Genomic DNA, 60948 nt, shown 5'->3' on the forward strand with positions numbered 1-60948 from the left:
GAAATACAGAAGTGGGCCCAGAAAACAAGGTCCACGATGGCTTCTCTCTGAGGACAAGCTGGTCCCCACACTCCCCTTGGTGCCCTCGTACCCCATCTCCTGGTGGAGAGACACCCACCCTTGGTCCTGACCTCTCAGCCACGCTGGGCCCAGGAAACCATTTCTGCACCACTGGAGGTAAATATCTCTTCCTTTCTCTGTTAGCAGGACCTTGTTGGGGCCAGACAGGAGGCGTGTGCCTTCCTGTTCCTTTCAAGAGCAGCAGGGCGACAACCCTAGATCCTGGAGAAGGTGACACCAGGAAGGGCTGAACGCGGCCATCACAGGCGAGGTCTACGAGGAATTGCAGTGACGGGCATTTGCTCACCGCATGAGGAATTTTGCATTTGAGGCTTGAATGCCAAGGGCATGAGTTGTGTGATGTGAGTGGATGAGGGAGTGAACGAGTGGGTGTGAGTCTGAGTGTGAGTGAATGTGAAGGCATGAGTGTGTGTGTAAATGGGTATGTGCACAAGTGCACCTAAAGACAGAAAAAAATCTAGACGAAGATGTACCAAAATGATCTCTGGGAGATAGAATCCAGATGGTTTTTACTGGTTTGTATGCTCTTCTGTAATTTCCTAATTTTCTATACTCAGCCTGTGCTACTTTTAGAATCAGAAAAGATCTAAACAAGTAGTTTTTTAAGTGATGCAAAAGGCAGAGAACAGATGGAGAGGAGACAGGTGTGGCTCCACGGGCAGCTGGGCCTGGGGAGGGAGTGGAAGCTGGAGGGGCAGGGGTGCTGCGGGGCTCAGGGAAGCCCAGGGGGACCCAGAGGCAGGGCCTCCGACCCGGGCTCCTCACACACCCATTCCTGTGTGACACTGGCCTCCATTTCCTCATCTGCATTCTAAGCTGCTTGTGACCCTGATGCTCTGGAATTATCTCCCCGACATCCCACAAGGGCCTGGGCCAGGTGCAGGCAGCAGGAGACACAGGGGTCACTGACGTTGTTGGCCAAGTTCAGCCCCACTTTTCAGCCTGGGGCCTGGGATCGTGCATCTTGGGCACCTGCAGCCTCCTGTGGCCAGAGACGAATTTCTATGGCTGGCCACGGCCTCAGTAGGAGGTGGGACAGACTCTACAATTATTTTCTAAAACATGCCAAAACTAAAACATGTGGGCAGATGCGGTAAATGTTGTTAACAGGGCTGGGTCCACTGACGGGAGAGTTCACTGAGTCCCAGAGTCAAGCGGAAGCTTCCCCAGAGGTCAGCATGTCCAGGCCCCTAGTGTCCAGCCAGTGGGCCCTGAGTCAAGGTCTCGGGTCCTATAGGGGACCCTGAGTTGCCCTCCAGGTCAAGGCTGTGCAGAGGCCTTTAAGGAAAATCCCTCAAGGCCTGGTCATTGCCACATCCCCAGGTCCCACCATACTCCCCCTTCATACCTTCATACCATACCCTTCCCTTCACCTCTGGACACAGGCCTTGGCCTTGCCACTGCTTTCACCACCACCCTATCCACGCACCTCCCCGCTTCCTGCGTTCCCTACCGCAGACACTGCCCGGATCAGGATGCAGCAGAACGATCGGAGGCTTTGGCTCAGGAAAACCTGGGTTCGAGTCCCAGCTCAACCAGTTTCTAGATATGAAAACTTAGGGCTCCCTGAGCCTCCCTGTTAGAGCAGCTGAGCCCTGGGGCCCTTCTAGCCTTTATACCCTGAGGCTCCCAAAGGCAGTGGGGCCCAGAGACGCCCGCCAACAGGCCTGGAAGCCAAGCATGGTGGAGCATCGAGGTAACTGCCCCAAATGGGTGCAACTGAACAGCGGCTTGAGGAGCGAGCCGTGGGGTCAGAGCTCTGCAATCCACCCCCCTTACCAGGCCAGGGACCATTGTTCTGGACCAGATGTTGACAACTCTGCCAGGAAAACAGCCATCCCAGCTTGCAGACTGAGCCCCTGATAAATCCGCCTCGTCAGAGGGGAGCCTCTGCCAGAGACAGCCAGGCCAGAGCCCTCAGACCAGACAGGGAAGCTCCTCCCCAAGGGGCTGCAGGATCCTCTCTGTCTGCCTTTGAATTGCTGAGGCTCAAATGCAACAAAAACCCCAGTGGCCCCTGAGAAGAACCAAGACTGTGGCAGAGGAGCCTGGACCAGAGTTGGGCGGAGGGCCAGGTCTGCCACTGGAGAGGCTCAGACTGACGACCCAGGTCTGGCCAACCTGCCCGGCCCCCAGCCCCAGCTGCCCCCTGTGCTCAGAAGACCCACTCTTCACCCCTCACTTCCTGCACTGCAGGTCCCTGCGGCTCCTGTAACTTCCCCGATCATTTGAGGGGATCTATGGATTGGAGGTTGGTTTGGGTTAAATTGTATGTATCCTCCAAAAAACAGATGTTGAAGTCCTAACCCCCAGTAACTCAGATGGTGACCCGATTGAAAATAGGGTCACTGCAGATGCCATTTGTTAAGATGAGGTCATACTGGAGTAGGGTGTCCCAGTGACCAACCCAGTGACTGGTGTCCTTACAAGAAGAAGAGAGACACACACACAGAGGAGACCACGGTGTGAAGACACGAACGCACAAGGGGAGGCGACCCCGTGATGACAGAGGCAGAGATTGGAGTGACACCTCTACAAGCCGAGGAAAGCCAAGGGTTGCCAGCAACCACCAGCAGCTGGGAGAGACAAGGAAGGATTCTCCCCTACAGGTTTGTGGGAGCATGGCCCTGTCAACACCAGGACTTCTGGCCTCCAGAACTGAGAGACAATACATTTCTGTTGTTTCAAGCCACCGGTTTGTGGTTCTTTGTCACTGCAGCCCTAGGAAACAGATACAGGGATGATGATGGAGTAGAGCATGCAGATGTATTTTGGCCTCAATAATCCAGACTCCTGGGTGCCCCCTGATTCCAAGAACCAAGCCTTGGAGGGCTCAGACCATAGTCTCTCCATGGCAGAGAGAACACAGTGGCTCCGGGGAGGAGGAACAGTGATGCAGGTACTCCCTGCCGAGAGCAGAGGGAAGTGTGGAAGGGAGATGGAAGTGGAAGGGAGATGGAAGTGGAAGGGAGATGGAAGTGGAAGGGAGATGGAAGTGGAAGGGAGATGGAAGTGGAGAGAGAGATGAGAAGCTGTACATTCACCGCCTCGGGGCTGAGCCTTGAGCTGGGCGGGAGGACCTGTGGGAACAGAGAGTTATCCAGACCGCCCCCCCAAAAGCAGGTCTGCAGCCCACCTCCCCACCGCTCCAGCAAGCCCCCACCTAGCATGGCCCCCTGGGCAGCGTGGTGCACAGCAGTGGCCGCTCTGGCTCCCCACAGGCCGCAGATCAGATCGTGTGTCCAGAGTCCCCAGAGGGCGGGTGGCCCAGCAGACGCCTGGACAGGTGCCTCCGGGCCACAGGGGGACAATGAGCCCAGAGACAACAAGGGACTCCCAAGCCAGACAGCGGCAGAGCCAGGCCGCGGTGCTGCCCACCACACTTCCGGGCCTCCCTTGCTTGGGACACAGAACGGTTTGGAAATACAGGGTTCCCCGCAGAGGAGTGTCTGACGGGGAAGGAGGACAGACACCCAGCAGGGGCAGGGGACGATCAACGGCTACCCCCTGCGGATGGCTGCTGGGCCTCACTCTTGCCGTGAGGCTGAACTGAGTTTCAGAGTCTAACAGCCCACCCCAGTGGCACGTCCCACCCACCACATCACCTCGGGGCCTATGAAGCCCCTGTCCCAGGCTTCGGCCTGTCACCTGCCAGACGGCCACGCCAGGTATCCTGGGGGGATGGTCTCTCCTCCCCGCATCAGCCCAGGGCCTTGCCAAGGGAGCACGACCCCATCTCGGAGAACACAGCCTGGTGCCTAAGGGGGCGAGGGACACACGGCCTGATCCCAGAGCCGGTGGGACTCCAACATCTGAGAACATTTATTTTCTTTGCCAGGACTCTGGCAAAAAAGGTCAGCTTCCCCAGATGGCCCAGTGGGGACACCTCTGGGCCCGGCAGGGGTAAGCCAGGGACAGACAGGACCCCACGGGCCTGGTGGCCCTGCCGGAGGATGGCAGAGAAGAGCGGGCCACCTCGGAGCCTGACGTGGGAGCCCTCCTGCACAGAGGGTGGAAGGCAGGCCTTCAGAGGCCTGGAGAGCAGCCTGAGGGGAGAGGCACCGGGCATGGGGGGTGCCGGCCTCCGCAGGATGTCCCCGGATACCTGGGACGGGACCGCGGGGGAGGACTGGGCGCCAGGGCAGACCGGGGCTGCAGCAAGGATCGGGGGGGCTGGGGCCGAGGGGAGGCGGGCGAGCCCGACGCCAGGAACCCGGAGCCTGAGGCTGACAGAGAGAGCGAGGAGGGAGAGGAGACCATGGCGGTGGGCGTGCTGGCCCTGTGCTCGGGCATGGTCTCCCTGTTGGGACCCAGGTCCTCGTGGATGCGGTGGGTCACCAGGAGAGTGAGCCGCCTCTGCTGGTCCAGGACCCTGTGCCTCGTGAAGTCAGGCTGTTGGGTGGGCGCCAGCTCAACGAAGCGCAGGCTTTGGTAGATCTGAGGCGAGATCTGTGGGGGACGGAGCCAGGGAGTGCGGAGGACACCCAGGACCAAGAGCGGACTAACAGCGAGGGTGGCCCCAGGGGCTTTCCCGTGAGAAAGCACCGGGCCTGCCACTAATGACCACATCCTGCCGAGCCGCGAGCCCGCTGTGCGCCAGGCCCAGCACCGGCCCTCCTCTTGGTGCTGCCAACAGTCCTGTGAGGTCAGCACCGGCTTGTCCCCATCTTAGAGTGAGTCCTCGAGCTGCACCCCGAGTGGGGCTCAGATGCAAGGAGCTCTCCAGACATGCCCCCACCTCTCCCATCAGCACTCGCCATGCTGCGCTTTGAGACCCATCTCCAGGAACGGGCAGGGATAACGAGCGTTCCTTCTTTGCACTGACCCCTCCCCAGCTGGGACGGGGTGGTTATCTCACTTATTCTGAGTCCCCACCACAGAGCGTGGGAGCTCCCCTAATGCCCCTAAGATGGAGGAAGAGGCTGAGAGAGGCTGGAATCCGCCCAAGCAAGAGGCAGGATGGGACTCAAAGCAGGTATTTCCAAAGCTCCTGGCTCCTTTGCCTCCCCAAGGACAGGCCCCCTTCCACTCCCTCTTTCTCTTGTTGACTGTGTGCCTGGCACCATGAGGCCCTGTGTCTGTTCGGGAGTGGCCCAAAGTACGGAGACACGAGCAGTGAACATGCTAACAAACAAACAAACAGACTCTGGGAAATGCTTTGAAGGCAATCAACAGGTGCCAGGCCCATGGACAACCTCCTCCCATAGGCCCAATGAGGTTTGTCCTCAAGGACAAAACCTGTGTCCACGGCCTCAAACAGGGCCTTGGCAAACAAGCCAGCCAGACCAGTTTCACCCCAGAACTGTCCGTGGCCCAGAACCCTGTTAAAGGACAGATGTGCCCCTCAACCCCGCTGGAGGGGCAAGTGGGCACAGGGGTGGCTGCCAATGGAGATGGGACCCCCCCAGCCTCGAGCCCCAGCGTCTCAGGGAGCTAGCCCCACCCTGCCTTACCTGGTGCTTCATCCAGCCATACTGCACGTCGGTGAACAGAAGTCTGGGGCTCTGCAACCGCTCCTTGGGCTTGTATGCTGCTCCCAGGACACTGCTCACCTGCAGGAGTCCCGGGCAAGGGCGAAGGCTCAGGACTGAGGGTTGAGGGCTCCCCTACCCGTCTCCGTGCCCCCACCCAGCCTCACCTGCTTGTCCTTGGACTCCCACTTGTACCAGCTATCCTCAATGTCTTCCGGGGAACGCTCTCCGGCCCATGGGGATGTCAGGGTTATCTTCTGCAGCCTGGCCCAGGCCTCAGGCTCTGTGTCCGCCTTGCCATACAGGAGAGCCATGAGGGCCACCTGCTCCCGCCGCTGGTACACCAGCGCCTCAGCAAGATCCCGCTCCTCCCTGATGTGAGGGGCTTTCCTTCATGAGATGCCCTCTGCGCCACAGACAGCCCTCCCAGAAACAGCAAGAGGGTTTCTCCCTTCTGGGCCTGATCCTCTCCAACCTTCTCATCCCTCCCCTGAGGCCATACAGCCCAGGGCCCATCACTGAGCAAGTGTTCAATTAACACTAGCAACGCCCTGCTCATCCTGGCCCCCAACAAGCCCTGCAACCCTTCCCAACACCCTATGCCCTCTTCTGTGGAGGCCTGACACCCCATCCTGACCTTTCCTGGGCCTCCCCTTGTAGAATACTTAAACATACTCTCCCTCCCATGGAAACCCTGCCTCTGCTTTGTTTGATATCTCCCGACAGGACTGTAAAGATGTATGCCTTGACAGGAGCATAGGAGCCATAAGGACTCTATGAGTTCCTGGCAAACTCTTACTTACATGTCAAAACCCAATTCCAAAATCTCTTCTCCTATGAAGCCTTCCTTACTTGCTCCAGCCAGTCAGGTGATTATCCTCTGAGCCATGCCTGCTCTTAGTACTCCTATCATTTATCACATAGAACTGTGGCCATGGGTTTGCATGTTCATCTCCCCAAGTAGACTGTGAGGCAGGACCTGTGTCTGGATTGTTCTGGATGTCCAGAACCTAGCACAACCTGGCAGTCACAGGTCCTCAATAAGTACTTTTTGAATGACCCAAATTTATCTGAGACTTGGTCAAGAATAGGGGTAGAGCCCAGGTGGAGGAGGACCCTGTAGAGGAAAGAACAAGTAGCAAGCAACCTGCCTCCCCCGAATCAGAGAAATAACGCACGTGTCTCTTTAGGACCGGAGCCCTGGGCACTCTCCCACCAGGGGCCTCCAGCCACATGGAAGTGGCCTCTGCAGGGAAGCCAGCCCTGGCAAATCTGAACCTGGCTCTGGGGCAGGGTCCCATCTAAGGACTTGGGTTTTTATATTTTCTGGTTTTTACTGCTCAATCTTGTAGCTGATCTGGGCTAGAAAAGAGTCTCAGGCTCCTAGGCCATAGCTGCCACCTGTGTAGTCAAGTTGCCTGCAATCCCCAAGCCTGTGGCCTTCTGAGGGCCCTACCCAAATATGTCCAGCACTACCCAAGCCAGGGGAGGCCACCTGGGATCTGAGGAGGCTCCCAGCATCCCCCTCCTCAGGCCAGAGTTGACCAGTTGACCAGTGAACACTGCGATAACTCACTGAAGCTCTAGATGGAAGGTCTTCTCATCAGCGTCTATGAAGTCATCCTCCTCCTTTAAGCTTTTTCTTAGTTCGCGATCACTAATCATCGGGGCATCCTGCAGCTTTTTCCAAACACTCAGGCCAAATGTCCCTGTGATTTAACCAGACCCAGTTCAGTAACAAGGACTGGCCTACCCCCACCTCCTCTGAACACTCTGCCCCTCACCACCCACCCTCAAGTCAGCCAGCAATCCCTTACCCCTGGCCTACACCTTATTATGCCCACAGTATGCCAGGCATTATGCTAGCTACTCGGCAAACATCTGGAGGAATCAGACACTAACCCTAGGATATACTTGGAGCTCAGGCCTAAAGCATCCTGCCCCACATGTAGGCTAGATGGAGAGAGTGCTATGGCAATGACTGAATGGTCCGCAGTCGGGCTTTAAGCGGCTTGCATGTAAAATGGTAATAGCACAAGATTATCGGGCGTCTAATGGGAGAAAATATTTGCAAACGAATCAATGGACAAAGGATTAATCTCCAAAATATATAAATAGCTCATGCAGCTCAATATTAAAAAAACAAACAACCCAATCCAAAAATGGGCAGAAGACCTCAATAGACATTTCTCCAAAGAAGACATACAGATGGCCAAGAAGCACATGAAAAGCTGCTCAACATCACTAATTATTAGAGAAATGCAAATCAAAACTACAATGAGGTATCACTTCACACCAGTTAGAATGGGCATCATCAGAAAATCTACAAACAACAAATGCTGGAGACGGTGTGGAGAAAAGGGAACCCTCTTGCACTGTTGGTGGGAATGTAAATTGATACAGCCACTATGCAGAACAGTATGGAGGTTCCTTAAAAAACTAAAAAGAGAACTACCATATGACCTAGCAATCCCACTACTGGGCATATACCCAGAGAAAACCATAATTCAAAAAGACACATGCACCCTAATGTTCATTGCAGCACCATTTACAATAGCCAGGTCATGGAAGCAACCTAAATGCCCATCGACAGACGAATGGATAAAGAAGATGTGGTACATATATACAATGGACTATTACTCAGCCATAAAAAGGAACGAAATTGGGTCATTTGTAGAGATGTGGATGGATCTAGAGACTGTCATACAGAGTGAAGTAAGTCAGAAAGAGAAAAATATCATATATTAACGCATATATGTGGAACCTAGAAAAATGGTACAGATGAACTTGGTTTGCAGGGCAGAGAGACACAGATGTAGAGAACAAATGTATGGACACCAAGGGGGGAAAGCGGCGGGGGGGGTGGGGGTGGTGGTGTGATGAATTGGGAGATTGGGATTGACATGTATACACTAATATGTATAAAATGGATAACTAATAAGAACCTGCTGTATAAAAGAATAAAATTAAATTAAAAAATTTAAAAAAAAAACATTATTGGGCATCTATCAGCTGTGAGGTTAGGAGTGGGTCTGGGGAGGAACAGGGCTGGAGTAGAAAGTAGGTAGTGAGAATAGAGAAACATGAGTCCTGTTTCTGGGCAGGGTATAGTTGAGTTGTAGGCCATTCTCCTGATGCAGAATTCTTTTTAATTAAGAAAAACAAAACAGATGTGCTACAAAGTCATACAGTAAGTCTTACAGTAAGTAAGATGCTCAATATCACTAATCATCAGGGAAATGAAAATCAAAACCACTATAAGCTATCACTTCACCTCTGTCAGAATGGTTATCATCAAAAAAGATCACTAAAAAATGTTGGTGAGGATGCCATGAAAAGGGAACACTTGTGTTGGTGGGAATGTAAATTGGTGTAGCCACTATGGAAAATAGCACGGAGGCTCCTCAAAAAATTAATAACAGAACTGCCATATGATCCAGCTATCTCACTTCTGAGTATTTACCTGAAGAAAACAAGAACACTAATTTGAAAATATATATATGCACATCAATGTTCACTGCAGCATTATATATAACACCCAAGATATGAAAGCAATTTAGTGTCCATCAGTAGATGAATAAATAAAGATGAGATATATATACAATGGAATATGACTCAGCCATAAAAAAGAAGAAATCTTGCCATTTGTGACAACATGGGTGGCTCTAGAAAGTACTGTGCTAAGTGAAATAAGTCAGAGAAAGGCAAATGCTGTATGATCTCACTTACATAATCTAAAAAAATAAAACAAATGAAACAAAACAAAAACAGACTCATAGATACAGAGGACAAACAAGTGGTTGCCAGAGGGGAAGAAGACTGGGGGGTGAAATAGGTGAAGGGGATTAAGAGGAACAAACTCCCAGTCATAAATAAGCCATAGGGATGTAATATATAGCATAAGGAATAGTGTAATAACTTTGTATGGAGACAGATGGAAACTAGACTTATCATGGTGATCATTTCATAAAGTATGCAAATGTCAAATTACTATGTAGTATACCTGAAACTAACATAGTATTGTACATCAATCATATTTCAATTTTTTAAAAAGCCCCCCAAAAAGTATCAACTTACAACTGACCCTTCAAGAGGAAATATAGAAGTCAGAGACAATGGAATTTTTTTTTTTTGAAATACTGATTTTTTTAATAGATTTTTTTAAAATAAATAAATATATTCATTTATTTAGGCTGCGCTGGGTCTTCGATGCTGTGCGCGGGCTTTCTCTAGTTGCGGCGAGCCAGGGCTGCTCTTCGTTGCAGTGCACAGGCTTCTCATTGCGGTGGTTTCTCTTGTTGCAGAGCTTGGGCTCTAGGCGCACAGACTTCAGTAGTTGTGGCACACGGGCTCAGTTGTTGTGGCTCGCGGGCTCTAGGGCACAGGCTCAGTAGTTGTGGCACAAGGGCTTAGCTGCTCCGCAGCATGTGGGATCTTCCGGGACCAGGGCTTGAACCCGTATCCCCTGCACTGGCAGGCGGATTCTTAACCACTGCACCACCAGGGAAGTCCCTTTAATAGATCTTTATTGGAGTATAATTGCTTCACAATACTGTGTTAGTTTCTGTTGCACAACAAAACGAATCAGCCATATGCATATGCATGTCCCCATATCCCCTCCCTCTTGAGCCTCCCTCCCATCCTCCCTATCCCACCCTCTAGGTCATCGCAAAGCACCGAGCCCATCTCCCTGTGCTATGCTGCTACTTCCCATTTGACATAAACCACAGCAAGATCTTTTTTGACCCACCTCCTAGAGTAACGGAAATAAGAACAAAAATAAACAAATGGGACTTAATTAAACTTAAAAGCTTTTGCACAGCAAAGGGAAACATAAACAAGACAAAAAGACAACCCTCAGAATGGGAGAAAATATTTGCAAATGAAACAACAGACAAAGGATTAATCTCCAAAATATACAAACAGCTCATGGAGCTCAATATCAAAAAAACAAACAACCCAGCTAAAAAATGGGCGGAAGACCTAAATACAGATATTTCACCAATGAAATATTGTTCATTTACAATGTTGTGTTAGTTTCAGGTGTACAGCAAATTGATTCAGTTATTCAGTTTTATATATATATACATATATATGAATATATATATAAAAGAATATTTATATACATTCTTTTTCAGATTCTTTTCCATTATAGGTTATTACAAGATATTCAGTATAGTTCCCTGTGCTATACAGTAGGTCCTTGCTGTTTATTTTATATATAGTAATGTGTATCTGTTTATCCCCAAATCCTTATTTATCCCTCCCCACCCCCTTTCCCCTTTGATAATCATAAATCTGTTTTCTATGTTTGTGAGTCTATTTCTGTTTTGTAAATAAGTTCATCTGTGTCACTTTTTTAGATTCCACATGTAAGTGATATCATATGATATTTGTCTTTCTCTGACTGACTTCACTTAGTATGATAAAATAGAAAATGAACAATAGAGAAAATCAACAAAGTTGATTCTTTGAAAATATTAATAAATTTATAAACCTCTAGCAAAACTGATAAAAGAGAGAGAAAAAGAAAACACACTGTCAGTATCAGGAATGAAAAAGGGGACATTAATAGAGATCCTGTAGACATTATAAAGATGATAAGGCATTATTGTGAAGAACTTAATGACAGCATATTTGAAACTTAGATGAACAAATTCCTTGAAAGAAATGACTTTATCAAAACTGACACAAAAATAAATAGAAAAACTAATTAGCCCTATATCTACTAAAGAAATTTAATTCATAATCAAAATCCTTTCCATAAAGATAATTCTAGATCCAGTGAGTTTAATAGTGAATTCTATCAAATATTTAAGGAACATAATGCCCATTCTATACAAATTCTCCCAGAAATTGAAGAAGGAGTACTTCCCAAATCATTCTATGAGACTAGCATTACACTGATACTAAAACAAGACAAAGACATTACAAGAAAAGAAAACTGCAGATCAATATTCCTCATGAACACAGAAGCAACAAAATTTTACCAAACAGAATTCAACATGGGACTTCCCTGGAAGTCCAGCGGTTAAGACTCTGAGCTTCCACTGCAGGGGGTGCGGGTTCAGTCCCTGGTCAGGGAACTAAGATCCTGCAAGCTGCATGGCACAGCCAAAAACAAACAAAAAGAATTCAACAATGTATTAAACAGATTAATACACCTTGACTGAGGTTTACCCCAGGAATGCAAGATTGCGTTAACATTCAAAATTCAAAGAGTGTAATTCACCACATTAACAGAATAAAGGAGAAAAACCATATGATCATCACAATAGAAGCAGGAAGATCATTTGACAGAATCCAACACCTATTCATGATTACCGAAAAAACTTCTCAGCAAACTAGGAATAGAGATAGCTACTGTCAAAAACCAAAAACATGAACAGAAAATAAAAAGTGTTAGTGAGAATGTGGAGAAATTGGAACCCTTCCACTGTTGGTGGAAATGTAAAATGGTGTAGCCACTATGGAAGATAGTATGGAGGTTCCTTAAAAAACTAAAAATATAACTACCATATGATTTAGCAGTCTCACTTCTGAGTTATTTATCCCAAAGAATTGAAAGCAAGATCTCAAAGAGATATCTCATTGCAGTGTTATTTAGAGTATCTAAGAGTTAAAAAAAACTTAAATGTTCATAAATTCACAAATGGATAAACAAGAACTGTGATATATGCATACAATGGAATATTATTCAGCCTTCAAGAAGAAGGAAATCCTGTATTATGCTACAGGATGGATAAACCTTGAGGACATTATGCTAAGTGAAATAAGCCAGTCACAGAAGAACAAATACTGCATAATTCCACTTATGGGAGGTATCTAAAGCAGTCAAACTCATTGAAGCAGAAAGTAGAATGGTAGTTGTCAGGGTCTGAGGGGAGGGGGATACGGGGAGTTGTCCAATGTGTACAGAGTTTCCGTCATGCAAGATGATTAAGTTCTAGAGAGCTGCTGTACAACGAAGTGCATACAGTTAACAATACTGTACTGTACACTTAAAATTTTGTTAAGAGGGTAGATTTCATGTTTTTTTCCCCAGAATTAGAGATATAATTGACATATAACATTGTGTTAGGTTTAAGGTGTACAACATGATGATTTGACTTATTGCAAAATGATTACCTTAATAAGGTTAGTTAATACATCCATCGCCTCACAGTTACCATTTTTTTTGTTTTGGGGGATGAGAACTTTTAAAATCTAATCTCTTAGTAACTTTCAAGTACGTGATATAGTATTCTTAATTGTAGTCACCATACTGTACATTAGATCTCCAGAACTTATTCATCTTATAACGGGAAGTGTGTTCTGACCACCTTTATCCCTTTACCCCATGCCACCTCTTGTCCTTGACAACCACCAATCTACTCTGTTTCTATGAGTTTGGTTTCTTTAGATTCCACACAGAAGTGAGATCATACAGTATTTTTCTTTCTCTGACTTATTCCACTTAGCATATTACCCACCTGTTGTCACACATGGCAAGATTTCCTTCTTTCTTATGAATGAATAATATTGCATTGTGTATTTTTGTGTGTATATACACACACATACATATACCATACTATATATATATAATATATACACAATACATATATGTTATATATGATATATATATGAGTCACAAATAATGTATGTCACATTTTCTTTATCCATTCATCCATCGTTGGGCATGTAGCTTTGTTTCCACATCTTGGCTATTGTAAATAATGCTGAAATGAACATGGGGGTGCAGATATCTCTTTGGGATAGTGATTTCATTTCCTTTGAACACATACCCGGAATTGGACTTGCTGAATCAGTAGATTTCATGTAATTTGTTTTTTAACCACCTTAAAAAAAAAAAAAATGGCGGGGGGCAGGGATATAAAAGGCACAAGCCATAAAGGATGAGATTGAGAACATGGATAACATTAAAATTAACAACTTCTGTTCATCAAAAGACATTACTGAGAATAAAAAGCAGGCTTAAACTGGTTGGAGGCACCTATAAAATATATAATTGTCAAAGGACTCATAACCAGAAAATATAATAACTCCTATAAATCCAAAAGAACAAAATAACTCAATAGGAAAATGGGCAAAATATCTGAACAAACACTTAACAAAACAATACAGCCAAGTGATCAATAAATACATAAATAAATGCTCAACCTCACTACTCATCAGGGAAACGCAAATTAAAAACAGAATGAAACGTTACTATATGTTCATCAATATGGCTAAAATTTAAAGCACCGACCAATATCAAGTGTTGGCAAAGTTATGGGACAGGTGAAAGAGTACAAAGTGGTAAGCACTTTGAAAGATAGTTTAGCAGTATATACTGAGACTGAATGTGTCTACTCTGTGGTTCAGCAATTCCATTCTTAGATATTTATCTAACAGAAATGCATACAGTTGTTCACCAAAAAAATCTTATAAGAGTGTTCATAGCAGTGTTTATTTTTAATAACCTGAAATAGCCCCAATGCCCAGCAACAGTAGCACAGATAGATAAAGCATGGTGTATCAACAACAGAATATTACTCAGCAATGAGAATAAATGAACTATTACAGTCAACAAATGGCTGAATGGCACAAACATGATGGTGTTTGAGAGAAAGAACCCAGACACAAAGGAGAAGCTATCAGATGATTCCATTTACACAAAGTTCAAATCCAGACAAACCTAATCTTTGGACTTAGAAATCAGAACAGTGGTTCCTTTTGGAGAGGAGTAGGTAGAGATGGTTGGGTTAGGAGATGAGGGGAGCCCTGAGTGCTGGTAATGTTCTGTTTCTTAATACAATGGTGGTTATATGGGTATATGTTTACTTTCTGAAAATTCACCAAGCTGAAAACCCTTTTGGTTTGTGTGTTTTTCGTTATGTATGTTATACCTCAAGAATTAAGTTTATTTTTAAAAAGAGAAAAGAATGTACCTTATCAGATATATGATTTGATATACAAAGGCAAATAGCGTTGGGTGGATGAGTGAATGAGTGGATGGACAGTTGATGGATGGATGGACAGACTGCTGAATGGACAACTGGAAAGACTCACATCTTGTAATACTATCTGAGCAAAGACAGCTGCTGTTGCCTGAAACCCCCACCCCCAGGATATGAGGTTATGCTCCTCTTATGTTCTAACAGGGCCAGGGCCAGGAAGGGCCATGGGGCATGGCTGAGCTTCAGCAGGACCATACCAATGGCGTCACCAGAGAGTTTCCAAGCCTTGACGTCCCGGTCCTGGCCAGCACTGATAACCAGCTGGAGGCTGTCCACATACAGGATGTCTGCCACACTATCCAAATGGGCCTTCCAGATAATCAGAAGCTTGGGTGGAACCAGGGAAATGGTCTGGCCAGCCTCAACCTACAGGGGACAGTGCAGGAGAATTAATTATACCAAGACACAGGCTCATCAGAGGGCACCCAGGACTGGAGGCAGCAGAGCCCTCTGGAAGGAGCTGGGACATGGGCCAGGGTTCTAGTCCTAGACACATTCCCACATGAAGTTTCTGGTGACCTTAGGTAAGTCCCAGCACTTCTCTGGCTCTCACTGGTCCCTTTGGTAAGATCATCAAAAGCACTGCATATTGCTGTATTGTTTACCAGCCGCCCGTATACAGATTATTCCATTTGAGCATCACAATAACCTTACAGGATGTATATGAGTCCTGCACAGAGGAGAGAAGTGGGAGTCAGAGATATTCAGTAACCAGCCCAAAGCCACACAGCTAGAAAGTGACAAGAACCCAGGTCTTTTTCTCAAGTTGTTTAGTTGGGCACCAGGCGTAGAATAGGGTGAGTTAAGGGGGTGATATATCACATTGCACTATGAGAGAATAAAACTCTACTTAACTGGAAAATGAGTGCAAATACACAAGACCATTCTCAAATAAAACAAGATTAATGAAGGAGGATGTGTTTTACCATGTTCAAGTATGTTAAGTCACAATAATAAAAACTAAGCAGAACAATGGAAGACAACAGCTCAGAAATCAACCCAAATATATATTTAAAACGTTGGTAAATGATAAGAAAGGTAGGAAAAATGGTGGTAACAGAGAACAGGACTCAACAGTGCTGGAATTCCTGATAAACTAAGTAGTGAAACTTAAATCATTACCTTATATCTTACAACTAAATAAACACTAGAAGAATCCTTTCTAATGAAACATTGAAAATAAAACATCGAAAAGAAAGTATGAGTGACTACTTATCACTGAATAAGAAAGTGATGAGCGACAGGAAATAGCACAATGGGAAGAAAAATTAACTTGACAACAAAAATATGTTATAATTTAAAAGTCATCATAAATGAAATTAAAAGGCAAATGACAAATTGGGGGGAAATATTTGTAATACATATGACAGGCAATGAGTTAATATCTTTCAATATATTTTAAAAAGATTATATCATGATTTTATAAATGATTATTTTATCATTTATAAAAGATGGTTATCACAATAGAAAAATGGGCCAAGGGCATGAAGAGGCAATTCACAAAATTATATATGGCCAATAAAATGAGGAACGATGTCAACATCACTAACAAGCAAACATTTTAATTAAAATCAAAAGAAACTGTATCTAAAAATCAACTGAAAGTTTTTTTTTCACTTTAAACATTTTTTTATTGAATGTCTTCTCTAAGCAAGGCACTCTGATAGACCCAGGGGGCACTTACTCAGATAACTACTGCTAGAAATAAAAACCTTATGTTGTCAAGGATAAAGCAAAACAGGCTAATAAAGTGCAAACCTGTATAAACTTTCTGGAATGCAGTTTGGCAGTACACGTTAAAGGCCTTAGATTTATGTTCTTTTACATACTATTTCCTTGGTATAAATTACCAGATGTGTAGATAAACAACTACAAACAAAGACTTGTGAAAAAGAGTATTTGCTCTATCATTTCTATAGCTTTTAAACACAGTTTTATTGAAATACATTTCACATGCAATTTACCCATTTAAATTGCTGGCTCCAATGGTTTTTAGTGTTTTCACAGATTCTGCAACCACCATCATAACCATTCATCACCAGTTGACCTATATCCTTGTCAACATTTGGCATTGCCTGTCCTTTCAGTTTTAGTCATTCTGGTAGGTGTGTAGTGGTAGCACCTTGTGGCTTTAATTTGCATTTTCCTGATAACTGAGGAAAAGATGTTCAACTTCACTACTCATCAGGGAAATATCAAGTGATTTTTAACTATGTAAATGCATTACCTACTCAAGAAAATACATAAATATTTTCATTATTTTTTCAAAGAATTCATGACTCCAGGGCCTTCATTACAAAGATCAAAGCCCATGGAAGGTGTGTATATGTGTGTGTGTGTGTGTGTGTGTACATGTGCGAGTATGTGGGTGTATTTGGTGTGTGCATACTTGTGTTTTACGGGTCAACGGTGACTTCTGGTTAGTAGAAACTTTTCCCTATCAACCAGACAATCTTGAACAGAAAACATAAAAGATTCAGAATCTCAGTACGGGAACCATGGTCCCAGCTCGCTGGTGGGGCTCAGAGGCACTATTCTGAGCAACTCAGGAATCTTCCTACCTTTTTCTCCTCCGAGGGACTGTAGTTTGGGAGGCTGATCTGAATCCGTTTAGGAATTAAGAATGGAAACTTGTTTATTTTACTAGGATGGGTTGGCTGCTTGTCAGTAAGTCTGCAGTAATCCTTGATGTCCCAGATCTAGGCACAAATTGTGGATTAGTGGCCCAGCACTCCTTGAATACAGGTCACTCTGGGGGTCCCTCCCAGACCACGTCTCTTCACTTTAGGGGGATAGTTCTTACTCACACCTCTGAGATACCCAGACACTCAGGGCCGGAAGGGGCCCACAGGATCTTCTAGACCAGACCCTGAGCTAGCGTGTAGGGAGGGTGTGAGTGACCCAAGGTCAGGACACTCTCACCTCATGTCACCACCAAGCACAAAATCAGCTCCTGAGACAGCTGATCACAGATCAGATGCACGGCTGGGAGTGAGGGAGTTGTAGGAAAAGAATGATGGAGCACAGGACCCACGGTGAAGGTTTCGTAGAGGGGCCTCCTGACCAAGCCCTTCCTCATTTCACTGGGCCCACGAGAGCAGAAGAGGACTCCTCTAGGTAACCCAACCCCACTGCCCACTGTTTTACAAGTGCAACCAGTACCCAGAGGGCATAGGGACTAGGCAAGGGCCACATATGGCAAAGAGGTGACCAGAGCTTGGCTGATGCCAGTCCCTCAATCTCAACGCCAGTTCTTCCTCACCTTGATGTGTCCTTTACAATCCCCTGTGACAAGAATCCAGTCATTTTCATCAGTGGCCATGGCACCCACCACCACATCCCCTTTGTCTTCAGCGTCCACGGGGAACTTCCCCAGCAGGCCTCCGCTCCCGTGGATGGACCAGGCATAGATGTAGCCGTCCATGCAGCTGCTCAGCAGGGCAGCCGTGTGTGGCAGGCGAGGCCTGCTCTGCAAGAAGATTATCTGTGAAAGAGAGGTGATCCCGCTCAGCGGTTCTGGGAGCTGGAGCTCACCCTGGCCGCTGTCACAGGTACTGAGGGGCCTGGGCAAGGAGCCACACCCACCTGGTACCCCAGTTTCCTAGATGCCTGCTGAGAATGGTGATGGGATACCACCTTTCCTACCTAGCTGGCGACCAGGAACATTTGGCCAGACTATGAGCTCCTTGAGGACAGGGATTTGTGCTTCTTTTTGTTGTTGTTCACTACTTTATCCTCAGCAGCAACTACAATGCTGCCTGACACATCATAACTGATCAATGAATGGTTATTGAATGAAGACATACAAGTTTGATTTTGTCCTAAGGCTCAAACAAGAGTTTCTAAGACCTGACCTCAACTCAAAGCGATGTGGTGAACAAACTCATTCCCCTTCATATATATATCTACAGTGAAAGGCCGTATTTGCCAGCCAATCACCAAGAAAGCATTTTAACCAAATTCTTCCTCAAGTCTTGGTTGGATCATGCTCTTTGCTAAATCTCTGCTCTCCTCACTTTCACCTTACACGTCACTCCTGTGGCCCCCACCCTGAATGGTTAGCATGAGAAGAGAGTTGCTTGCCTGGTACCCACCATGTGTGAGGCAGAGAGAGCACAGAGTCAGGGGTAGAGCGAGTCAGACCTGGCACGAGAAATTGGAGGCTTCCTCACTCCTGCTAAATCAAAAATTCCAGTGTGGTAGCTTATGTATCCCCATGTTGCCAACAACAACAACAAAATTTTTGATTATCCTTATTGTCACAGAGACCCAAAACAAAATACTCAGCCTGTGTCCCATTGACCCAGGTTCCAGGGTCACAAAACCAGGAGTCTCTAAACCAAAGACAAAGGGCAAGTACTTTCCCATTTTACATAAGTGTACTTTGCACACTGTACAAAATGTGGACAGCACAGATGAAAAGAAATCAAAATCACCCACAGAATCCCAATACCCAGAAATAACCACCATTAAGATATTAATGCATGGGCTTCCCTGGTGGCGCAGTGGTTGAGAATCTGCCTGCCAACGCAGGGGACACGGGTTCGAGCCCTGGTCTGGGAAGATCCCACATGCCGTGGAGCAACTAGGCCCGTGAGCCACAACAACTGAGCCTGCGCGTCTGGAGCCTGTGCTCCGCAACAAGAGAGGCGGCGATAGTGAGAGGCCCGCGCATCGCGATGAAGAGCGGCCCCCGCTTGCCGCAACTAGAGAAAGCCCTCGCACAGAAACGAAGACCCAACACAGCCAAAAATAAATAATAAATAAATTTTTTTAAAAAAAAGATATTAATGCATTTCCTTCCAGCTTTTTTCTAATTACATTGTCTATAAAGACTTTTATCATCTCTTTTAAAATTATGAAATATACATGCAAGAATAGACAAATAAGGGAACTATATTCAATATCCTGTGATAAACCATAATGGAAAAGAATATGAAAAAGAATATATATATATATGTATAACTGAATTACTTTGCTGTACAGTAGAAATTAACACAACATTGTAAATCAACTATACTTCAATAAAATAAATTTTAAAAATAAAATTTCATTTAAAAATAATAAAGTGAAATTCTATTAAAAAAAGAATAGACAAATATACTAATGGAATAATAGAGAGGGTCCAGAAATAGATTACAGAAGACTACGATATATAATGATGATAGAGATTTTTTTTGCTCCTTGGCTGCTTGCAGATCAGCCGCCATCATGAACAACACAGTAACTACCCGGACCAGGAAGTTCATGACCAACCAACTACTTCAGCAAAAACAAATGGTCATTGATGAGAAGGCAACAGTGCCTAAGACAGAAATTCGGGAAAAACTAGCCAAAATGTACAAGACCACACCTGATGTCATCTTTGTATTTGGATTCAGAACCCATTTTGGTGGTGGCAAGACAACTTCTTTGGCATGAATCACGATTCCTTGGATTACACAAAGAATGAGCCCAAACACAGGCTTGCAAGACATGGCCTGTATGAGAAGAAAAAGACCTCAAGAAAATAGCGAAAGGAACGTGAGGACAGAATGAAGAAAGTCAGGGGGACTGCAAAGGCCATTGTTGGTGTTGGCAAAAAGAAGGAATAAAGATTCTTCAGTAACTGTATCTGCAGTGATTGTGCAGATTTTTCATGAGAGGATTAATAAGCTAAGACCTTTTATATAATGATGATAGAATTTCAAGCCAGTGGAGAAAGATAAACTATTCAATAAATGGTATTTGAACAACTGTCTACCAATTTAGAAAAACAAAAATTAGATTTATACATCACACCATACTCAAAATTACTTATACAGGACAAAAAGCTGACTAAAATATATAAAATTATAAATGTCTAGAAGAAAATATAACAAAAATTTCTGTGATCTTGGGATAAACAATGCCTTTATTGTCACAAAGGAAAATAACAAAGATGGCTAGATAAAAATTAAAACCTCAGTGTGATACCATGAAGGCAGATGAGGTGAAAATATGTGCAAAGGATTCATTTCCAGAGCATAGAGACATCTCCAAGAAATTAATAAAAAAAGAAAGGAAAATGATATGAATATATATTTATTCCACTGAAGAAATGCAAATGTCTAACAAATATACAAAAAGCTCAATATCACCAATAATCAAAGAAATATCAAAAGACAATGCTATTTTCCACCTATCAGACTGGCAGAAATGAAGAAAAGGCTGATGTCTAGAATTGGCTTAGTGTGAGGACAAAGGCAGACTCACGTACTGTTAAAGGAATGTAGATCATCACAGTCTTCCTGGAGATAAAATTGGCTTGATCAATCAAAACATAAACTGTGCACAATTGGTGATCCCTCAATCCTCCTTCTAGGAAATCTAGCATAACCTGCAGAGATAAACCTATAAAGAGTCTCAACTGCACCATTGTTTACAATAGCGAAAAACTAGGAACAACTTCAATGTGTATCAGTTGGGCTTTCATTAAATAAATTATGGCAAATTCAAGGAAATACACTGCAGCCAGGGGCAGAATTACCACTGAAGTTCACAAAACTCAAGGGCAAGTAAAATCAAGGTCAAGTTCAAAGCTCTTCCAAGGTCATGGGAGGAACTAGCAACATGCAGTGCCTACTGTAACTTTGTTAACTTTGTAAGTTTTGAAATATGCTATCATTTCTTTTCTCATTCTAAATAAATTTTCACTTTTGTATCTAACTTTATATTCGTAAAGTTTGTGTTATTTTTTTTATAGGTGCCTCCCAAATTGTGTAAGTTCCAGGCTCTAAAAAACCTAGATCCGCCCCCTGTATGAAGCTATTAAAAAGAATGCAGTAGATAGAGTTATATGTACCGAGAGGAAAAGTTGTCCACTGTACATTGCTAGCTTAAAACAAACAAAAAAAAAGGCAAACAGCTGAACTACAGTCTCAAGCATTCCCGGTTTTATTTGAAAACCAAAGCTATAGTTGTGTATATATAGCATATAGACATATAAAAAATACATCTCAAAGACGTACACAATTTTTATAGTAGTCATTATTTATCATTTTTAAGGAAAATTTAAAAATTTTGTCATAAGCACTCTCCAGATCCTTAAGTGTTCTTCTAAAACATGATTCCTCATAGCTACACAGAATTTACCAAAAAGATGTGCCATGAAGAGCTCCCTTTTCTGAACTGGGGAAAAGCTGAGCTTTCCTTCCCAAAGCTTCCTCCACCAGCCCTGGGACAGCTAAAGAGGGCAGGCTGGAGGTGACTGAGCAGAAAGGACTGTGGCTGGGAGCACATGGGCAGGGCTGTGTGGCCAGTGTCAGGAGTGGGCACAGAGAAGAGGGGCACAGCGCAGGACAGAGCGGGACCCGGGTGGCTGGGAGGCAGAACCAACACTATTCCTTTTGCACTTTGCACCCAGCCCCGGAAACCTCTGACGTAGTCCCCTGCCCAGTTTGGAAAGAGCAGCCAGACTGAAGGTGGGCATTCCAGCCTCACTCAGCCGAGGGGTCTCAGATGGTTCTCAACCACAGGGGACCAAATGTCTCCCAGCAGGCCCTTCAGAGGAAGCAGAGGCTACACCCAGGCTAGGCTTCATACCTTTCAGAGCAATTCGCCACTCTTCACCCCTTCGGTCCTTTACTACCAGGGAGAGCTTGGGGTTCATCTACAGACTGTCGGGGCACAGCTGCGCCTGGATCCACATCCCTGCCTCCTTCCCAGGAGGGAGACTGCCATACCGCACAGCCTTCTGAGATGGCCAAGCAGAAATGGTGGGAAGGAAGACCTGACAGGCAAGACCCTCCACCCCAGGTATCCTTGTCCTAGCCCACCCTCACCCCACTAAGGAAAGGCTGGGACCAAGGGTGACCCACGAGCTCTGGACCCTCTCCAGGGCACCATCCTGAGAAGTTTCACTCTGTCTGCTGCCCAGGTCCCCAGAGGAAAAGGACTTTGCTGCTTAAGGAGCAGTGGGGGTGGGAGGCAGAGCACTTAGAAGCCAGAGGTGAGGGTCAGCATCAGAGGTGGGCCAGCATCAGAGACAGTGACTGCCAGTCACACACGCACACACACTCCCCTGCCAGCCGTGGTGCCTGAAATCTCACCAACAGACTTTCAGTCCTTTGCATGCAACTCTCCAATTAAAAATTCACTCAAGATTCATGATACAAATCCGTATTACACACAGACCATTTGGTAGCAACATGTATGTGCACTTGTATAGGAACAGGAAAACAGGTCTTCAGAGTCACTAGACCTCTGGAGATTGAGGAAGGAATCAGTCATTTTTTTCCTTTATACTCTCCTATAAGGCTTTGGTTTTCACGAAGGACATGTATCACTTTCTGATTAAAGGGAGAGGGAGAGCTGCTGCTGCCTCCACCGATGCTGCCACAGCTGCCGCAGCCTCTGGGAGCCTGGAAAAGGGGAAGAGTGAGCGGGCAAACGACTTACTCCCCGGGCAGAGGTGGCAGGGGCTGGGGGCGGTTGGTGAGGCGGGGGCGCTGCTGCTTTGGGGGCAGGCGGCGGTGGTCCACACCAGCCAGGCCAGATAAAAACAAGGAGGAGAAAGAATCACCAAAAGCAGGGAAAAGTGGGAAAAGTTCAAAAGAAGGATAAGACATAACAGAATCTGAGATTCCCAGCAGGAAAAACAGCCTTGTTGCTGCCCGGTCTGCAGTATCTAGTAAAATAAATGTGCCAGTCCCTCAGCCCATAGTGAAGAAAGACAAACGGCAAAATTCTTCCAGGTTTAGCGCCAGCAGTAATAGGGAACTTCAAAAACTACCATCTTTAAAAGATACCTAGGAGGGGAACTGCTGGCTTGTATGTTTCTCCCCAGTGTGACCTAGTTCTGGAAGGAAGCTACGGCTGCTGAATTTTGAGGGTTCCCAGGGCCCCTTCAGTCTTGGCTGTGGACTCCTTGTCCTCATCCATTGTGGGGTACAGACCCCTTCTGCTTTCAGCTGCTGTTCTCAGACACCGTCGAATCTGTCATTTCTTTTAGTCAGCACAGCTGCTTTATAGTCTGTGTCAGATAATACCAACATCTGAAGTCCTTGTCACATTTTGCTCATGATGTGTTATTTCCTTGTGTACCTGACTATTTTTTAGTGTATGCTGGTCATTGTACTCAAATATTTGAAATAAACTGAAACCTAGGATGAAAAAAAAAAAAAAAAAAAAAAGAGAGAGGGGGAGAAGTGCTCTTTCTTGAACATTCCAAATAAGGTCTCCTGTGAGGGCCTTTGTGCCTGCTGTTCCCTCTGCCTGGATAACCCTCCTTCCAGATTAACCACAGACTTCACGCTCTAAGCAAATGCCACCTCCTCCATGAAGCACTCCCTGACCTCCCTGTTAAAACGGCAGCGCCCTCTCCACCACCCATGCTGTTCTCACTACCCTCGGCCCAGTTTTCTTATCCACCCAAGCACTGAACTTGCTCGCCCTGTGACCCACCATTTATTTCACTCACTGGTTAACTGTCAGTCTCACCCCAACTAGAACATCAGCTCCATGAGGGCACGGGTTTTTGTCTCCTCTATTCACTGCTACCTCCCCAGTACCTGGCATGTGTAAATGCTCAGCTAACAACTGTCTATGCCCTGACGGGACTAGGTCACCAACCCAGGAGGTCAGGCTTTGAGTCAGCCACTTTGGTCAGATTCACAGATTGAAAGGGATGGGGTCTGCTGCTTCCAGGAATCCATCTTTTCAATACACTCACCCAGGTGCACAGAAATGTAGGTACAAGGATGTGCAATGCCGTGCTGCTCATAAAAGTTAAAAACTGGGACTAACCTACTTGTCTATCAATGAAAGACTGGCTTCATAGTTTATGATACATCCAAACTATGGGGCACTATGCAATCATTTAAAAGAATTTTTAAACTTAACAAAGGAATAAGCTGAATCTAAATTACTAATGTGAAAACATATCCATAATATATAGTTCAATTTAAAAAGCAAATGGAGGACTTCCCGGGTGGCACAGTGGTTAAGAATCCGCCTGCCAATGCAGGGGACACGGGTTCCAGCCTTGGTCCAGGAAGATCCCCACATGCCGCAGAGCAATGAAGCCCGTGTGCCACAACTACTGAGCCTGTGCTCTAGAGCCCACGTGCCACAACTACTGAAGCCCGCACGCCTACAGCCCGTGCTCCGCAACAAGAGAAGCCACCGCAATGTGAAGCACACACCACAACAAAGAGTAGCCCCCGCTCCCCACTACTAGAGAAAGCCCGCGCAGCAACGAAGACCCAACACAGCCAAATAATAATAACAATAATAATAATAATAATGAAAACCAAAGATAAGCAGTAGCTTGTAGCACTCACAAAAAAAAAAGTTGTTTAAAAAAAAAAAGGCAAATGGACATAGCTATAATTTTACATCATTGCCCTTAAAAAAAAAAAAAAGACAAAGCTAAACCAGTCTGTTAGCAGTGTTTGTGACTACTGCTCTTGGGATGAGATGGAGTACACGGTGAGAAATAGGGACCTTTATTTTTTGCTTTACACATATTTCTATTCTTTTTTTTTTTTTTTAACCAATCAGCATTTCTACTTTTAAAAGTTTTGGGGTTTTTTTAAAGGCATTTTTTTAAGAGAGAGGAAAGCACATTCAGAACCTGGAAGAGAGAAAGTCCAGCCACTGGAGCTCTCTGCTCCACCTTATAGGACCCAGTCCCGCAGGACACCGCTCCCCTGTTCTCGAGTCCCCGGTCCCCTGGAGCTGGGCCATGGGGCAGACCTGCCGAACCCTACAACTATGAATTGTATTCTCACTGGACTCATGGTAGGGACTTAGGAAACCCATAGAGTCTCTGAATTACCCTATCTTTGCAGATTAAAGCTGGAAGGGACCTTAGAGGCCACCTCGCCTGGGGTGACAGCACAGGGAGATGCGTCCAGGGTCAGAAAGGGGAAAGGTACAGGAGGAAGGGAGAAGAACAGACATGACCCAATCCCCACTCATGTGTCATACAAAACTCAGGAGGGCATTTTAACAGTGGGTTCTGGAAATGCCACCTCTCCTACCTTCCAGTCCAGCCCCCCAAACAGGAGGGCACACTGTTCACCTCCCTAGACAGCCCCCCACACTGGAGACCTCCCCCCAAACAGCGGCCCTGCAGCCAAGATCCTGAGTGCTACCATCATCTCCAGCATGCCTCTCCGGGCCCTGGGGAGAACCAGGCTGGGCCCCCGGGCCCCCGGGCCCCCGGGCCCCCAGGCTCCCAGGCGCTGCGTTTCCTGGCCGCATCCCAACTGTCCAGCCCCTAGCTCACAACCCAGACCCTGCCTGAGCATGGCCAACCTTCTCCACCGATGCATTGGACTGCAGCAATAGCTTCTTGTGGAATTCCCCTTTTCTCCTTTCAGCCTCTCTGAAAACTGACGGTCTGCCATGGGGTGATCTTGACCGACTGAGGCTGCCGGCGCTGAGAGGTTTCTGAAAAGCAAAATGGGCCTCCCAGGTCAGCATGAGAAGGTCTCTGAGGAACAGAGACAGAGGCAGATGCTGAAAGAGCAACCACCCCAGCCCCACTCAGTAGATACACCCTCCAGTGAAAGGTACTCTGAAAGCTGCGTGTCTAAAGGATCCTGGGCGTAAAGACACTCTGACGCTGGAGAGTCTCCATTTTAAGTTACTGGCAGCTTCTGCTCTCAGGGCAGAGACTGGAGTTGTCCTTTGGGGAAGGCCCCTTCTTTGTCCTGGAAGGGAGAGTCTGGCTAGAGGTGAGGATAAAGGGGTGTGTATACCCCTTGCTCTAGAAGATGTGAATGCGGTGGTGCAACCCTGACACTTCGCGGATGGTTTGAGAGCCTCAGAGCGACAGACATATGTGCATCTCACAGCAGAACTGTGTCTGGCAGGTCGTGTGGGTCTAGGTGTGGACTGCCCTATGTCGCACAAGCATCGTGTGTCTGGGGAAGGTGGGGTTTCTCATTCAAGCCCGGCTCCCCGGAATGGGAATCAGACTTCGGTTGCTGAGACAATCTGACTGGTCCCTCAAGCCCCTCACGAGAGATCACTGTTTTCGCTGCTGAGGGTCAGAGGCCAAAGCACCCTGTGTGAGTAGAGAGGGTAGCTCCCCTGCTCTTCCCCCCTACTCCCCCCAAAACAGGACCATCAGTCAAGCCTGGAAAGATTAATCCGGGGCAGAGGCCAGGGCTCAGAGTGGGAGGGAAGTGGTTGCTGCATCTGGGCCTCAGGCCCCTGGAGCCTGTTCCCGGGAGTGAGACGGCTTGTTGGACGAGGCAGCCGGGTGGCTCATCTCTGCCTGGGCGACAGGAGCCCGAGGATGGAGAAAGGCTTTAAGCCCCAGCCGTAGGTTCTCCGGCTGGTGTTCCCTCTGGTCCTGCACCCGAGCCTGCAGACGCTGGGTCTGTACTGGCCGCGCTCCGGGAGGGGACAGGGCCCAGGCTCGAGGCAGCGGTGGGCCTAACTGGGGAGGGACCCCTGGCCAAGGCACCTCCTCGGGTGGCGGGGGGTTGGGGGCGGCCACCTGCAGGGGCGCTGGCCCCGCCGGCTCCTTGTCTCTCAGGCGTCTCATCACTGGGGGTGCTGACATCAGATTCCGCCGCAGGTTGGCGTTGGCCATGGCCCTGGAGCTGGGGCCCGGGGGCTGCGTGTGCAGTTTGTGTGCCCACTTCTGCTGCCCGGCGCAGGGCTTACTGGGCCTGTGGCTCTCAGTCGTGGCGCAGTCAGCCGCGTCCTGCACCTGTGCCGGGGAGGGAACCGCCCTGAGGCGCTGCCGAGCACATCCCGGAGGGGAGGGAGGCCTCCCCACCCGATGCCAACACCACAGGGCCCTCCAGGAGCCCCGGGGGTTTGTTTCGCAGAAATCCTGTACCCTTAACGGCATCAAACCAGAGCTTAGAAGCCTGTCCCTGAGCCACCATTCATGCCCTGAGCATCCACAGGCAGGAGATGGGGCCCATGAGGGACTCCATCTCCCCATCTGTAAAGTGAACAGTGCTTTTCAAGTATTTTTGAGGTATTTTTTAATCTGAAGGGAAACTCCAAAGTGTAAAATAGATAAAAAGCTGAAGTGCTCTGGAGAAGCCGCTGTAATAGCCTCCAAGAATCTCTCCACAACATGTTTGGAAAACTACTGGACGGGGTGACCCCGAAGGCCCCTTCCGGCTTTAATCTGCAAAGATATGGTCATTCAGAGACTGTATGGCTTCCTAAGTCCTACCAAAAGCCCAGTGAGACCAGAGCAGTAAGCTGTAGTAGCGATGGGTCAGAAGTGAGCCACCTTCAAGGAGACAGTAACCTCAGGAGAACAGAACTAGCACCACCAGGCTCTGGAGTCAGACTGCCTGGATTTGGATCTATTACTTCTTGGCTGTGTGACCTTAGGCGAGATGCTTAACCTCTCTGTGCCTCAGTTTCCTCATCTGTCAAATGAGGATAATTATAAAAACTACCACCTACGTCCCTAGCTCCCAACCTCCTCCAGAACAAGCCACCACCATTCCCTCCACTTCCCAGGGTGTCCCCTACCCACCCCCCAGCCCTACGTGGTTCTGGCCCACTGCTGAGAGAGAAGGAAGAGGACAGCTTGTTTCTGTTGACCTTACCCTCTTGGGCAGCGAGGGCAAGGGGCTCTGAGAGGCGTTGAAATGGAGGATGGGCCTGAACATGCTGATGTTCCAGAAGAGGATGTCCCCATTGTAGGAGGAGGTCCCAAGGAACTGGTTCTGGTACCTGGCCATGCTCAGGACATCCTCCGTGTGGAAGGTCTGCCAGTGGTAGCACAAGAGCACCGGCTTGGTCTTGTGGAACCTGCACACATGGCCAGAGGCAGAAGGGCTGAGAGTTCAGCCTTATTGGTCTCCTGGGAGACCATCAAGGCCTCTAGGACGTGGAGCGCTGACCCAGAGGAGGACACTCCAGAGGAGGTGTAGATCAGGGTTGAAGCTCTGCCCTGCTGACTGCATTTACTAAGCACCTACTATGTGCCTGCTATAAAGGTCTGGTCCTAGGGGCTTTATGTACACTAATCTTACAGATTTGCCCCATTCAGACACGTGAGTAAGGATTCAGGTTGAAAGAAGGGGAAACCATGGCCCTAGAAAGGCCCTCTGAAGAGGAAGGGACCCTGCACATGCTGTTCCCTCTGCCTGGAACGTCCCTCCTGTCCCTAGCCCCTCACTGCTTCACTGAGACCCCTCCTGCTCACTCTTCAGATCCCACTCCACCCATGACATCCTCAGTTGACCCTTTTCTGATGGCCCCTGAAACTAGATCAGATTTCCGTCCCCTCCCCATAGAAACCTGTACTTTTTTTTTTTTATAGCACTCAACAGACTATCACAAATGAAGTTATTTGATTAGTGTCTGCCTCCCCCTGGCAGCTCCAGGAGGAACTCCAGGAGGATGAAGACTCCATATTCTTGCTTATACCCGTCCCCAGCACCTAGTACAAAGCCTGGAACATATCGGCTGCATGGAGTGATGAATAAATGGACAGATGAGTGGGTGAAGCAATAGACATCACCCAGCACTAATTTCCTGCTTGGTGTTCCAACCACCAGCAAAGCTAGGAATGGAGGAACCCATCTGAAGTCAAGACAGAACAGTTAGCTGCCCTCACCTCCCACGTGCACCCTGGCTACTCACGTGAAATAAGTGATTCTCTTACTCCATCCGGTCATGTAGAACACTTTGTTCATATGGACAATCCCACTAATCTGTTGAAGATGAAAGAAAACAGAACTCTAAGGTACCTCAGAGAAAACGGCTCCAGGCCCCAAATATCTTCCTAATTATACCAAGCAAGAAATCAAAACTCCCCATAATGATGAGAATTCCCTAGAGGTGATACCACCATATTTTTTTCAGAGTGCTCTCACATCCCATTATCCATTTGATGGACTTGGAGGGGGCAGATTGGGTAGGTATCCATGTCCATCTTATAGGGGGATAGCAGGGAAACAGACAAGTGACTTGGCTAAGGTCAAACGACTGAGTGATAGGATCTGGACCAGTCCTCTAAATCCCCGGCTTCTTGGCCAAGTGCTCCTTCTGAGTTGGTTAAAGGACTGTGTCACAGGGGTTACTAATGGGCTCAAGTCCCAAAGTGGGACTGCTGGCTTTGCACTTTGCCACATCCAGAGACCATCCCTATAACCCTGGCAGTCATTTCCCAAATAGGTGTACGGGTGGCTCTGAATCATGTGACCCCACTGCTAGCAATGCCATCCAAAGCTCTAAGATGTAGGGTAAGAAGTGCTAACACACCAAAAGAGCAAGAGTAGCTAACATTTGTAAAACACCTATGAAGGACAGGCCCTGTTACCTGTCTTCATTTTTTGCACAAGGACACAAAGGCTCAGGTAGGCACGAGGCCAGGCAGTCTGTGTGCACAGCCTTTCAGAGAGGCATGGACAATAGCATGTCCCAGGGTCACAGGAGCTGCGAGGGGCCCCCAGGCCCCAGCTGATGGACCAGACTGACCTCCATCTGGTCCGGGTTGGGGAAGGTCAGCAGGCATTCACCAACGCTGTAGTTCCACATCTTCATGGTGCCGTCACGCAGACCCGTGAGCAGGCACGCCTCTGACTCATCCAGGGACATGGCGGTCAGCTCCACATGCTGGTCACCAGTCACAGAGAACTCCATCATCCTCTTGCCCGTCACGACCTCCCACACGCTCACCACGCCACTCAGGCAGCCGCTCACCACCTGTGGGGGAGCACACAGCCAGGGCTCCTGGAGAGGAGAGGGCCCCCGCTCCCAAGGGCAGCCTCCAGCTGGCATGACTGCAGGTAGCTCAGCTGCCACTCTGTGTGCCGAGAAGACAGGCGCTCTGGGCCCTCCTACTGCAGGATAAGCCACTCTTGAAAACAGGCTTTCCTCGGCCCTGAGGCCCACGGCGGTGCAAACAGGCACAGTTTTTTCAGAAGGAACCAGTTTGGTGAAATCCCCTTTAACTCAGAAATGGCATGTATCAGAATCTATCCAGAGAAAATAATCCCTAATTCAGAAAAGACATTTGCTGCAAAGTCATTAATCATGGGGGATAGAAAAAAAACACCAGGAAATACACTAACTGTCCCTTAAGTAGGGAAATGTGGAGTAAAGGTAGGTCACTCCACCTAAGGTGACATTCCAACTATTACAATGAAACAGTAACAGGTGAGCCTACTTCAGGCCAACCTTCCTGCTGAGGACATCTAGAAAAGCTGGGGAAGGGGGATTTTTTTTGAAACTGCTGGAAGGTACTGAAGAGCCCTAAGGTATGAGGGGTGGTGGTGCCAGGGGTCCGAATGAGAGGGAAACCCAAAGAGGTGAGCTCTGGCCTCGCGCACCCAAGGCCACGCTGCAGCAGACACGGCGGGGCCAGGAAAGGGGTCCCAGTGGCAGTGGGCAGAGGGCCCAGGAGCCCTTTGTGTCCCCACACTTCAGAATCCACGTTCCCAGTTGCCCTGCCCAATGCAGAGATCTCTACTCAGGACCAGGGGGCTGTCCACAGCCTGGGCCTCCCTCCCCTCCCACGATGGACAACGCTGACCCAGGGCTTCCCTGGAAATGGCCCCCAGGAGCAGCACCCACACCCACCCGGGGAGCCTCGAATCGCAGCTCACACCTTGTGTTCCATCTCACACTGTATAAAGAAGGCTGCCCGTCCAGAACCGACCTGGGGCGGTAGCCAGGGGCGCACAGGCTCACAGGAGTTTGGTGACCCACTGACCACGTGGTGGAGCTCCTATCTTACCTGGGGTGACCCCTCTGCAGGGCTGCTGCTCGCCCACCTCCCACTGCCCTGCACCACCACCCAAGCTGTCAGCGTCCTGTCCCACCCCAACCCCTGATGGCCTCAGAGACGAGCTGCTGCCCACTTACCTGCTTGAAAACCTTGCTGTAGAGGATGGCGCACAGGGGCGTGCTGTAAGTCGTGGTCTTCTCTTCTGCTCTCCCAGGCCCCTGCGTCTCCAAGTAGCCTTTTAGGACGCCAATCTACAGGTGAGGAGGGGCAGACAGTTGGGCAGTCAGAAGGGGCCTGCCCTCAGTGACTGGCCCCAGGGAGAAACTTCCAGTAAACTGAGACATCAAGATATCCTCGACTACACGCAGGCCTGCTGATAGCTCACCCCTACTCCATGGCCCCCACTTCCTGAGATCAGGGCTCCCAAACCTCGTGTTCCCACAAGCCCAAAATCCAAGTCCAAGGTCCCTTTTATAACTTCTGAAAAGCATAAAGCCTCAATCTGGTGTCCCCTCGTCCAGGAAGCCTTCCCTGACTACCTCTGCCTCAGGTTAGGCTAAGGATCCTTTCTCTGTGCTCGATGAAGCACCTAGCACACATCTCCATCATAACACACAGCATTTTCTACTAAAATTATGTGTTCTCCTACTACCCCATAAGTTCCTTGAGGGATGGGACAGTGCCTAATTAATATATTCTCTGCTCCTGACAAAGATCAGAGGGCTGATAACGTGTGATGATTTGAAATGAACTTCAAAGGTCTATTTAATTCAACAAATGCTGGCAGCCAGTCTGACACTCAGCAGAGACGAAGGAACCCACCAACTCCCTTCTCAAGAAAAACCTGCCACCTGGGAGAGCCAGCCAAGGGCACAAGGACAGCGTGTGTGTCACCTGGCCAACAGTGGGAAGGAGGTCTCAGTGGGGCTTCCCCTTCCTCTCAACCACAAATGACACCTCGCCTCCCTTTCTAGATAGAACCTCCCCCTCTACTGGCTGCTGATTGTCTCCCATCTTGTCACAGGTCCCCCTGTCACGCTGGACGGTCAGCCCCTTGTGCTTCTCCCAGGCTGTCCTGTCCTCCAGAGTCAGGACAGACCTCACATGGGCACCAGCTAAGTCATGGCTCATAGACGGTGTTCACGCCAGGTCCCTCCAGGCTCTCTCCTTCAGAGGGGCTGCTCGGGTATGGGCCCTGCCCTCCTGGGGTTCACGATTTGGCAGGAAGGACAGGCATGTAACCATGACAGGACAGAGTTATAAGGGCCGTGATCAAGGGGAGGCAAGGGAGCTTGGAGCAGTGGGGGCGGGCGGGGGGGCTTCTAAGCCAGCCCGGGCCTCGAGGTGGGCTTCGAGACGGAGAGTCTGGAGGATGCACGGGCCAGGAGGACAGCAGCGTAGACGGTGACCACTGAGGGCCTAGAAACAGTCCCCCAGGAAATCCCAGGAGACAGGAGCTTTGAGGACCAGGCCACAGAGTCTAGCAGCTTTGTCCTCATGGCACGAAGCAGTCTCAGGACGGACAGGATGTGACCACCCCTCGGTGTCCCATGGGACTGCGGACCGCAGCCGCGGCCCCTCCCCTCTGGGTGCAGCCACGGTCCCACCTCCCTCCCGTGCAGCACTCACTGAATAGGTGCTACAGATGAGGCTGCCGTCATCCTTGTGGAAGTATGCGCTGGTGATGGGGCAGTGTCCCAGGGCAAAATGCTTCCCGCAGAAGGACTGGAGGCATTCGTAGTCCTGCATGTCCCACATGCGAATATTCTGCGGGGGTGAGAAACAGGCAAAGAGGCCAAGGGTGGGTTCTCGGGGATGCAGCTGGCACCTGAGGCCTTGGGGTTCTCCTGGGAGCGGGGCCAGGGCACCCAGTGCAAGCACTTCCAAGACACACCCACCACACTAAGTAACTGCCATGGATCACAACCCTATGACAGAGACGCTGTGCTTATGCTCAAATGAGGAAACTGAGGCACGCCCCCCCCCAGCCTCCCCCAGGGCCTCTACCCTGCTTGAGCAGCTGCTACTCATCGGCTGAGGATGAAGACCTCACAAGGCAGCACTTGCCCCTGCAGACCCTCGCTAGCTCCCACCCCAGCCTCCCTCGAGTAAAGCCAGGCAGGGAACAGAAAGAGCTGCCAACATCGTTGCCCAAAAGGCTCGCCTGTCCCCCTCGAGTTCCTCCCAGGTCGAGGAAGTGTTCCCAGAGGGGCCCCGTGGAAGTCCCTCCAGGACACTCCTCACTCGGGGCATCGGCAGCAAGCTGGACACGGCATGGGCTTGGAGGCCACAGACTCCCGTCCTCACCGTGGCTCTGCCCAGCGCTGCCCAGGAAGGTTTGGGCAAGTCCATTTCTGTCCCCCACCCCTCCAGCCTCGGAGCCTTCATCAGAGGTGACGATGCCCAGCTCCCAGCGCTGCCAGGAGAATTCCAGACAGTAGCAAGTGTGGGGATGTGTGGGCAGCGTGGCCTGGTGAACCAGGGCCCTGCCAGCTCCTGATCTACTGAGTCCCAGAAGACACAAACTTGTCCCCTGAAGGAGGGCACCTGGAACCATTGGCCTGCATCCCCCAGCAGGTGGGGAGAGACCCTAAACCCATAGCTCAGAGGAGCAGAGTAACGGGCCTGATCAGGGGAACCCCGGGCATTTGAAAAAGGTCTAGTCAGGCCCTGCAGCCAGGGCAGCCAAGCAGTGGTCACTGGGAGAGCTGAGAGAAGCAAGTTCGGGTCTGTGGGGAGGGAAAGGCTCACTTCTGTTGTACACCTACTATGCACCAGACATTCCTCTGCTTTTACCAGCAGCTCTTCTCTAAACCACTCAACACCCATTCTCTGGATGAAGAGACTGAGACCCCATAAAGGGAAGGGCCCTGCCCAGCTCTGGTGGGCTGCTCAGAACTGGGCTCAGGTCCCTGTGGGGGTGGTCAGAGACCCACGGCCCCCTCATGGTGCCACCTGGGGTACCTCCCTCTAGGCCTCAGGCCAGGGTGGGACCATGGACAGGGAGGTCACACCACTGCCCTGGGCCTCAGGCTCCTGCCAACTGCCAGCCAGCTCCCCGGCTGGCTGAGCTAGATCGTTATCCCTGGGCCAGCATCTCTGCTGGGGAACAGGAGCTAGTGGCGGGCGTCAGGGCCGAGCTCCCTGAGCACACCTTGTCCTTGGAGATGCTGAGGAGGACGCTGTGCTTGCTGTTCACGAGAATGTGTGTCACCGAGGTCTGATGCCCCTTCATCAGCCACACAGGCCTTTTCGAGAAGAAGGGGTTCCACAGGCGGATGAGGGGGTCATGGCCACCAGTCACTGGAGTTGAAAACCGGGTATCAGCCACTGGGGGCCTGCGCTGGGACCTTGTCCTGGGGCCAGGCCTCGGACTCCAGCCAGGCTCGGCAGATGGGGGGCATCGCTATGATCCATCCCTCTGCCCTTCCCGCCCCGCCCCCTCGGCCACCATGCCAAGCAAGCCCATGTCACCACTCCAGCCCAGGTGCCCAGGAGCGGGGACCAGAGTGGCCGGGGCAGACGCTGCAGGGCCTCCTCCTCCGCTCTGATGGGCCCCACCTCCCCAGCAGCCCTCACCCTAGTTCTGCCAGACCAGCAGCCTCACGTGATACAAATGTTACTTACCCAGGACATTCTTTTCTGGGCAGTAATCAAAGCAAAGAATCCCTTTTCTTAAATTCAGCACTGAAAACCTACAACAGCACAGGGGGAAGGCTGTGACCGGAGGCCTCCAGAGAGCCTCTGAGGCTGGGGTGTGGAGGAGCTAGAGGCAGGGCCGCCAGAAGGCCAGGGAGAAGTCACCACGTCTCCACCCAAGGAGAAGAGCAGCCCCCAGAATCCTGCTCTGGGCTCACCCTGCAGCCAAGGCAGAGCCAGCACCGCCAGCAGACTGGCAGCACCCCCTCGGCCCGAAACCAGCAGTGCCTGGAGGAGACGCCCACTTCTCGCCTGCACATGAAGGTGAAAGCAGCCCCAAAGCAGGAGCAACTCCTACAGCTGTACCATGCTCGCCTCGCTCCAAGGGCAAACTTAACTCGATCTGCACCTTCACTATACAGGGACAGGTGTCCTCCCACCCATGACACAGACCAAAAGGTGGAAGGGGGTCCCCCAAAGGCTAGGGGAAGAGAACAAAGTGTCCCTACTACGTGCTGGTCCCTGTGCTGGGTGCTGTCTTGTGAGTCACCTGGACCCCTCACACAACCCTGAAGACTGTCATCAGCCCTGTGCCGTGAGGAGGACACAGAAGGAAATTAAGGAGCTTTCCCAAGGTCCCATGGCTGGCAAGGTGGGGGGTCAGTGTTCAGACCCAGGGTGAGCGTGGCAGGGAGAGGCAGCAGGCTCAGGAACCAGAGCTCCAGGACAGGAAGCGGTGTGGCAGGGCTGGAGGCCCGGGGGATGGGGGTTGGGGGGCCAGGAGGCGGTCGGGGTGCTCAGGAGGGCCAGGGGACCCAGGCAGGGCTTCTGGGAAGGTCAGGGGAAAGGTCAGGCCCAACAGCCCTCACAGGCCCCAGAGCCCTGGGAGCTCTGTGCCTTGCATGGGCTATTCCATCATATCCACACATCCTGCCCCGCCAGCTCTTTCCACTCAAACTCTCCCTTCAAAACTCAACTCCAAGGCCTCTAACTCAGCATGCTCTCCACTGAACTTGCCCCTGAACTGCACCTCTGCTACTCCCCAGGGAACTAAGCCTGGTTATCACCCTAGAGGCTCCCTCTCCTGCGCTCCCATTATACATCTGGGCCCCAAATCCTCTTTGTTTACATCCCACCACAGCCCAGGGCCCTTTCATTTCTGCATCAGCCTCCCAGGAGGGCCTCTTAACCTCCTGCCTTGCTCCCACTCCCCTGTGCTCCCCACTCCACAGCCAGAAGGATTCCTCTAAAAGTCAAAACGTCACCAAAAAACCCTAGTCAGGGAACTAAGATCCCGCATGATGCGTGGTGCGGCCAAAAAAAAAAAGAAAATTAAAAAACTTCAAGAAGAGCATATCAAATACCTGTATTGTCAAACCAGATAAGTCTCCCTCCATGCTTATGTGTGCAGAGAAATTTTCTGGAAGAACAGTCACAAAACATTACTAGAAATCATTTCAGGCTGATTCACCCATTTATTCAACAAAGATTTCCTGGCTCTTTTGCCCTTCCAGGATGACCAGAGGTGCAGACAGGATGCCCCTGCCTTCACTGGAGCTTTTCTTCTAGAGGAAAACAGCCTGAGCAAGGAAAGGAACAGAGGGACAGGGAGACAGACATGTACACGTCATGGCAAGTCCTGCAGGGAAATAAGCAGGTGGCTTTGACAGGACGGCTGGCTGGAGGAGACCAGGTCTCTGCACAGATGGCTGCTGTGCAGAGAAGGGACCGGAAGGTCAGAGGGGACGCAGGGATGAAGTCTACAAGGCCACTCCAGAGGCAGAATTTGGGTTGGCAGTGCCAGGCCCCACCTGCAGAGGCTACGCCCCAAGAGGGCATCACCGGAACAAGAAACCAGCCAGCAGTCAATGGTGCCACCTGCTGGCCAGTGTGTGTACTGCATCCAGACAAGAAGGAAGGCGGTGTGTGCTCACGTGTATAACTATATTTTGCAACCCATCCCTAAAATATATCTCAAATCCCTCCGTCTCCACTCCAGGCAGACTCCAGACCACCATCACATGTAGTCTGGATTATTACAATGGCATCCTCACTGGTGTCCCCATCTCCCCTCCTGCCCACAGACGTACATTCCACTTGCAATAGAGCTGCCAGAAGGATGCTCCCACACACCAGACCACACCATTCCTCAGCTCAGAACCATCCTAGACACTTGTCTATATCTGATGTCAAATAATCATAAAAAGATATTTTTGAGACACTTGGATAAAGATTAACTTGGACTAGTACTAGTGATATTAAAACATTATACTATTTCTCTACTTTTGTGTGTGTTTAAAAATCTTTCATAATAAAAATGTTTAAAAAACAAAAACAAACAAAAAAACAGGCAGAGAGGAGCAATGCAAAGGCTTGGGGGCAGGAACATGTGTGAGCTGTGTGAGGGGGCCCCGTGTGGCTGGAGTGAGAAGGTGGCAGGGCCAGACCAAGGAGCCTGTCATAGCCTCCTGCCCTTGAGACCCAATAAAACAAGAAGCTGAATGAAAGACATATCACAGACATGAGGTAATACTCACAACAAAGCAGAGAGACGGACCTCAGCAAACCAGCTCCAAGCAAAATCCCACCACACCGCCCCACTCAAAGCACAAAAACCAAGACAGAAGATTCCCCACCGCCACAGGCATACACTCCCCTCCTGCAACCTGCAGTTAGTTCCAGGACTTGGGGATTGGATAAGGGAACGGGGAGGAAAGCCCACAGGATTCCGGCTTTATTTACAGTGCTTGAATTTTTTTACATATGTACATATACCTGTGTGACTAACAGTTGAGTTGTTTCTTTTTTTTTTGTTTTTTGTTTTTGGCCGCACTGCTCATCATGCATGATCTTAGTTCCCTGACCAGGGATTGAACCCGCGAGCCCAGCAGTGAAAATGCAGAGTCCTAACCACTGGACCACCAGGGAACTCCCAACAGTTGATTTTAAAAAATGAAAAAGACAGAAGAGGAAAAGATGCCCCCTAGGGTAGAGGAATCTAGAATGAAGGAAATAGATTAGAACCATCTCCAAAGAATTAATGTGGCCAACTACTGAATACATGCCATGTACAACACTCACTCATGTAAGCCTTGAGATAAGTGAAGGGCTATTATCACCCCCTTTTACAGACAAGAAAACTGAGGCTCACAGAGGTGAAGCAACTCACATTCATTCCTTCATTCAGAGAACATTTTTCTGACTGTCTCCTTACACTATGTGCCAGCTTCTGTGCTGAGTTTTGTGTATAAATTGGTGGATAACAGAGGCCTCATATTTTTGCTGCTGGTGGCAATGCCAGAATGATTAAAACCAGATTCCATAAAAGTTCTCATCACAGGGAAAAAAAATGCACAACTGTGTGTGGTGATGGATGTTAGCTAGACTTGTGATCATTTCACAATATATACAAATATCAAATCGTTATGTTATACATCTTAATATAAACTTAATATAATGTTATATGTCAATTTTCTAAACTGACAACCTCAATTTTTAAAAAAAAAAACAGACTCCAGAGCCCATATTCTAACCACCACACCTCACTGTTGGCCCACAGGAAACACAGCGCTTCCTTGGACCCAGCATGATCCACAGGACACTGTATTACTGCCCACAGGAGATGCCACTGTCCCGGAGGCAGGTCCCCTCTCAGGAGGGACGGCCACCTGTGGCTGAAGTGAAGCCAGAGTCCCGGAGTCACTGGCACCACCCACCCCCTCCCAGCCCCACCACCTCTGCCTGGAGACAGGTGCTCCTTACTTGGGGCTCTCTGGGACTTTGGACGGCAATATGGTCAGCACCAGAGAGGACTTGTCGATGGCTGAACAGGAAGCCACCAGGTTCAGCTGGGGGATGAACTTGACCTGTTGACACCAGTTGGGGTGGAGAGCCTGGGAAGAGAGCGGTGGTGGTGGGAGACCCAACCCAAGGACAGTCATCCAGGCCCAGCCGCCAGAACGTGGCAGGGGTTGGGGGCTGGAGGGGCCAGGAGATCCCCAAGTCTAGTGCCCGTCTAGTTATCACAGCTCTGACAAAGTGCTCCAGCCCCACAGTCCTAGCCCAGGTCATGTGATCAGGGGTGTGTGGCCATCATTTATCAGTGGAACAGGTTAAAAGCACTGAAATCTGCTGTCAGGTGAACTCTCGCTTATAAGTGAGAGGACAGGCAAGGTCTGGCCCATACTAATATCATTGTCTGTGGCCCCATGCTAAGGTGGGAGGAAGGACGGATCCAAGTCTGCCTAGTCCACAGTCCCTATCATCCACGGGGCGCCCACCATGGGTGAGCGTGCACTTCCCGGCCCCACCGCTGCCCTTCGTGTTTGTCGGGAAGTGGTCTGCAGTGAGCGAGGATGTTATCTGGTGCAACTTGGGCGAGATCGAGACTTCCCTGAGACTGGGACTTCCCTGGCGGTCCAGTGGTTAAGACTCCGCGTTCCCACTGCCAGGGCCCGGTTTCGATCCCTGGTCAGGGAACTAAGATCCCGCAAGCCGCGTGGTGCGGCGAAAAAAAAATAAAGGCTGGGACCCACAGGTCAAGGGCATGGCCTGGCTGGACAGGCTCTGTGTTCTGGCCCAGTGCTTGGCCTCCCAATCCGGAGATTTTCCTCTCCAAGACAAGAATGGAGGCGAGGTGAGCTGGGTTTTGCATGAGCTGTTTCACCAAGTGTCTGTCATGGTGAAGGCTGGAGGATGATTTGATCACCAATGGCCAATGACATAATCAATCATGCCTGTGTAATGAAGCCTCCATAAAAACCCAGAAGGATGGGGTTCTGAGAGCTTCTGGGCTGGAGAACACGCGGAGGTGCAGGGAGAGTGGAGACCCGGACAGGGCACGGAAGCTCCGTGCCTCTTCCACATACCTTGCCATCCTCATCTCTTCTATCTGGCTGTTCCTAAGTTATATTCTTTTCTAATAAACCAGTGATCTAGTAAAGTAAAACGTTTCTCTGAGTTCTGAGCTGTTCTAGCAAATTAACCGAACCCAAGGAGGGGGTCGTGGAAACCTCTGATTAATGCCAGTGGGTCAGAAGCACAGGTAACAACCTGAACTTGGGATTGGCATCTGAAGGGGAGGGCAGTCTTGTGGGACCCTTACACTGCAGGATCTGACGCTATCTCGGGGTAGACAGTGTCAGAATTGAGTTGAATTGTAGGACACCCAGCTCGTGTCAGAGAATCGCTTGGAGATGTGGGAAAAAAACACACGCTGTAATGGGTGTCAGAATCCTATAAGCGCTGCAGGTAAAGGGATGAAGGCAGAGGCTGATGGAGCAGGGCTGTTCTAGGCTGGCTGGTTAGGGACCCAAGGGAAGTAGAGGGGGGCGTACAGTATGTGGGGGGAGAGCACGGCAGCCTGAAGGAACGGCGTGTGTCAAGGCCCTGAGGTGGGAAAGGGCTTCACGTTCAGAGAACAGCCAGGATGCTGGCGTCTCTGTGTCAGAGTAAGGAGGAGAAAGGTAGAAAGCAAGACTGGGAACAAGCCAGGGGCCAGGTCCCCTCGTGTCCTGACGGTCGTGGGGAGCACTTGAGATTTTGTGCAAGACAAGAGAGCTACTGGGGGATTTTGAGCAGAGGAGTGACATGACTGTATTTCTAGCTCAGGATTCCTGAGGCTGCCGAATAGAGAAAGCACCGCATAGAGAAAGGACGTGGGGAAACGGCGAGAAGCCGCTGCAGCCACCCAGGAGGGCTGGTGCCTGAGCAATGAAGGCGGCGAGAGAGACTAGTCACACCTGGGATGGTTTGGATTCCGCAGAAAGAGCGGACGGGATCCAGCAGCTGCCTCCACCCCATCCCCAGAGACCAAGCCCCAAGGCCAGAGACCGAAGGGCAGATCCACCTGCTGCATTTTTGTTTTTTTTACCTGTGTACAGCTAATTACCATGGTTACAGCCAAGGAAAAATCCCACTTACCCTCAGCCGGTAATTTCTATACATAGGGGACTTCTCATTTAAGAGCTTCCGTGTGGAAACATTGGTCCAGTGATCTGATAGGGGAGAAAATCAAGGCCCATGTCACCAGCTCTCCTCGTTTGTAGAACAAGCAAGACCTCAGAAGACCCCTTGAGTTGGTTTGCAACTCCCATGCATCCCAAAAGGCTTTCCCATCCAAACATTCACTCAAGCCTCCCTGTGTCCTGGTAAGTTCAGTGGGGTGAACTCGGCACACTGAAAACAGACCGGGGCCAATAAACACTGCTGCCCAGAGTCCCCCTGCCAGCTCCTAGCAGAGCTGGAACCAGATTTCAGGGCTCCTCACTCTCCCCAGCTGGTTGAGTCTCCATTAGGGAGCTCTGCCTCTGCTGGAGTGGAGAATGAACTGAGATCCTGGGCTCTTATTCATTCTGAAAATAATCATTTGGGAGTTTGCCATCATGCTTCAAACTACTGAATACATGCCCCCCTTGTCTGGCAAATACAAGTTCCAAGAAGGAGAAGTTGCATGCATGCGTCATAAAGCAAGCGTGTCTGGCTGGAGCAAGCGCAGTAAGCACAGTCTTGCCCTCCCACTTTTCTCTCCTTCCACCTTCTAACAAATCCATGAACTGACTGTGCTCAGCCCCATTTGAATAAGGGAACTGAGGCACAGAGAGGTTAAGCAACTGGATCTAAGTCACACAGAGCTGGTCTGTCCAGTCCCTCCCAAGTCAACACGCTGCTGGGCCCCCCTTCCTGTTTGTCCCCAGCCTTCAGTCTGCATGCGGCATGGAAGGACTCCCATCCAACACTCCAGCCTCATCTGCCTCCCCTCCGATTTCCTGTCCACCACTCGGCTCAAAGACCACCACCTCCTGTGCCAATTCCCAGGGTGGCATAGAGCGACCACGGTGGGTTGGGTCAGGGCAGGTCGGGCACCAGGGGCAGAGGCTGACGAGACAGGACACAGCAGGGTGCCAGCCCCCTGCTGCGTCCGGGGCAGGATCCACCTTCTGTCCGGCCAGTGGCGGATGCTGCCCCAACAAGCTGGGCAGGAGGTGTCACTGAGCCCTGGGGGCCCCTGGAGCCCCTGCTCAGAAACTCTGGCTAGAAGCCCAAGTGGCCGTTCTGGAGTCCTGGATGGAGAGGAGTCAGTGTCCCTGGGGGCTGGGGCCCCTCCAGATGGATGCAGAGCGGCCTGGGGGCCTGACACTGCGGGTCGAAGGCTCGATCCCGGGCAGGGTCCAGTTCAGATATGTCCCCGACCGCCCCAGGCCCCGAGGCCTCGGGATCTCGTGCCCCTAGGCAGAGCAGCCCCAGACAGCATCCTCCAGCATTTAGTCGGTTTGGGATACAGCCTAGCAAGTGGTTCAAGTGCAGGCTCTGGCGCAGACTGCCTGCCTCAGATCTCAGCCACGCTTACTCATCGTGGGGCCGGTGTAAGCGCTTCTCCCCCTAAACCCCCTGCTCCTCCTCCCTTAACAGGCTGTGACGACGGCAGCCCCTCCACGCAGCAGGCGGGAACTGCAGGAGGTGACTGCCCAAAGCACTCAGCACCCAAGGGCTCAGCAAGTGTCCCTGTGCTGATTCATGGTGCTCGTGCAGAGTCGGGCCTTCCTCCAGGCGCTGCAAAGCCCACCTCTGGCAGCCTCTCCGCCCCACCCCACCACCCACCCACAGGCAGCTCCCAGCCAAGGAGAGCAGAACCCTCCTCACGCCATGGAGGAAGCCAGCGCCACCTCCCCAAGGCCCAGAGAGGGTCACACAGCTGCCACAGGTTCTTTCTTCCTGGGATGAGGAGGGTCCTGAAGCCCCCCCACCTCCGCACCAGCCCTCACGTGCACAACTTCCCACCTTCAGAGAGATTGCCCAGCTCCCCAGCCCCGTCCCGTGTCCCGCTGTCACGCCATCACCCCATCTGTCACAGGCGGCTCTGAGCTGAGCATGTGGGTGCACCACCTTCCCAGGCGCTCTCGAGCAGGGAAGCAGGGAGGGGGAAGAGCTCCCAGGGCAGAACCATCTCTCCCCACTCCCCACGTCTCCGCTACCCCATTTGGAGGTCCTGGGGAGGATTCGGGGGTTGAACAGTCCATTGGTCACATCGTTGGAGGTGAAGACGATGACATTGCCTTTGGTGTCCCCATAGCAGAACACAGCCCTGTGATAGTCAGACCTGGGAAAAGAGGGAGACAGAAGAGGCCACGGAGCCGGCTGGGTGTGTCCGGTGCAACCCTCCGCCCCTCCCCGGCCTCCGAGGCCCTCCTCCACCTTGGAAGCGAGGGCAGATCCCACACAACTTTCCAGCCTTGACCTCAACAGCTGACAAACGTGGGCCCAGCCGCCCAGATCCAGACCATTGGTGAACCAGGTCCAAGAGAAATCAACACTTTTTTTTAACCAGAATAAATGAATCCCTGGTCCTTCAGCTGCTCTTTGTCAAGTCACCCTACTGATGGACCATGATGTTCCCAGAGACACAGCGGGACAGGCCGGGTTTGATGGCTGACTTGGTGAAAGGAAGAGGGACCGACAACGACTCTGAGGTCTGAGTGACCATGAAAGGGGACCCAAGAGAGAAGCAGCTTGAGGGGAAGAGGACACAGGCACAGAGGGTGGGGATCTTTCCAGTGCTGCTTCCAGAGAGGCTTTCTGGGGGTCCCAGCCCCACTGCTGCCAAGCCCCTGCACCGGTCTCCCAGGAGACTCACCAGTAGTCCAAGGTCAGGACGCAGCTGTCCAGATCAATGAAGGTGAAGGCCCGGACACATTTACAGTTACTGATATCAAAGAACTCTGGGGAAGAGACAGAAGGGGAGGCACACATGAACCCAAACCCACGTCCCAGGCCTCAGGAGTCTCTGGTGACAGTGAGAAGCCTCACTACCCACCACCCAGCAATACTCTCAGGGGACTCTAATTCATGCTCACAGTTGGCTGGGTGACAGCCCTCTCCAAGTGCAAACGCATGGCTTGCATGGCTTCCAGTGGCCAGGCGCTGGCCTGGGGAGCCTCGGGGACTCACCTATCTTCTGGTCGGTCGACGCAATCGCAACCAGGTTCATGTTGTGCAGACACACCATGTCAATGACCCACATCTGCTGGTTGTGGAGTGGATGGATCCGGTAAAGCTGCCAGAGGGAGAGCAGAGGAGACCTGGGCTGGGGAGGCTGACCAGGAGAGCACGCCAGCAACACAGCCTCCCCACAAACCCTCTCCTGCCACCCAAGGCCCTGGAGCCAGGCACACACCTGGTGTGGAGCCCAGCCTTACCACCAACTACCAACGGTGGGGTCTTGGATAAACTCCCTGCCCTGAGTCTCAGTTTCCATATCTGTAAAATGGGCTTAAAGAACACTCATCCTCACAACCCTTTAGGGAGTTTGACAAGCTCATCAAAGTTTTAAATGTGCATAGTTTGTGATCCCAGGATCCATTCCAAGAGGCATCTACGGATGTGTTTGCAGGTACTCACAGAGAAGTGTAAGCAGGAACGGGAACTGCTGCCCAGCTACAACAGCAACAGGCCAGAGTCTGTGCCTGGAAATGACACCTTACAAACCCACACCACCGATCACTGCCCGGACATTAAGAACGAGGGAGCTGTGTACATACAATGCAGAATAGTTGCCAAGATCTGTTATTAGTGAAAAAGCAAGGTGACCAGCAGCATTATAATGTGCTACCATTTGTGTATTTAAAGAGAAGGGGGTCGGTGTATGTACAGGCTGTCCATGGAAAAGTACCCCCAAAGTGGTCACAGCAGTTGCCTCCAGTGAGAGGAATTAGGGTCTGGGAGAGGAAGACCGACTTTTCCACGACCTGCTCCTCTCTGCCTGAATCTTTTTTCTCTGATTTTTATTGAGATGTAATTGACGTATAATACTGGTATTCGTTTTGTTTGTTTTGTCCGAATCTTGTTTACCATCTGCCGGTGTTGCCTGGTCAAAGCGGCTTATCAACGAGAAACCGTCCTGCCAGGTTGTGAGGAACGAATGGAGCCGTGACAGCTAAAGCATCCATGTGCTGCCGGCACTGGGAGGAGCTGGGCCGGCATGGGTGCCTCCTGCCCCAGTGTCAGCCTCACACAACCCTTACACAGACAGAATTTGAGCCGGCACTCCAGGCAGGGGACACCACGAACAAAGGCAAGTCAGCAGAAATGAGCTGCCACGCCCAGGGAAGAGGAGGCCAGCCCGACAGGTCTGGGTTGGAGAGGACGGGCCATGAGTGAGGGGTGGCCAGCGGCGGAACTTGTATTTTACTCCCTGAGTAGCGCCACGTGGGCTCCGAACTGTCCCATCAGAACTCAGAGCACCAAGAGCAGGGGCCTGAGCTAACGGCTCAAACAATGCACCAGGGCCCCCAAGGCCCCTCTCTGGCCCAGGACTGGGGTCTAACCCACACACAATGGAGGTGATGGTAATGCCCATCACCCCCCTAGACCCGTGTTCACACCAGAAACTGAGAGCCCTGGGGAGCCTCAGAGACTTGCCCGAGGTTGCACAGCTGGTAAGTGAAGCCCAGACTCCAGGGCCTTCCAGCTGCACAACCGTGGCCATGCAGTGAGTGTTCGAGGATGGTGCTTGGCAGCTCACTCTTGCCAATATCTACTTGCCAAAGCAGCCCCTCAGGGAAGGATGCCCAGGTCTGTGGGCCTTCTGGGGGAGCCTCCCTCTGTCCTCTTCGGCCCTCCCAGGCTTTGGCCCTCAGGAGCGCTGAGGTGACCATGTAGTAGCCACAAGCAGGAGCTCAGGCTATAATGTGCCCCCCTGATAAGCACACAGAGAAAAAGAGGGTGGAATGTGCCAGAAACCCCAGCCTCAGGAGTACAGGTGAGAATCCCCCTTGGTCCTAGGCTACCAAGTGCACCCAAGAGAGTCACTAGAACTCCACACACCTTGGTTTTCTCCCTTGGCAACTGGGGTCAGGAGGATGATACAGAATCCTCCTGCCCCAAAGGATGACCCCTGATGCACTTAGGAAACACTCTGCAGGCACATAGCATGCTCACTCAGCCTTCTCTGCAGAGCTGGGCCCTCATCTGCTGGAGGACTCTGGCCTGGCCTGGCAACAGCAAGTACACCGGGGTTTTCCTGAGCATTTTATCATTTACTGCGCTTGGCCAGGAGCTGACGGCACAAACGACCATGACGACGACGATGTCAGTTATGTTTATCAGGTGCTTGCTGCATGCCTTGCCCTGCTCCAAGCACCAGGCATGGATTATGTCATTCAATCCTCCCAACAACCCTGTCTGTAGGGGATACTATTATTAACCCCACTTGACAGATGAGGAAACTGATGCACAGAGAGCAATATAGTAACTTCCAAGGTCACAGAGCTGGGGGGTGGTACAGTCAGGGCTCTACATCTGGCAGTTGGGCTCTGGAGCCCATGTTCACAGTCACTGTGACTTCCTCCCTGGTCCAAGTAGAGGATTTGAACCAGCAGGACTTAGGGGTGGAATGGGTGTGACAGAGAAAGGAAAGGAGGTTGATCTCCAGCACGAGAACCCTGGTGGATGATGATGCCATTCACTGACCTGGAGGCACAGGAGAAGGAAGCCTGGTGGGCAGGGAGGGCTACAGTGACATTCAGTTTGAACAAAGTGGGTTTAGGGTGTCTGTTGGACATCTAAGTGCAATGGACATCCAGGTGGAATCCTGCTTTCAGAAGAGAAATGCGAGGCTCATGGTCCCATGGGGAAGCCAGGACCTGATCCCAGGAGCAAGTGTGGCTGTCTAGCCCACGGGTCCAGAGAAGGAGCCCACTCGGGTCCAGGGCATGAAGGCAGAGGCTTTCCAACCACCCACGTGGGCCCCACTCACCGTAAAGGAGCTGGTCAGCGAGAAGGACTCCGACCAGAATTGCAGGATCCCGTCCTTGGTGACAGTCAGGAAATGCCCGATCTTCTTGAACCGCTGGACTAAGAACTCCACTTTCACAATCTCACACCCATGATTCCTGCGGAAGGTGATAAGAGAGAGGAGCCCAAACCAAACCAGAACAAAGAGCACAGAGGAGGAAGGACAAAGCTTCCCTCACAGGCACCACGAGAAACTCGGGTGAGTTTCTGTGAGACGTGGGCTCTGCCCCTCCTCCAAAGGGGACTGTCACCACTAACAACCGTGGCCAGAAGGGAAGGAGACCCACATGGGATGCTGGGCTGACACGGGGCTTCCAGAGCAGTAAGTTTACCCCATGAAATAGCCAGTCAGCTTCCTCATGATGGGATGGGCCAGACGAGACAGGGAACAGATGTTCTTTCACAGGAAAAACAGTCCACAGGAGGCGAGTGGAGTGGGGCTTGTGAGGAAAACTGCAAAATAACAGTGTTTCCAGCAACTACTCTAGTGCTTAGAGATGGGGGTGGGGGCGGGAATAGGGCCCAAGAACGAGATAAAAGTAGATAAAGGGATGGTGAGAAATCAGGGCCTTGTGAACCCAACTCTTCATCTCCAAAATCATGCCCTGAGCATAGCTAATAGCTCCTGGGGCATGCCTGGCCTCGCAGGAAGCCACTGAACGGCCTTCCCAGCAAATTTCAATGCCACCTTCCAGTGGCTTCTTTCCTGTCCCCAAGCTGGCTAAGCCAACTGGCTATTAAAGGGCCAGACACGGCACAGCACACTCTCTACCACTTGATGTGCCCACACCTCTGGGCCCCAGCAGGGCAGGTGATGTTGCCTCACCTTACAGGGAGCCAGGGGCTAACCGTCTGCCTGGAGTTATGTCCTGGTTCCCAGCAGAGCTGGGACTAGAACCCAGGCACCTCGACTCCGACTCCAGCCGGAGCCCTTTCCACACGTTGCCATGGACGTGAGCTGAGCCGTGACTTAAGGATAACCCACGTCACTGGGAAATTCTACTGTGTTACAGACTCTGCACAAGAGACGGGGACTCGTTATCTGGACACGGCTCTCCCCTCTCTTGCCCTCAGCCCACGGCTCTGCTCAGAGCCTGACCAATTTTCTCAGTCACCCCTCTAGCCGTCCCTTCCAATTCTGCCTCCTCTGTCAGGGCCAAGAGACTGTAGGGAACAGACCCAAGAGGTGAGAGCTCTAAAGTGAAGAGTGCCCCAGGAAGCTGTCCCCTCCTGAGGTCGCGGCTTCCTCATCTCCACAGTGACAGAACCTCCACGGGATCAAGGAGATGGTGCGCTGGGTGAGCTTGGCCCAGGCTCAGTCCAGGTGAGCCAGTTTTCAAAGTTCCCCTTTCCTGATGGTGATGAAATATTATTTGGCTATCTTCTCCACCAAGTTGGACATGCCCTCCAGGTTAGTAGGTTGAGCAAATAAATAGGAGAAAACAGGGACAAGCTTCTTGTTTCAGGCCCTTGGGATCACCCTGGGGAATCAAACGTCCCAGGAAAGAGACCAGCAAAGGTATGACGACACCCAGCAAAGTTTTCATGTAGAAATTTATGGTTACAAAGTGTGTCATCACTCATATTTATTGGCTATTCCTCAATTAAATCTTGACCAAACTGTTTTCAAAGTTACCCTTTTGTGGTTTTCATCACACCATCTTCTCTATTAAACTTCAGGTTGGTTGAGGGCAGAGACACCCTTCTAGTTTGTGGTCTTCTCCGTGGCCTGCTCTGGGTGTGGTCCCCGGAGACAAACTCACCCACAGCCCCTCCTAACCAGGCCACAAATGGAGGCCACCACATCTGTTACCACAGGACCCGGCTCCCGGGCCCCAGCCGCCTGCACGGGGCATCTGGTGCCCCAAGCAAGGCGGACTCCGGGAGGAGAGCAAGGGGCCTGCAGCAGCCCAGCTCAGGAGGCCTGGGCCCACAGGCTGGATCCACTAGAATGTTCCTCGTTCTTAGGGAGTTTGGAGGGGTGGGGGAAGACAGGGCCAGGGCACAGAGAGAGGAGGAGCCACGTGGAGGAGAGAGCCCGCAGGGTCAGGCACAGATCAAGGCAGGGACAAGAGCCACTTGCGCCAGGAGTGATGCAGGGGCTGCTCCCGAGGCCTGGTGCGGGCTTGAGGAGCAGTCTCCTGTGATGGCTCTCACTCCTGTCACCTCAGAGGAAAGCCCTATCCCCGCTATGTGAGCCATCTGTGCCCTGTGGATGAAACCACAGACCTGCTCAGCCCCAGCCAGAGCAGGAAGCAGGAGCAGCGTCTATGCTGCTGATAGGGAGGGTCCAACAGAGCAACCCCACCACTGTCACTTGGCCTCTCTGAGCCTCAGTTTCCTTGTCTGCAAAATGGGGACACAACGAGGGGATGCTCAAGCCCACCTATGGGGTTGTGAGGCTCAAATGAGCTAAAGAATACCGAGCTGCAGGCGTGGTGCCAGGCCCACGGTGGCCCCACAGACAGGCACGGGGACTTAGAAAGGGGCGATGCAGGGCTGGCCCCAGCCTGGTCCAGACACACCCTTCAGTCCAGGGAGTCCAGGGAGAGGCTCCTTACAGGGGTACGATCCTCATGGGAAGGTGGAAGCGCAGGCGGCACTGGCTCCTCATCATCTTCTCCTTCCCCTTGAACTCACGCATCACGTAGTCCAGGTACTCCTGCTGCCTCGGGGAAGAAACGCCAGCGGGGAGGGCGTCGGCCAAACTGGCTGAGCCCCGGCTTCCAGTGCCTGTCCTGTCTCTCCCAGCCCCATCCAAGGGACTCCGGGAGCCCCCCGAGGCTCTGGCCAGAGGAGGCAGCCAAGCACCAGAGCTGTTCTTAGATCTGGATTGGCAAAGGGCCTCTGTGCGCGCATTTGTGAAGACAGCACAGCAGCGCCTCCCTCCTTAACGCGTTTCTGTAATCCTAGATAATCCTCACATCGCTCCACATTTGCCATTGCATCTGAGTCTCTTTATTCACCCCACTTTATGGATAATAAGACTGAGGCCCATATAAGTATAGATGAGTTGCCCCAGCTCATATATCAAGAAGTCAGTAGCTGGGGAGGACCCATAAGCCAGGCCACGAGGGCAAATCTAGACTCTACTGACCAGCCTCACGAAAATATGGCCAAGGTCGAAATTGGCCACCATATGAAGCTATAACAAGAGACAGGGGACTTCCCTGGTGGCACAGTGGTTGAGAATCCGCCTGCCAATGCAGAGGACACGGGTTCGAGCCCTGGTCCAGGAAGATCCCACATGACGCGGAGCAACTAAGCCTGTGCACCACAACCACTGAGCCTGCGCTCTAGAGCCCGCGAGCCGCAACTACTGAGCCTGCGCTCTAGAGCCTGCGAGCCGCAACTACTGAGCCTGCGCTCTAGAGCCCGCGAGCCACAACTACTGAGCCCACATGCCACAACTACTGAAGCCCGCGCGCCTAGCGCCCGTGCTCCGCAACAAGAGAAGCCACTGCAATGAGAGGCCCGTGCACCGCAAGGAAGAGTAGCCCCCGCTCACCACAACCAGAGAAAGACCACGTGCAGCAACAAAGACCCAAAGCAGCCTAAAATAAATGAATTAATTAATTAATTTAAAAAAAAAAAAAGAGGGAGCTATGAACAAAGATCATTGTGTAGATGACAGAGTGCTGGAAACATGTTTACTATAGAGTATTAGAGAAATGAAAGCAAAAAACACACATAAAGAAACAGAATGTACATCTATGCTGAGGGGGAGGTATGACAGAGCTGTTAACACATGGGCTCTTGAGGCAAAACCCCTGGGTCTGAAGATTGGCCTGGCTGCTAACTAGCTCTATAACCCTGGGCCAATTTACTCCTCTCTTGCCTCAGTTTCCCAATCTGTCAAATGGAGGCACATTACCAGCAGCTACCCCATAGGATTCCTGTGAGGTTTAAGTATAATACTATATAAACTGCTCAGCACAATGTCTGGTGTAAATGCTAGTTATCGTTGTCAGCATTGCTACATCAATACATCAGACTGTTTTTTTGTACTTTACTGTGTTCTTCTGCATTCTTAAATGCTATATATGTTCACTGTAGAACATTTAAAATCAGGGGTAAAAAGCATTATTATTAATATGCTCTAAAACCCTGACATTTTTTGATTTAACAGCCACTGAGTGACCATAAAGGGCTAAGAGATGGTTGTGGCACCAGCTGGAATCCCCTTAGCCAAATAGGAGGCTGATGTGCAGGAGAGCCACATGGCAGGCGGGGTCCTTGCCGCTCACTGCTGTGTGCTCAGCCGGTCTCGGGCAGGGGTCACTAGCGTTTGTCACACACTCTCCTGTACCCCGGCAGGGGAACAAGCTGCAGTGAGCCCAGCTCACAGGGGTCTCGGGAGGGCCCCCTCAAAGACTCCAAGTGTTCCCTCTACCCAGCAAGCCCCCCCGAGTCTACCCCCCTCTTCGGCCCTCCGCGTGCCCCACAGACCAGCCAAGGCCCACACCCTCCAGCCACCTGCAGCAGCGGGGGCGCCCTCCTCACCCAGGTGATGGAGCCGTTACAGTTCATGTCCACCTTCAAAAACAGCGCCTCTATCATCTCATTGGACGTATTGCTCAGAATCTTCTTCACAGCCTTAACGAAAGTCTTCATGTCCAGGGCTTCAAAAGAGAGAAGGAAGAACACCGTCCACTTCACCACAAGTCCCTCGGCCCCATCACCAGCCACAGTGTTCTTGGGTGTCTGGGTGCTGACGGGGAACACACAGAGGATCACATTGCTGGGTCATCTTTTGCATCTCATCTGTTCAACATGCGATCACCCAAAAATACTGGCTGCACACCTGCCGCATGAAAGCACCGTGTTGGTCCCATGGCAGTGACGGGGGTGGGTCCTAAAAAAGATCAGATCCCATTTCTGAGCAAATCAGACAGACCAGGCATTGAGACAAAGAAAACTGATGAAAACTCCAAAATAAATAAATAATAAAGACAGAAAGAAGAAAAACATAAGTAAACAATGGCAACAAAGGAACATAAATAAATTCAAAGCTATAGAGGGAGAGGTGAAACGCACCTTTTAGAGGCAATGAAAATACAAACTTGGGCTGGAGGGAAAGATGGGCAGGGGAGAGGCAGAGGGGCAGGGATAAAATTTCTTCCCCTGCTGGGTTTTGTGGCTACAGGGGAATCTGTCTGCAAATGGATCAATTACTCCTGTCTAGATTTTTTTTAAAAGAATCACAGTCTTTAAAAAGAACTTCTAAAACCCCCTCCAAACATTTGAAACTTGCGCCGTGACCTGAAGGCTGCTCCTCTCAGACCTCACCTCTCACCACAGTCCCCTTCATTCTCTGCTCCAGTCACCGTGTCCCCACACCGTTTCTCACCCTGCCACCTCAAGGCCTTTGCAGCGTCTGGTTCCTCCACAGAGAAGTCTTTCCCCAGGGACTCTAGAAGGGGGTGGCCCAGCCCCATGCCTGGCTCCTACTTCCCCCCGACCTTCCTCCTTACCAGCCTGGCCATGAGCTCGGGGAGTGCAGGGCTGAGCCTGTCCCCTCTCTGACTGGGTCCTCAGCGCGCAGCAAATGTTTGTTCCCTGAGCATTTCTGTTGGCACTGGGACGTGATGACGATGACTGGGGACCACTACCATCTGCGTTTATTCTTACTGATCGCCTGATGGTGGCGGGCGGGGGCAGGGGCGGGGGGGGGGTTGCTGTGAGGAAACTGTGGCACAGAGAGGTGGGGTTGTGTGCCCAAGGTCACATGGCTGGTGAGTGGTGGCACCCAGACCATCCCCAGCAATCTGGGGTCACGTTCTCACCCTGTTCCACGCTCCTCATACAACGCCCAGCACGGCACTACAGCGACAATTATCATCGTTTACTGCTAAACTGAGGAACAAATGAAAGCCTCAACGAAAGCAGCCCTGCTTAAAGAAGGAGCCATCCTGCTGATGTGAAGCGACAGCCAAGAGCCTTACACATTTTAGTGACATGTAACAGCCCCTCCGTGTATCAGATGGACGTCAGGGGACAGCCCACGAGCACAGAGCTGTCTCCTCGGGAGAGAGCTGGCAGTCAAAGGGCCTTTGTGCAGGGTTAATGAACAAACCCCTCTTGACAACACTACAGGGAGAGTCCCTTTCATTGGTGTTTAAGAACTTGTATATATTGTTCACTGCTGTATTATTTTAATATCCTTCTTAAAAACAGTTTACTGAAAAAACGTTGAGTATAACAAGAGGATAGACACAAGGGTGTCCTGGAAAGGAAATGTACACCGTGGGAGCCAGTCGGGTCCCCTGCTCATCACGGCTAAAAGGAAGCGCTCACCCCTCACACCAAACGGTTCACTAACAGCTCTCGAGGCACAAAAGTGAAAATATCATGTCCCTGGGGAGGGGTCCACTACATGCCCTAGGATCAGGCAGGAGGGACTTTCTGGGCGGCTCCCTGCCTCCTGCCAGCTCACTCCTCTGAGCCCCAGTGACCTCAAACCCCCCCTGAGGATGCCGTTCCTGGTCCTCGGGGCCTCCTCCCTTCTGGCAGCCAAGCACCAGCCACCCTCGCCTCCCCGAGCTGCTGCGTCTTCCCCAGGCTCCGTCGCCTGCTCTGTCCTGTCACTCGTCCTGTGCCTCAGCTCTTCCCATCCCTGTCCCTTTCTTTTCTGCTGGACACTCTCCTTGAACGATCTCATCTATTCACCCATCTCTACATCTCGGGAGAGAATTTCTCTCCGTGTCCCTGAATATTTCCAAGTGTCCCCCTGGCCCTTTCAACTCAGCATGTTTAAAATCCAATTTCTTATCTTTATCCCGAAACTTGCTCCCATTTCCTGTGTTCACCATCTCTGCTAACGGCGTCACCTCCACCCAGTCACCCAAGATGAACACCTGAGGGGTGAGTCCCGTGGTCCTAGAATGATGCACTGTCATTCTCCCCATCTTACAGATGAGCACACAGAGGCACAAGAGGTGCGGGATTTGCCCAAGGATACACAGTGGTGCAGCGGGGATTTGAAACCAGAAGACTTCCTCCTCTCTGTTGTAATCTCCAGGACCCCATGTGGGGCCATCACATGATGAGATCTTTCAACAAACCCCCCAGGCTCCACATCCAGCCCGACCTCCTGGCCACCATGACACTTACCTTTCTCAGACAGGTCTAGATGTGCCACCTCCCCATCAGCCCCACTGCCGGAGTTCAGGGCCCTCCTGACCCGAGGGCACCCACCGCCCCCCCAGGGACACCTGGCCCCCCAGCCTTGCCCCAGGATGCCCCGCTCGCCCTCTAGCCCAGCAACACCTCTCCTATGCCAGGCCCTGCCTTGACCCTCCCTGTTCCCCATCTCCTGGGAAACTCCCACTTCACCTTTCCAGGCAGGTCAAGGAAGACCTCCTCTGAACACAGTGGGGCAGGAGTCAGGGGTGGAGGAAGGGGGAGAGGCTCCTGCTGCACCCGCACCTCTCTGTGTTGTTTGAACTTTCTACCCGTGTACTCTTCCAGTGCCAAGTGCCCCCAGCTCCCCGCCCCTTTCTCTTCCTTTCTTTGTAATGCCAAGAGGTAGGATAATGGATTATTTACCTCTGTTTTTTATATACTTATAAGCATTTAAAAAAATAAATGCTATATTAAAAATACTTAAGAAAAGTGTTGTTTTATAATAACTTACATGGGAAAGAATCTGAAAAATAATATATATGTATGTATAACTGAATCACTTTGCTGTATACCTGAAACTAACACAACACTGTACATTAACTATACTTCAATTGAAAAAAAGAAAAGAAAAGAAATGAAAAGAAAAGAAAAATGTTTCCTAGCCTCCACTCTGCCCTCCGGGGGAAATAAGTACCTGTTCCCCACACTTGTCCGGAGCGCATGCCTGCCCTTCCCAGCACACAGACCATGGAGGACAGGACGATGCTGGGCACTGGACTCACACCCCTGCTCTCACTGAAGGGGCCTCCTTCATCTGCTTTAGCGTCTGAGGGGCTCCACATGGTGGGGGTGCCCGAGAAGGCACAGGCTTTGGTGCCACAGGACTGGCCACTCTGTCGGGGCCTGTGGTTGATGTCTGTCTGCGCAGAGGCCCCAGGTGCCTCCCGTGGACAGTCAGGACCCCTGCTGCAGGGCTTCTGGGAGAACTGAATAAAATCCAGCAGAGGCCTATATAACCCATAAGGCCCGGCAGAGCTTGGTAAAATGTCTGTTGGCATAAAGGGTGGGTGGCACTCAGCCTGTGTGCCACCCACGTCCACCCAGGAGCACCTGAGCAGAAGGTAAGCTCCCCCTGCCTGCAGGCCAAGCTGCAGGGCCCCCTAGCCCGGTGGTTCTCCCACGACCCCTGAGCAGCCTGCAGCCTCCCCCAGGCAGGCGCCCCTGGGCAGCGGGCCAGGGGTACGTGGACACTTTCAAGACCAGCAAAACCACTGCAGCCCAAAAAGGGAACTTGCAGAACAGGGAAGAGAACCATGTATCTCCCCTCTTCCCTCCGAGGCAAGCACAAATGGCCAGGGTTCCCGAGAAATGGTTTCAAGCCCATGCTCAGAATTCACCTCTTTTAAAGCCTTCTGAAAGAGAAAAAGGGTCCTATTTTCCTTTACCCTCCATCAACTAAGAGTGAATTTTCCTTTCCTCCATTTAAAACCACGGCCAGTTTTCTCTTTTGTTTTTTAAAATGAGGAAGCTCTTTTTACACTGATAGGAAAAGATTTCAAGACATATTAGGTCAAGACATATTCAAGAGGGGAAACTAGATAAAAATTATTTTTTAAAAAAGCAAGGAGTAGACAATTGTGCAGATCCTTCACAATGTATACGGATATCAAATCATCACTTTGCACGCTTTAAATACATTACAATTTTATTTGTCAATTATACCTCAATAAAGCTGGAGGGAAGAAAAGCAAGGAGTAGAGCAGTGTAGACAGCAGTGCATATGAAAAGGAGGGGGAAGCAACTACAGGCACTCTGTGCTTCTGAAGGTCACGGGAAACGGAAAGCAGTAACGCCTGCAGGGACTGCATGCTGGACAGAGCAGCACAGTCTGGCCCAGGGAGACATTTTCTCTGTATACCAAGAAAAGGTATCATGAGAAAAGTGCCTTTTGAATTGTTTTTTTGGGGGGAAAATGTTTGTAATGCAGCATTGTAAAAATACTGCATGGTGGTCTGCTTCGAAAAGAGGGAGAGATAATGGCACCTTTTGAATTTTGAACTGTGTGCCTATATTACCTGTTCAAAACAAAAGACAAACAATAAAAACTGTGGCTAAAGCTGGGGCTGTCAGGTCCTCTAAGACACAGTGGTGGCACCTCTTGGCCAAAGAACTCTGATTAGGGACAATCTCAGCTTCAGGTCAGACACAAATTGTCCCTCCCCCACCTCACTTTGCTCTTTGTAAACTGACCATTTGTTACCCTTTCCTGCCAAAACACAGTGTGACTGTAAAACTCAAATTGATGGGGCAAGTAGCCATGGCCCCAGCATTGGCGCTCAGAGTCTAGTGGATAGAAATAAAGATGACTTTAAGTATTCCAATAGGAATAATAATTTAACTTTATGTGTATCTTCCCAAGGGGATAAATCAAGCTCTAAAGAGAAAAAAAGTTTGATGCACAAAGGATGTCCTTCACAATGTTATTTAAACTCAATAAAACCTAAATGTTTCATTTAGGGAAATGGCTTAGTCAACCAGTAGAGCACTTGCATTCACTGCTAATGATGATTCAGAAGACCACATAAAGTATGAAAAAACCCTTAAGGAATTAACATTAAGAGCAAAAGAAGGGTCTGAAATTACATAAAGTACAATTACAGACATGTGAAAACACACACAGCCATCTGGGGCAGAGAGGCTGAAGGTGGCCCCATGATGGCCACCTCCTGGCATTCATGCCCTCCTGTGATCCCTTCGAGTGTGGCAGAACCTGTGACTTGCTCCTGGCCAACAGAATACAGCAAAGGTGACAGGATATATGGGACTGTGTGTGCATGATTACGAGATTGTAGCGCACATCGTGCTGGAGTTGCTATCTTCCTGCCTGAATTGAGTCTTGAAATCAGCCGTGTTGGTGAGTCCCACAGGGCCAGGAACTGGGCAGCTCTAGAGGCTGAAAACAGTGGCCTTTCAATAGCCAGGAAGAAACAAGAGCCCTCAGTCCTGCAGCTTCAAGGAGATGAATTCTGCCAACAACCTGGCGAACTTAGAAGTGGATCCTTCCGGGACTTCCCTGGTGGTCCAGTGGTTAAGAATCCGCCTTCCAATGCAGGGGACGTGGGTTCAATCCCTGGTTGGGGAACTAAGATCCCACATGCCGAGGGGCAACTAAGCCCATGCACTGCAACTACTGAGCCCTTGTGCCTCAGCTAGAGAGCCCATGTGCCGCAGACTAGAGGCCATGCACTCTGGAGCCCGTGCACCACAACAAAGGGCCTGCCTGCTGCAACTAAGACCTGACGTAGCAAAAAAAAAAAAAAAAAAAAAGTGGATCCTTCCCAGTCGAGCCCCAGATGATGCTGCAACCCCAGCTGACACCTCGGCTGCAGCCTAGTGAGACCCTGAGCAGGGAAGCCAGCTAAGCTGTGCCCAGACTCCTGACCACTGAAATGGTGAGATAATAAACATGTGTTGGTTTAAGCCACTAATTTTGTGGGAATATTGCTACACAGCAATAGATAATGAACCATACATATGAAACTGTTTGGAAGAAAACATACTGAAATGCTGATAGAGGTTACCCAAGTGTTTGGATTAGGGGTATTTTTTTCCTCGGTCCCAAATAGCCTCTAGTAGGCTTACAATACCCACACAGTATAACGATGAAAAGTTTTAAAGGAGATACTGGATATAAAAACGCTTGTCAAGTCTGCACCCTTCACCCACGCCAGGTCCTGGGTCCCTCCCTGTGCAGAAGCCAGAGGCTGAGCCCATGACGTAGCCTCACCTCCAGTCGAGTCGACCTCGTCTTGAAACGTTTTCTCCATCTGGGCCAGGTGTGGCTCAGTGAACAGCTCAGACTCGTGCTGGAAGTCGGATGTCTGGCTAAGGGAGACGGAGGGTGTCGGGGAGCTGAGAACCTCCTTGTTCTTCTGGGACCCACCTGCAGAGGACACCTGGAACACAGATGACTACAAGAACCAGGCACTGAGAGGGGTGATTTCCTGAGCTGAACAGTTTAAGCACATCTTATTGAAAGAGCACACCTTTGGGGTAGGTAGTGTTATGGTGTGTTACTTACTGATGCAAACAAGTAAGTCTTTAACCACTTTTAGGCCTAGGAAGCCCAAGGAAGATCTAGACTGCTTCTCCTGACTCTGGGGAGGTAACTACTGTTCCCCTTTTACAGATGCCACGACTGAGGCTCAGCGAGGTTAGCAGACACAGCCAAGGTCCCACCTCACACATCACAGGACTCTACTTTACAAGGTGCTTCAGTTTAGTAACTATATAGTTTCAAATCTTCAGTGGTCAGAATTCAAGACCCCAAGGAATCCAGCTCCATCTTCTCCAGCCAATGTGATTTTGTGCTGACCAGCCCAGACACCCCAGATCAGGTCAGATCACCTGTGCACAGCAGCCAAGCTTATGTAGTCCCCTCCATCAGGGGCTCTCGGCTTCTGCCTCCTCCTGCTCACCTTCCCGCATTCTCCACCCAGCCTTCCCCATCCCTCCAGCCCTCCACAAAGCTTCCTCTCTGCCGCCCCTACACGTGACTCATTTTGACACTTAGCAGTGTTGCAGGTTCCTGAAGACTCAGGTCATCAAAGGCCACCTGCCCCAAAAGACTCCAGGTGTGGACTATGTGATAACCATTGGGTGTTGCCCACTGAAATGCACTGCTTTTGGGCCTTGGGCAGTCAAGAAGACTTCGGTTCAGAAAGTCAAAAGACAAGGTGGAGTTTGGACTACTCACTCTCCCCAAACGCAGTGCTCCTCCAACTGTGAACTTTCCCTCATTCCCTCAGGGTCTATGCACATTCGGTGAGTGCCAGGCACTGTGGACACACCATCGCACAGAGTGGAGACCTGCCTTCATGGAGCCCAACAGATGAGCTAGTTAATGCCCTCACCAGCCACGCAGGCCCCGAGGTTAGAAATCCGACCACCATCTTTGGTTCTTCCCTCTGCCTCCCTTGCGTTCTTACTGTCCTTCCTGTTGATTCTTACTATGATCCATCCTCTGTATCTAAACCCTCCTCTCCCACATCCCTGCCCCACCCTAAACCCTAGCCTTTTGCTGGGACAAGTACAATGACCTTCCCCAACTGGGACCAGAGTTTGGTCTTCCCTTCAAATCCACCTCCCAAAACACTGGCACCAATTATCTTTCTGGAAGGCAAATCTGATCATGACTCGACCCCAGCTGACACTTTCCAGGCTACTCCCATCATCCCCAACTCCTGAGTGTGGCACTCAAAGCCCTTTGCAATGTAGCCCTGACCTGTCTTTCTAGTTTTAATGCACACACCATGGTCCAGGCACGCCAACTGCTCTCCACCACCCCACAAACACAGACAGCATTCCAATTCTACTCACGTCTTTCCCTCTATGCAACACAGACCACCATCCCCAGAGATGAACTCCTACCCATGCTTCAAGCTCTGGCTCAAATGACACCTCCTCCAAGGAGCTTTTCAATAACTTTCAGGTGAGAGTCATCATTGCCACCTCTGTGGTTCCAAACTCTTTGTTCCTATCTGCCATGCATGCTTGACACCTGTGCATGTCTGTCCATATGTGTGACAGCAAGGTGTGATGGGAAACACACAACTGTAGAGTCCCAGAGCTCTCTGGGCTAGAATTCTGCCTGGCTCCCTGCTCCCAAGCTAATTCATCGTGGGCATATCACATCACTTCTCTGAGCCACGAGTTTCCTTATCTGCAAAATCTCTCCCCAGTATCCACCTTGAAGGGTTGTGGTGAGATAAAATGACACCTGAACACATGTGAAGCCCCAACAAATTGTATTACACAATCAATGAGAACTCCTGTTATTACTCCCCATCTCATAGTGAGCTCTTTGAAGGCCAGGGCATTTTAAAATTATCTTGGTTTAATCTATACTAATTCTATTTTCCCCAGCCCCAAGCACATAATGGACACTAAATACTCATCTGGCTTCATAATACTTTGTACAGCCCACCCCACCATTATCACAACTTAGCTGGACAAAATTAAGTACAGTCCATGTAGAGACTGCAAATTGGTGGCCTCAGTTTTATTGCGTTTGGCCCACACAATGCTTTAAAATGGAAAACCAGCCTACTGCAGTAGACTTGTTACTTTGTAAATATCTAAGCTTGCAACTCCCTGTGCAGAGGCTGATAACCCAATAACCGACAGACTTGGATGCCCATGAGTGATGCCTGGTGGCTCTGGAACACCCCCTCCCGTTATCAATTCTGATGGCTTTCTTACCTTTTGAGATAGAGAGCTCTCTCTGAAGTCCTCAGAAGACATTGGTCTTGACCTAGAATAGGGAATCATAGTTGCTTTAACTCCAGTCTCTGTAAGGACCATGTGGGAGGCTGACCTAGCTGAGTCACAGGAGGGTGGAAAAAAAGTCAAGGTCAAGGGAGAGGATGGCTGCCCCGTGCCCATGGACCCCCAGCCCGTATTTGATGAGCACCCGTCTTCTCATAGGGGATCCTCCAACAGGGAGTTTTCTAGAGCTTATACCTGTGAGCCTTCTTTCCTCTGATGGGAAAGAGTTGTCCTACTGAGGCCCTGAGGCTTCTCAAGTTACTATACTCCTGGCTTAATGCCAGAGGCTTCCTAAAGGGAGTCACCCTTTCTTCAGAGTTAGAAAAGGCTTAGGAGGCCATGCGGGGGTCCAACTATAATTCACAGATTAGGGAAGTAAGGTCCGGGGCAAGCACATTTCCAAAGGGTCAAACACATGCACCAAAGGTGGGGCAAGATGGGCCCCCGACTCTCCACTGTGTGCACCCACCCGCCCTCAGTGCCCCTGGAGGCAGGACTTCTCCTCACGCAGCACGGGGTCAGGTGTGAGTGTGGAGGAGGGGTCCATTCCGTGGAGCTCTGCTCTGAGAATACAAAGGGCACATTTCCACTGGGTCAATGGCACCTCCACAGAGGATGGAAGACAGCATTGTGTTAGGATTACTGGAGCGTCAATCCACCTCATCGGCAAGTGTCACCAGCAGGAATCGAGAGGGCACTCTAGGATGGCATGAAAACTTTCATGAAGGCAACTATGAAAACTCATCAGCATAAGATGGAGGGAGAGAGGAGGAGGAAGACTGGCCCATGGTGTCCTAACCGAACTGTGTCTTGGCGACAGCTCAGCTATAAG

At 50.3% G+C, this 60948-nt stretch overlaps 1 protein-coding gene and 1 pseudogene across 1 annotated transcript; one reads left to right on the forward strand and one right to left on the reverse strand.

The window, feature by feature from the left end:
* Nucleotides 1-3781: 3781 nt before the first annotated feature.
* Nucleotides 3782-60166, reverse strand: EFCAB8 (EF-hand calcium binding domain 8). Its single transcript, XM_068524740.1, is given in 27 exon segments — nucleotides 3782-4221; nucleotides 4224-4530; nucleotides 5535-5633; nucleotides 5720-5924; nucleotides 7129-7261; nucleotides 14749-14917; nucleotides 17113-17250; nucleotides 17814-18035; nucleotides 25832-25966; nucleotides 27024-27239; nucleotides 28105-28309; nucleotides 29147-29217; nucleotides 29984-30211; nucleotides 31373-31486; nucleotides 32865-33002; nucleotides 34390-34538; nucleotides 34863-34930; nucleotides 38637-38767; nucleotides 40797-40870; nucleotides 42848-42972; nucleotides 43507-43591; nucleotides 43821-43926; nucleotides 46627-46762; nucleotides 49226-49329; nucleotides 51168-51286; nucleotides 57577-57760; nucleotides 60051-60166. Coding segments are annotated over 27 exon segments (4203 nt in total). The 5' UTR covers nucleotides 60153-60166.
* Nucleotides 19763-20145, forward strand: LOC137749933 (small ribosomal subunit protein eS24 pseudogene; annotated as a pseudogene).
* Nucleotides 60167-60948: the final 782 nt, after the last annotated feature.

Source organism: Eschrichtius robustus, chromosome 16, assembly GCF_028021215.1.
Source record: "Eschrichtius robustus isolate mEscRob2 chromosome 16, mEscRob2.pri, whole genome shotgun sequence".
Classification (NCBI taxonomy): Eukaryota; Metazoa; Chordata; class Mammalia; order Artiodactyla; family Eschrichtiidae; genus Eschrichtius; species Eschrichtius robustus.